This window comes from Gossypium hirsutum, chromosome A05 (assembly GCF_007990345.1).
Source record: "Gossypium hirsutum isolate 1008001.06 chromosome A05, Gossypium_hirsutum_v2.1, whole genome shotgun sequence".
NCBI classification, from domain to species: domain Eukaryota; kingdom Viridiplantae; phylum Streptophyta; class Magnoliopsida; order Malvales; family Malvaceae; genus Gossypium; species Gossypium hirsutum.
Window position 1 is genome coordinate 45,775,849 of NC_053428.1, and position 72,089 is coordinate 45,847,937.

Genomic DNA, 72,089 nt, shown 5'->3' on the forward strand with positions numbered 1-72,089 from the left:
GATGTGAATGAAGTTCTAACATGAAATAATCTGAACTCGAGATGAGTTATTATGAAAATATACTTGTAATATAAAGATATGATTTATACATGTTATATGAATATGTGATATAGAAAGTATATATATATCTAGAAATCTGATAATTGTTGACCCTTATATGTTTCTTGATGTTATTATGGATTATATGACTAACAAGGGCAATGAGGATATGTATAAGGCTTGAGATCAAATTGATTGAATATGCCTTACATGTTTATCTTGAAATAAAATGAATGGTAAGTTAAATACCATGTTATATGAACTTACTAAGCATTATATGCTTACTTAGTTTTATTTCCCTATTTTATAATAAATCGAAAGCTCGTTGGTTTGGAATCTTGGCGGAGATCACTCACACTATCCATCAGTTCATTTCTGTATATATGGTGAGTCAATTATGGTTATAATGGCATGTATAGGTTATATTAACCATAATGGCATGTAAATGTAAATGATTATTGTAATCTTTCCATTAGAATGGCTAGTGATGATTATGTTTTGATATATATGTATTAAGATTATTTTACAGTGATAACATAATTGTTTATTATTGATTGATTGAGAGAGGTTAAAGAAGTATGCTTGTAAAAGGTAAGATTAAAAGCATGAATGCATGTAATAATATATCATGTTGGATGATTAGAATTAACTTGGTTATGATGCTTGAATTGGTTGGTATATGAATGAAAGTTTTGGTGTAGGTCATTGGCAAAGTTTGGGTGAGAAATAAAGCTAGAAAATGGCTTTATTTTGTCCACACGGTCGTGTGTCTTGACCGTGTGTGACACACGACTTGGCACATGGGCGTGTGGTTTGGCCGTGTGTCCCCTGCATCTTAAATTCGAGAAACAAAATGCTTAGAATTGAACACACAGGTAGACACACGGGTGTGTGTCTTAGCCATGTGTGCTACAAGGCCTAGAACACGGGCGTGTGTCTTGGTCGTGTGAAACCTGCACTTAATTTTGAAATTTTAATTAACCACACAGTCTAGCACACAGGCGTGTGGCTGGTCGTGTGGCATAAGTCAAAGAGCTAAATGATTTCGAACACAGCTTGCAACACGAGCGTGTTCTAGGGTCACACGGGTGTGTCCCTTAGGCCACACCGGCGTGTGAGCCTTGTAGCTTGGAAAATTTTTGAAATTTCACGAAAAATTTTTAGAGTTCCCAATTAAGTCCTGATTCAATTCCAAAGCTCATATAGGGTCTCAAGGGTCCATTTAAGGGACATTATGAATTATCTCGGAAAATGACCAAGAATTGACATGATTATCCGTAAATGTTCTAAAAACTTTGGTAACACTCTGCAAACCTGTTCCGGCAACGGATTCGGGTTTGGGGTGTTACAGCTTTTCTCTATACCTCAAAAGAACTAACAATTCGACCCTCGATTTCATGATACTCAAACCATCTTAATTCAAGATCATCTAAATGAAACGTTACCACAAACCATAATTTTTTTCTCCGATGGAGGTTGAACTAGTTACCGAACTTAACTAAACAACTTTGATGCTTTCTTGTTGTAACTTCACCATTACAACTACCGAGAAAGTCCCAGTAATCATCTATCGAAACATAACCGAAAAAACCAGATCATCAGTTTCCAGATACATTACTTAATTCATAGGGCTTAACTAAAATTTGTAATTTCATAGCAGATTATAAATGACATTTTCGATACATCTATATCTGTAGCTTTCAACGGATATTAATTTCGGTTACTATGACCAAACTAAGTTGTTGTTGTTCCATCTAGCTAACATACCAAGATTCTACATCCATCTATGAAAAGCTTTAAACAGTATCACTTAAACTCAAGTATGATAGCTACTATTATTAAAATGAATTTAACCCATAATAATATTTTCCCGACTGTCTTTGATCTGGTTGATGTACCCCAATATCATGTCTTCTAGAATCTGAGTTTCTTATGATGACTGTTTGTCTGCTTGCACATGACTTCATGAATTTTATCCCCAAATCTAGCTATAAACTCAAATACATACAACTCAATTAGCTCTCAACTGAATAATCTGTTCTGACTAAAATAAATAAGTCGATTCTATCAACATGATATTAACGCTTCAAATCAATTCTTTCTTCTTGTTGTCAAAGAAATCCAGACATAAAATCTATCATGATTCCGTCATAATACCAATCAAAAGTTACAACAACTGTATTAATCCATACGAAATATAACATCCCATTTTGAGTTGTATACATAATTCAAGATAATCAGAATAACGAGAACTAATATGTGATGTTAAGGTCAATCTTCCACTATCTATACTTTTACCATTATTTATCCATTCATTAAAGCTATAAATTGGATACATAATGAAACTATTTCAATTATTAACATTAAAGCATTGAACCATACTGAAGGCACAATCATCAGATAAATTAGAGGTATTCTTTTGTTCCTTCCTATGAAAACCTTCTTTCAGACTGACCACAGTGCTCTAATAAAATAGACGCTACAACCGTATAGATAAAACAATGCCTCAAGTACCAATATTGCTTCTTGAAATGAATGAAAAGAAAGAGAAAAAGAAAAAAAAAACCCAATATAATTTTAGAAACAAGTGTAGTTACACAACCCCTATAATGATGAGATCTATATCAACATGCTCCTATGATCCAACCAAGAATTATAACCACAACAAATGTAATTACCTCCGGCCAATGTATATCCTTTACAGATGAACCATGTTTAATAGAATAAGCAATAAAAACAATAAGAAAGCTGAGATAAAGAAGTCCAAGGTGTAAAGCTTTACTGAATTTCCGAGAATATAACCATTTTCTATGCTGTTAGAATACGCAATTTATGAACCTTCCGGACTTACTCGTCCACATCAAGCTATTTTTATTTAAGACCATGCGGCATAATAAGAACATATTGATTGTTAAAGAGATTGATGATATCTTAAAGAAAATCCAATAGAAGAATATCGTTCATACGCATTGGAAACAACTATGTCATAAACAACATAAATTTCATATACATAAATCAGAGCAATCACTAATAGAAATAGAAAAATAGCTACCCATGAGTTTTACCAACGAGTCCTCTACCGAAACATAATTGAATAGAACATCAAAGGAAAATAAAGTAATACTGATCATTAATTAGCCAGACTAAATAATATTTCTGCCTAACATTATGATTAGCCAACATTCCCCTATAATAAGAATTACATCTGAAGATAAACAATCACATATGCCTCTAAAGATAGAAGAGCACATAGAATACCTAGAGGAGGTCGTTGTAAGATAATCAGCCATAACCATTTATAATTCGAACACAACTCCACTGACTACTAAAGTCATCAGTGATCCACATCATCCTGTTCCACTTAAATAATCAATTCAGAAGAAATCACGGCTAACCCATTCTTTAGATACCATAGCAGTTAAAGTCGGTTTCCAGTGAATAATTTCTATTTTTAACAATGACGTTGCACATCCCAAATAATCTTCAGTAAGACCTAATATATGATCTAGAACTTTCTTTATTTACTAGCTAACCCTTAGCTCTGGCCGCATTATTATTCATTCAACCACTAAAAGTGGTCAAGACAACCTTACCACTTGAACCTAATTGTTCTTCCATTTAACATAAATTATTAAATCAAAATTTATCATTATTCCATATATTATTCGTAAATATTAAATACTAATATTTACAAACTCACACGTTGGATTTCTGGCCTCGAAATTACTATTCTGACACTACATAGAAATAGGCTATTACATATCACCTTATAAATATTAATAAATCAAATTTCCAATCCAGTCACAACTCCTAAGAGTTCATTGATCATTCAGTCACAAGGTCCTATCATACTTTACAAGTTTGAGATCAACTTTCAAATCATATTTAAGATGTGTATATATATGTATATACAAAACCAGTCATTCACATATAACATTCTATCCCACTTTTTCCAAGCTCAGAATTTTATTCTGAAGTTGAATTTGGAGTGTGTATGCACAAACAAATCACTAACTATTTCTTATAACGAATTCAAAATTATCATGAACGCATACCTAAAACATTGTTATTCTTTTATTTATTCTAAATATTTGAAACATAAGGAATAGTTCTTATGGTACTTCACTTAATCATACTATTAACCTTCAACTTCAATTTCTAATCAAGATCATACAAGAATTTGTATTGTTATTTACCTGAGTCTTAAATACGGTGTAACACACCTAACCCATATCCGTCGTCGAAATAGGGTTACAAAGCATTACCAAAGTTTTTAGAACAAATACAGTTAAATTATATCATTCACTATTCATATCCGAAACCAATCATATTTAATCGTATTGTCTCTTAATTGGACTCTCGAAGCCCATTTTATACATTAGAAACAAGTCGAGACTAAATCAGAAACTCAGAGAATTTTTCACAAAATTTCAAAAATTTTCCTAGATGTAGACGACACACGCCAGTGTAGGTAGGTCGTGTGGGCACTCGTAATAAGGGCATACGGTCGTGTCCCATCCCATGTCCTTACCCATGTAACTCTCTAACTTGGGTCACATGGCCAGCCACATGCCCGTCTACTACGCCATGTGCATAATTTAATTTTCAAAAATTAGGTGCAGGATTCACACAGCCAAGACACACGCCCATGTGCTAGGCCGTATGTCACACACAGCTGAGACACACGCCTCTGTCTCTGCCCGTGTGAGCAAATCAAATAATTTTGTTTCTAAATTTTCAAGATGCAGGGGACACACGGCCAAACCACATGCCTGTGCACATGGCCATGTGTCACACATGATTGAGACACATGCCCGTGTGTCTACCCGTGTGGACAAAATAAATCCATTTCCTAGCCTTATTTCTCACCCAAATTTTGCCTTGTACCCACATTAACATTTTAATACATTTCCAAACCAATTCAAGACATTTAAATCAAGCCAACATTAACATTATACATGATATACCATCATGTACATTCAAACTTATCTTTTTAAAAGACATATATGTTTACCATCATTCAATTTAACCATACCAAGCACACATATATTAATCATATTATAACATCACGTATATATATTCACTAAAAATACCATTACTAGTCATTCCAATGGTTAGATTATAAACAACCATTTACATGCCAACATTGGCTAAGTTAGCCTATACATGCCATTATACCAAAATAAGTTTGCTATTTATGCCAAAACAAGTTGAAGGATAGTGTGATGAAGCTCCAACCGATTCCAACCTTTAGAGCTTCCAAGCACTATAAAACAAAGAAAAGAAAACCGAGTAAGCATTTCAAATGCTTGCTAAGTTTGTATAACAAGAATTTAACTTACCAATCATGTACATTCAAAATAAGTATACAAACATGCATTCAAATTATTATGGCCATTTGCCTAAACACATATGATCTCAAGAAACTTGTTAGTCATATATATCATGTAAACATAAAAAATCAAAGATGAGCTCATCATGTAATAACTTTCATAAACATGTGCATTTCCATAATCAATCATCTTAAGTTCAATTTAACCATGTCAGAACTCTTCCTATTGAATTTATTTGAAATATTGATGGATACGCTCATGTAGTACACTTAAAAGTGTCCACAACTAAAAATCTGTCAATTCAAATCCACGGGTACCCATTAGGACACATAATCAAAAGCACTCTCTCGAGCTATATAACAGGATGCTCATGTGAGCCATGTAACAGGCAGCTTATCCAGGCGAAATCAGGAAACTCATAAGAGTTTAAAACAGGAAGCTCATTGAGCTTAACAGCTAACTCCGAAGAGTTATCATCAGGGAGCTCCAGATAGCCATATAACAGGATGTTCAAGCGAGCGATATCAAGAAGCTCACAAAGAGCCTATATCAGGACGCTCATAAAGAGTTGCGTTTGCGTCCGCAATATATACAGGATCACAACCGATCATATAACAAGACATTCACAAAAAGTTACGGTAGTCTGCAACACACGCAGGATTACTACCGATCAGGATGCTCACAGGAACCATATAACGGGAAGCTCGAGATGGCTTATAATAGGATGCTCTTTCAAGTTATTGTGTGTCTGCAACATATGCAAGACTACAACCAATCGTGAAATCCTGTATCCATCGAATTCCATCTATTCAAACGGGACTTATACTTATCGAGCAATACCAAGCATATAATTAACTTTATACATTAAACATTTATACAATTCGCATATATTCAACATTCAACTCAAAGCATATTAATATACATAATCTAGTTACATGAACTTACCTTGATACTTGTTCGTTTCAAGAATCTACTAATATGACACTTTTTGTTTTCCTCGATGCAACTCAGTAGTAGGTCTTTTCAGATATATATAAATGAATTTAACGTTTAACTCAATTCACATCCTAGGAAAAATTACCATTTTGCCCTTATACATTCATAAATGATAATTTTGTCCCTAGGCTCAAAAAATGAAATTCATGCAATTTAATCCTTATTCTCAGCCTAACCGATTTTTATATATAACATTTACAGCACATATATTTCATAAAAAATTAGATATTTTTCATGAATTTTACATCTTTACAATTTAGTCCTAAATCACAATTTCTTGAAAATTTACTTTACAAAAGTTATTTATCTATCAACAACCTTTTAATTTCTACCACAAATTTTAGAATTTCAGCATATTTATCCATGGAAAAATTCTAATACTTTGATAACTTTACAAATTGATCCCAAAATAGCTAGATTAGGTTATTCCAATCTCAAAATTATAAAAATTTCTAAAAAACAAGACAAAATTACTTACCCAATTAAGCTTACTTTATTTTCTTTCTCTTTCCTAGGGTTCCAATAGAATTTGGGGAAGAATATGATATAAAATGATGATATTAGATATTTATTTTATTTATCATCATTTATTTATTTTAATTTCCAATTTAGTCCTTTTGTTTTTCTAATTTTCCATGGTTGAATCATCAAAAATATCTACTAACTTTTCTTAATGGTCTAATTTTCATATAAGGACCTCAAGTTTTGAATTCTGTAGCGATTTAATACTTATAGCTACTAGAACTCAACTTTTTTATTTTATGCAATTTGGTCCTTTCTATAATTAAACATGAAATCGGTAAAATTTTCTTATCAAATTTTTCATACGTCTTTCCTATCATAATATAAACCATGAAATAATATTAAAATAAATTTTCTTTCTAAGTAGAATTTGTGATCCCGAAATCACTGTTTCGATTTTATTGAAAACGGGTTGTTATAGACGGATAACTCTTAATGCTAGATTCATATATCTACATGTTATCTATTCAAAGATATATTCACCATATTGAACTTATTGCTAGTCTTATTCAAAAATTTAACATAACTCAGCGAAGCTCATTTCAAGTTATCTTATATAATTCATTTTAAACGTCGTATCTAGATCCTTACACTCTTACTTAGTCACCTGACTTTTATATTTGTAATTCTATCAGACATAATGCACACGTTTATCCAATTAGGTCATTAATGTTAAAGATGAACTAATAAGCTTTTGTTAAATTTCAAACATAATCTTCATATCAATTAATTAACTGTTGGGAAATGTGCTCATATTGTAGTAAGTATGTAATTGTTTTCAATTTATTTGAATGATAAATAAATAAATTTAATTTCAAATTTCACTATTATGTCTTTTATATTTTCTGTCTTTTATATTTTGCATGCATAGCAAAACTGTGACAAGCAAATATTAGCTCATTGATTATCTAAAGTTCAAGCTGAAGATAAGTGGCATTGTAAAGAATGCTTACATTGCAAGAAAGACAACTTACTTTAGTAGATAATCTAAATGAGTTTGTAATCTCATAAAAGAATCAAAGTGAGCATTTGATTCAAATACTAAGAAGGATTATTCTGTCATCTACAATTTCAATTGGGGAGATGACTAGTCTTGGCTATCGAAGCAGTTGACTCCACGAGTAGAGACATAGATGTATTCATTGGTAGAATGATACATTGGACTAGACCCAAGATGAATTCATTTTGAATCCGTTTGTGAGTTAGTTCACTTGTGACATTCATGGCATGATTTAGCTAAATCCTGAGCTAGTCACTAACCATGCGTATGCAACTCATGTGCTTTGATATTAGTGGAGGCTTATGTTCTAAAGATGATCGAGCCCATAGCCTGTATGTTGGGTACATGACTTATGTATGGCTTTACTTTACTAGCAACAGTGGAACTCATAGCTCAATTAAAGAGTTAATAGTATCCTCTCATTGGCATTGTGTGGATTGATAAATATGGAACATGGCCATGGGTTGCTCATTCTCGAACGAGAAATTTATCACAATCATTTGTTGACAGTGATCATATTAATTATTAAGAAGGCACAATGGTGACAATGAGATAAAATAGGATTGTATTGAGTGAACAGATTTAACTCAAAGAAATTAAGGATATCATATGAGGGTAACACACACATAGCGAGGTCATTAGACAAAGCAATTGGATGAATTGCTTTTGTAAAGAGTATACAATAAGGAGTTTTCAATCATGGTACTTCTTGTGGACTGACTCCATGATTAAGTAATTGTGAATTATCGGAATGATGCTTCTAGACATAACTGCATTCACTAGAGCCTAATTATATATGTCTAATTGGTCCCACAGCTAGCTCAATAAAAGCTTGATTGGACTACATTTGAATCAGAAGAAAATTATATGACTTTGAGAATAATTTAATTGAGTCTATTTATTCGATGTGGAATTAAATTAGGCTGTCGTAAGAATTTTTTAACTAGAGAATTTGATTAAATAATTTTCTTGAAAATTTAATTTGGAAAATCTAAGTGATTTTTGAAAAAATTAATTTTGATAAAGTAAAATTAAATTACTCAAATCAATTAAAATTAATATGATATTTTAGGAAGTTAATTTTCAAGTCAAACAATTGGCCCAATTGATAATTAAACTTAAAAAATAGTAAGTGGGCTCGTGAGCCCAAACTCGAGACTGAGACCCAAAAACTGGTCGAATCAGGCCACGATATGTGAAACCAGGTCGACGATCCAATTAATGGCTAGACTGGATCGATCGGGTCATCATTGACCCAAATCGAACTGGCTCGGGGTGCCATAAGGGTGTCTCACCTGCACCACTGGACATGGCAGTGCCGATGGCTATGACGGTGGCATCCTGATGGCCAGCGACGGTTGGTCTTCGGTGGTTGAACAGTGGAAGAGCTACACTTCTACTGCGACTCTAGCAGAGAATTTGATTTCAAATTAACTATTCCAAAAATAATATTATTTTAATAGTTTAATATTAAATTTAATTTAATATTTATATTAATAGTATTTTATTAATTTAATATTAAAGTGATTATCTTAATATTAAATTTAATTTAATGTTTATCTTATGGATAAACATTATATTATTTTAGTAAGATCTAATATTAAATTAATATAATAAATTTAATATTAAAGTGATTAAGTTTAATCATAGTTGAACTCTGTAAACTCTCTCGATATAAAGAGAGTATTGGGTCATTATTTACACACACTTGAATTCAAGAGAAAGTTGTAGAGAGAAAATTCTTTGAAGAGATTACTCTAGAAAATTTCTAGAGATTTTTTTCTGATTTACAACTTTACCCAAAAGTTTAGAGATATTGCAAAATTATCCCACTGGCAATTTTTGTGAAAAAATTTCTAATTCGAAGCGTGCCCACATTCAGCAGACGTGAACTTGAAGATAGCAGACAAGACTACTCGATTGAAGCGCTTATCCTAGACGAATCGAAAATGTACAATTTTGATTAAGTGTTTATTACTTTAGATATCACAACCAAGATCATGTTTTGAAAAAAATTTTAAAACTCTAATTTTTCTTTAAATTGATTTTCTGTTGCATTTTTCAAACTCATTTTACCAACACTAACACCACCATTGGGTCACGAGCCGCGGATCAAATCCCATGACCATTGCATACAGAACGTCCCTGATAGCACTAGAAAGAACATAGGTTTTCCCTATTACTTATTGGTTAAACTATTCCCATTTAGTTATTCTTAGCATACATTTCAACATTTTCAGTTTAGTAAATTGCATTTTATAACTCAATGAATCCTAGCCTATTTTATCCTTAATTTTGCTATCTTTTTGTATTAATGTCGTTGTCTGAGTTAATTCCAAATTGCGTCTAGAATTGTCGCCGCACTTGACAGCTCTCCAGATAAAAAGTAAAATTGCGTGAGCTATCTAGTCTGATATAACCTGTACGTACAAGGATAGAATAATTCTGAGGAAAGGACACCTAAACTATTGGATGAGAACGAAAAAGGTGGACATGAGAAGAAAAAAGAGAGCCTTTTTCCGAATCATCATCTTTATCATCCTACCTAAAAGCTTGCAGCCATGGCAGCTTAAGCCTTTCATGGGTCAGCCAACATGAAAATCAGATGCAGACTAGCTTCTGACGAGGAGACCTAAGTGCGAGGCAAGAGGGAATAGAGAGATCCAGTCAAGTTGTCTAGGGATAGTATTCTCCACTCGATTCTTTCGTATTTCTTTATAAATGTTGGTGATTATTCTCTGTTTTCTATTTGTATGGAAATACACATGAAGTCTTGGTTAAATGTTTTCTTATTCAGTGTATGAAAGTACACATGAAGTCTTGGTTAAATGTTTTCTTATTCAATCTTTCTTTTATTTTTTAATCTTGGGGTTTGAGTGTTTTTTAATACAAAAGTGGTAGTGCAGTCACTAACACTGGAAAGTACAATGACAGTTTGAGCCAACAAGCATTAGAATAGAAGTTGAGTGAGGATTAGACGAATTTAATCCACTTATTCTTAATAGTGACATATTTCCATCATCGGAAGGTGAGGTTAATATGCATGTTTAAGTCTCAGATTAATTAGAGGAGTGACGTTGGGTAAGATATACATTGAATTTTATTGCCTCGACAATCACCTATCTTTTTATACCTTGAGAGTACTTAGTATTCTGCTGAAGATTTATGTTGGGGATCCCAGTTTATCATTATCATATTTTATTTTATTGTTTTCAAGTTATTGCATCGACAACTATTCTCACAATTTATCTCATTTCTATCTAGTTGTTGCATCGACATTAATAGACAAAAGACTACCATCCCTGTGGGATCGATATCACTAGACTCACATCTGTCTACTATACTTGTATCGACAGTGTACACTTGCACATTATTGCTGTGATGTTAAACAGCCGATCAGTCTATAGAGGTTAACTGATAAAATAGGGTTCATTTGACTCACTTGAACTGGCCCAACTCATGGAACATATGGAGAAGCCCATTTACTTGAAGCCTTGGTGGCCTGTGAAACACTCCAGTAAAACTAGAGTTCCTAGGCTAATTAATGTAAATTCTAAGAGATAAAGATGTATAAAGTTTAAATCCCTTGGGACTCTCATACTGTAGATAAACAAAAATCTTGACCGTCGATGTAACTCAATTTGTATCATTGGATTTGAGGGAACTCAACTATAAATAGAGTTCTTCCCTCCTTATTTGTAATCACTCAGTTTTAAGCCTTCAAAGTAATAGATTAATTTTGAGAGCATTTACTCAAACACTTGGTGTACGCTATTTTTCTGTAGATTTTTGTTTGTTCGTAGCTTCTTTTTTCTTTCAAGTTTGCTTCATATTTGGTTTGGTGCCTTAGAAAATTTCTACAAGAATTCTCATCTCTCAAGAGTAGGTTGACTTAGGCAAGAATTGAACCCCAAGAAATCTCCTAAGGCCGTGCAGTTTGCTAGACTAAAGTTTTAGCCTCGTGACAGTTGGTATTCGAGCTAGTGTTTAAAGGCATCGATTGAGATAAAGAAATTGGGAGATGAATAGAATGTCTCAATGGAGACTCATAGGAGGTCCAAGAAATTGGGAGATGAATAGAATGTCTCAATGGAGACTCATAGGAGGTCCAAGAAGACCGAGTGACCAATCTCAAGGTATCCATAGGTGGTATGAAGGAAACACTTGAGGTAGTTGAAGGGCACACCAATGAGTTAGACTTGATGAGAGTGCAAGTGGGAGACTATGTGATGGAGGATCTAAGTTCAAGTTGGGATGCAATGAGAAAGACCCTCAATGTAACATCCCAAAAACCGAGTTAGAAGAAATTGGGTTTTGAAACCAAGAGTAGTAATCCCTCGATTTTGATTTTACATTTTGAAAATTTTGACAAGGAAATTTTTTTATTTTTATCAAACCCTATTCTTGATCATCCAGCATAAGTTCTATTTTTGATCAACTTATAACAAGAATGAGCCTGCTGGCTCGTATGGTAGTTTTGGTTGGTTTAAAATTAACCAATTCTCCCAACTTCCTTTTTGGCTTGTTACATTCATTTTATCTTTTTTGTTTTGACTATTGTCTCTATGTTTTCTCTTTTTACTTGTCAATTCTTCCACTAACGATTTTTCATTGAATCTTTGAGACATCTATTCTTCTAACTCCTTGCGTTGTTCATCTGAAATCAGTCGTGTAAGTATTCTCTGTAAGTTCTTACATGAGTTTGTTACTAGACGAGGTTGAAATTCATCTTTATAATGAAAACATTGACTTACGTAATTTTGTGTTAGGCGAAGGTCTCGAGTTTAACGTTCTCTCGATGACATAAGGTTTATGAAATTGTAGTTCGATTATCGATAAGTGCGTAGTCTAATTTGGAGTTGTGCGTCGAATTTCTTCGACATAACTTCGATTTTGGATGCTAATCTTAGCAATTGATTTCGAATATGTCCCTTAATCTGTCATTCTAATGTTGTTTAGAGACTAGAATTCATCCTTATTGCATTGGATCCGTATCAGGTGGGTATCGAAAATCTCTTCTTCTTTAAATTTTATTCGTCAGAAAATAGGACTGTCGATGCCACACAACCGTGTGCTGGGCCTTGTGGTAGGTTGTGTGAGCCACACAGCTATGTGACAAGCCGTGTAACTTACTGTTCACAAAAATTGGAGGCACATGGGCATGTGCCCAGACCGTGTGTGGATTATGAGATGTGCAATGTTCACATTGGCCTGTGACACGGGTGCATGTCCTGGATGTGTAACTCACTATTTTCGAATTAGGACCATACAAGCATGTGTCAGGTTGCATGGAACACACGGGTGTGTGCCACACCGTGTGGAATCACACGGGCCAACTTTCCAGGTCTTGTGAAGCCATACAAGCGTATGAACTAATATTTGGAATTTTTTTCTCTCGGGCCACAAACGTCATTTGAAATGAATGCAACCTACTATAGGGTCCTTACGATCTAAAGTAGACTATATGACTTGATATCTGATGATCTGATGATGAACAACTTAGGATCTGTTTGTATGTCTACTATGTTGGACCTAAGTATATAAGATCTATCAGAACATAATGTGTTATTGTATAATGTATGTGAATTATCCAGCTAGGATCTGTATTCTGTTGAGTTTGTTGGTACGTCTTTACGTGACTCTGTTGTTTAAGAACATGTGATATCTGAATATGTTAAATTGATTGGCACTAATTCTGATCTATAATCATGCATGTGACTTCATGGAGAATCTGATATTATTTTTTAAGTTTCGATAAATCTGCTTTATAACGCATGAACTTCCATGCCTACTAACTCTGTTACTATACGGTAGCATGACTTATATTGTAACAACCCTATTTTAGCTAAATCAAAATAGTGGTTTTGAGACCACAATTTTAGGTCGTAAAATTATTTTAATATTATTTTTGGTGTTTATAGCATGTGAGTATGTATGTTTGAAAATTTTGTGAGCTAATTTTATCGTTTAAGTGGTTAATTTGAGAAAATACTAAATCGCGTAAAATGCAAAAGTTGCATTCTATTTGATAAAGGTGTCTAATTTCCATGGCTTATTAAATGAGAGGTCCTTATGATGTAATTAGTCCATTGATAGTGTAGATGGACATAAATGGCCTTGAATTATGTGATTTAAAATGTTTTAATTAAGGGATAAAATGGTAAATTGGTTTTTAAGTTAATGCTAATAAAAAAAATCAAAATTTCTATCATCTTTTATTATCCCTAGCCGAAAATAAAAATAAAGGAAAGCCAAGAAGTTGTTTTTAAGGTTCAGCCATTGCATAGCTTGATTAAGGTATGATTTTTGCTCGGTTTTTTATGATTTCTACATTTTTGTGATTGTTGCTTTGAGTTCCAGCTAGCCTATGCTTAAATTTTTGAAAGTGTTGATGACTTTCAAAGTTTCCATTGATGAATGCTTGAGCTTTATGAAGTTTGATGATGAATTATGCAAGCTTGGTCATGTTTAATTAAGTGATTTTTTGATAAAAATGCTTATTGTGGACTAAATTATGAAATTTGAAACTTTAGGGATCTAAATGTGAAATAAATGGAATTAATGGGCTGCTAGGGACCAAAGGAAAATTCATTCTAACATGAGTATGTTGAAATTTTGCGTATTGTGAGTTGTTTTGAAATAAGGACTAAATTGACGAAATGTGAAAAATTAGGGGGCTAATGTGCAAAATTCCCATTTATGTGTTTGTGGATTAAATTGAATGAATTGGTGATTAAATGGGTTAATTTTGAATACATATAGATCAAGAAAGAAATAAGTCGGATTTAGATCGGGGAAAATCGAAAGTTATCGAGTAATTGATCCGATTCGTCAATTCTGAGTACGAGGTAAGTTCGTACATGATAAATGATGTTACAATTATTTTTTTAATGCTTTAATAATGCATAAATTGTATATATGTGACTACAATTGCGTAAAATGATAAATCACCTATGTTTGGCACTTAGTGTGTGTTTCAAAATAGTTTCGACTATAAATAGCACTTAGTGTGCGACTTGGATTAGCTTAGGCTACATGAGGCACTAAGTGTGCGATACCAAGATAGCTTCGATTTAATGTGATGGCACTAAGTGTGCGAGATTGTTATAGCTTCGGCTAATCACTGATGCACTAAGTGTGCGAATTCTTAGAGCATTGAAAGACTTCCGAACGAATTAATGTATTGAACAAAGAGGTGAGAATGAAATAAATAAATATAGGAAAGTTTAGGTATGTACGATACCTATGTCGTAGTTGATATTATGTGTATGAAGCTTGATGAATTTGTATATACATGTTAAATGGTAATGGATTAGAATTGAATGATGATATAAGAACTACTAAGTGTTTATTAATTGATGTTTTGTATTATATGAACTGTTGAGTATTTTTGGTATGAACTTACTAAGCTATGAAGCTTACTGTGTGATATTTGTCTTTGTTTTATAAAGTATTGAAGCTAGCTTAGACATTGGGAACCATCATCACACTATCGAAACAACTTGTTGGAACTTTTGAAGCTTGTATGTATGGTATATGGCATGTACAGGCTAGTGTCATTTTGAGTATGTTTTGAGTTGTGAATTTAGTCATGAGATGTGGCTTGTAAATGGTGTCGGTTATGAAATTGAATTTGGCTTGATTTATATGTTGTCAAGTGATAAATATGTGATGTATATAATGCCTTCTATGTTGGCTTATTTTGGTATGTTGGCATTAGTTGTTGATATAGTTTAATGATGTGTTTTGTGATATGGAATAGATGTTAATGTGATCAATTTTGGTATAATAATTTGATAGGTTTTGAATGTGGAATTGAGTAGTTGAATTGGTTGATGATAGATGGCATGACATGAGTATGAATTGTCATGTTTTTTACTGCTTAAAGATGTATTGAAATGGTGCTAGTTTGGTTGCTTTGTGTACCTGAGAGTAGGGTGGCAAATTGGTTTTACAAATGGTCTATTTTTGTCCACATGGGCAGAGACACAGGCGTGTGTCTCAACCGTGTGCGACACATAGTCATGTTACACGGCTGTGTGTCCCCTGGGGTAGCCCTACGAATTTAAGTCAGTCTCATGCATTGCTTAGACACACGGGTGTGTCTAACGACCGTGTGAGGCACACAGCCTTAGCATATGGGCGTATGTGGCCATTTCGAAGGGTACACGAGTTAGACACAAGGGCGTGTAGTTGGCCGTGTGACCCAAGCCAGTAATCCCTCTAGTTTTCCCACGGCCAAGGCACATGGGCGTGTCTCCGGCCGTGTGGTGCAAGTCAGTATGTATGCTCTGTTTTCACACGGCCTAGGACACAAGCATGTCCGGTATCCGTGTGAGGCACATGGCCTGCTTACACGGGCATGTGACTTATGAATATAAAATTTTTCTCAGTGCTCAAAAACTTTTATATATGATCGGTTTAGTCCCGAACCACTCTTAAGCATGTGTTAAGGTCTCGCAGAACCTTATAAAGGACAATGTGAATGTTTACAAATGGTTTTTGATAATGAATGTATAAATGTATGTGAATGGGATGTGTTATTCAGTAATGCCTTGTAACCCTATTCTAGCGTCAGATATGGGTTAAGAACGATACTTCCATGCGATAGGAATCGAGGATAATGCCACTAAGGTAAACATTGTTGCTTTCTATTTTATTGATATCGTTCTTTTATGGTGGTGTCATAAGTTCACAAATGATAGACGAGATGGGACAACGATTAAGATTTGGGAGGAGTTCTAAAAGGAACTGAAAAATTAAATTTCCTTGACAAGATTAATGCTTTGTTAATTTCTTTTCCCGTCTACATTTGTATCTTGGATATTCAACAACAATAATGCATTGTGCTGGTGAGTCGAGACATGAAGGGTGGAACCAATGTATTGTTGGCAATCCAGCTAGCTAAGGATGTTTCGAGGGGTAGGAATATTGACTTGGTAGATCGAAATACTAAGGAAACCCCCTTGGAAATGCTAGAGGGGTAGCAAACCGATATGAAACTTGTTGAATTATCAATGTGGCCACTACCTACAATGTAACGCACGGAATTTGGGCCTAGAAGTACTAGGCCTTGAGAAGGGAATGGTTAGAAAACTGTGCATAAAAGTTTATGTGAGCTAGGAAATGACACGATTAAATATCTGCTCTAGTGGTTAAGGGTCCTGAGAGGAGTTGCAAAAGTCCTAGGTTCAAACATGGGCTTTAGCAAAAATTTTGGTTTTAAGTGAATAAAACCCTAGATGCTTGGATGAAGGCCTTTTAAATTATTGTGTTAAAAAAATGACACAAGGAGGCATGTGGTCTAGTGGTTGGGGCGTCATTAAGGTTGTAAGGGAGCCTGGGTTCAAGTCTTGGCTCTTGCAATTTATTTTGGTTTTTCTTTTAAAGGAACGTGGACTTTGGCCTATAGACCTTATAATTGATTGAGGATAAAGTGTGACACAAAAAAGCTTGTGGAAAGGAGGCAAGTGGCATGTTGAGCTATTGAGGGGGGCTTGGGTTAAGCAAAAAGGATATTTATTTTGCTAGCATGAGGCGGCAAGATTTTTAGGTGGTTTCGAACTCTGTTGGGTGAGAGTTTGAATGGGTCTTGGAGGTTGTTATGAAGGATATCAATGAGGAATAAGGGGAGAGATTTGAGGAGATTTTCAAGGGATTTGGAGGAGAGGAGTGTTGTAGCCGAATTGTGCAACTTCTATGGGTAAATTCGGTTAGAGGAACCCATTTGGTGCACTTCAGCAATATGAGAGTGAGTAGGTGCCGACTTCTTCTAGTATTTTCAAGTTTTGTTTTCCTATTTTGGCACATTTTTTACCATTCGGGTCCTCCTTTCTTTCAACATTATTGCTCGTTTGGCTTTTGGTCACTCTGCCGGAAACACAAGACATCAAGTGCCTAATTCTTTTTTTTTTGAAGTCTTGTTCTCTCATTCTTCTTTGGTCGAACTTAACATCTCTCTGCTTCTATTCTCTCTCGACCCAATTCAATCTCTCTCTAATCTTATGTTTTTGTTTTTCTTCTCGGTTTCTCTAGGGTCGAATAGTTCTTCTTCATACTATTTCTTTTGGTTTTTCTTCACAACCGAACTTCTCTCTCGCAATACCATATTCTTTTGATACTAAGCCGAATCTCTATTTCTCTTTTTGTTTCCCTTCAGCTCATAGCCTTCAACTAGATAACAATCACGTTCTTCTTTCGCTGTGGTCGGTCGCGGTTTGGAGGTCACCTAGACTTTCGATCATTGCAAGGGGTGAAGGGGTTTGTCAATGATCGCAGTGGTATTCAATCCTTTTCTTATCTCGCAATCTAAGAATCCGTGGTCAGGCAGATACACGATTAATCGGGTGATCAATTATGTTAGTAGTCTAAGAAGGCTAGGGGCATCCGATCAAGCAAGGCTTAGGTTTGACATTCGGAGGTTTTTGCGCTATTCTGAAAAAGGTGTGTAACTGTACATCGAAATCCTTTACTTTCGAAGGGCCGAGAAGGTGTGTATTCACACCACTGTTTAACTGTAAATCAACAAAATTTAAAAAATCGAAATACCAAAACCTCGGCATTCGAGGCCTTACGAGCGTACGAACACACGTTGGCGAACCGAGCCTATGAGACATAGGCATGAGACTGTAGAGGCCACCGCGAGCGTCCTCATGGTCTTGGGCAGAAATGGGCCGTGTGGGCCAAAGAGCTCGTGGGCCAACATGGATGAAACACTTAATAAGGGACAAATACTGAACTGGGCCTTGTAAATCACATGACCGTGATTGTTTTTGGGCTAGATGGGCTACAGGAACGTGCGGGCCCACTTGGGCCTAGTAGTGAGCCTAAAGCCCATTTACGTTAATGTGGCCATTTAGGTCATCAGAGTTGTTCGAGATGACTGTAGACCTTATGAAGGGTTATTATCTATACTGAGACCCCAATATTGGTAAAATGACAACAATACCCCTATTGGTAAAATTACCGTTTTACCTCTAGCTGACGAAATGCCAATTAAACCCTTGTGGTAGGTTAATGGATGTATGTATGAAATTTATATGATTGATACCGAGCATGACATCCTGCATTCACGTATGTTGCTATGATATGCCTTCCTACATGGGGTTGGGTTAATATTGACAGAGGAAGTGTATGGCTTGTAGCCGTTCTGTTCAAGGCTTATTGCCTTTCTGCTTATGGCTTTTAGTCGTTCTGTTAACTAGCAGTGTTGCTGCGATATTTACAGCTTTTAGCCATTCTGTCTACGGCGCTGAGCAGTTCTGTTGACTTAGTGCCGTAACCGGTGCTGAGCTTTATGTGTTGGCCAGATGTGTCGATTTTATCCCCACATGGTGTGTTGGTTGGTATAGGTGGTGTATTGATTGGACTAGGATGGATATTTATCTGCATATCTGCATCTGATACTGATTCTGTATTGGGCTTAGGCCCATTTGATTCTATTAATGGGCTAAGGCCACCTGATATTGTTTTTGTGATGGGCTCTGGCCCAGTCTGTTTTTGCATATTGTATGTTTGACTGTTCGTATTATAAGGGATTACACACTGAGTTTTTGCAAACTCACCCTTTTGTCTAATTGCACAAGTAATCCCCAGCCATAGGAGATTTGGAACTACGAGGAACTCGGAGGTGGCCACACAATCGTTGATGTTCTACTATAGTCTTTTTATTTGAATTTTATATTTTGGGTTGTAATAAGGCCTTTAATATTTTTGGATTTTAAATTTGGAATTTTATATATTGTTTTATAACTGCTAGAATAGAACACGATTTTTCCAAAACAAATAACTGTTTTTCAAAATATCACGTTTCTGCAACTGTTTTAAATTAAGCTTCCTCAATAAATAAGGTTTTAAAGGTAACAACGTTTTACAAGTGAATAAATTTCCAATGAACCACGTTTTGAAATTAAACGAACACAAACTGAGACTTTACACAAGTTTTAAATAGTAAGAAGGGTTTTTCTATGAAATCACGGATTCGAAAAACACTTCAATGTGACACTGCCAGATTCGGCCATAACATCTAGGTCGGGTTTAGGGTGTTACATTTAGTGGTATCAGAGTCAAGTTACAAAACTCGGCTGTGGAATGGGTTTTCAAAATTTTGTATCTCATGAGGTTGTTTTCAAAAATGTAAAGTGTTTTCAGGTATGGTTCTGGAAAGTATGGCACACCGAGTCTCCGGTACCAAATCTGTAAGTTCTATGACATTATCTATTGTTATAGATTAAAATGTGATACTGAGAAACTACTATAGATAGTAGTGTTATAACTGAAACTCTATAGTTAGAGTAAACTGAGACTGTAGGAAAAACCAAGACTATAGAAGACTGGAAACTGTAGTAAGCTTGCAAACTCGAAAACAAACTCTAAATCTCTGCTTGTCAATAAACATCTGCTTAAATTACTGAAATTATAACTAATTTGCATAAAATATTTAATCCAGATAATACGCATAGTGAAAATGAGCACCAGAAGAGGTGCAAGAGGCCGTGGCAGAGGCCGTGGAGGTGCTAGAGCTGAATCATCGGTATCAGGGCATACGCCAGACATTGAGGCGAGAGAAGCACCGGCATCACTGGTGGCTGAGACAGGGTTGTTTGACCGAGCTGCTGGGGATGATGCACTGTCCCAGGCGATGCTTCATATTTTGGAAAGGGTTGCTGGTACTGCTAGGTCTAGTACTATTACTGGGAGCCTAGGTTGATTACAGAACGACTCTGGTCAAATGGAGCAGAGATCTTTAGGGGAGTTTCTGGAGTGACCCCTAGTGTCGCAGAATACTGGTTGGAAGCCACCGAAAGAATTTTGGACGACCTCGACTGCACGCCAGAACAAAAGTTGAAGGGTGTCGTGTCCTTGCTGAGGGATGAAGCTTACCAGTGGTGGCATACGGTAAAAGAGGGTACCTCGTCTAATCGATTGACCTGGGAGTTCTTCAAGTCCACATTTTAGGGAAAGTATGTGGGCGCCAGCTATGTTGATGTATGCATGCTCGGGGCTCCCACAAGTGCGAACCAAGATTCAATCAAGCTGCCTAAATGACCCATAACTCGAGCTCATGCTAAACATTTCCTAGAAGTTGTTTTAGCTTCTAATGCAAAACCTTGGTTCGAAACAAGGGCCAATGCTCACAAGATCAGCTTGAAGCAACTATCCAAAGAACCCGTGCATTGTTGGCAAGCTTATCCTAGCTCATTTCCAGCTCCTCGAGCTCCGTCCAGCTCAACTCAACTCATTTGAGCTCGTTTCAGCTCGTTTGAGCTCAACCGAGCTTACTTTCAGCTTGTTCTTTATTTCAATAAATTAAACTAAGTTTTATTTTTATACTAATTAGTTTTCTACAGCTCATTAACGAAAATCCTAGCTCAAATAAGTTTATTAAATGTTTTCACTTAGTTTGAGCTAGCCGAACTTAATGCTACTAGCTAGTCTTTAATTAATGTGTTTAGTTTAGCTTAGCATGATGTTTATGATGCTTAGTTCATGCTCTTAACATGTTCAGCTGAATATACATTGGGATTTAATGTGTTCATCAACCGAATGTATTGAGTACATTTAATGAGATCCATGCACGGCTAGGTACATGGAATATAAGAGTTCATGCATGAGCGAATTTATGCATGGTGGGCTGGCTATTGGTGATCCCTAAGCAACCTTTTAGCCAAGAGTTAAGTTCCTCAAAGTGACCAAATGCATGAATGAGCCATTAATGCCAGTACATGCATGGCTTAATACATCGTATGGAAGGATGCATGCACAACTAATGTTCAATGGATGGCATTTGAAGGAATTCATGTATTGGGGACGTTCATGCAAGTGGCGGCTATTTTATGTACATGTATTTGAATATTCATGGACCGTAATTAAGGATGAACATACATGGGGACGTTTTATGCATGTTCCATGCATATCCAAGATGTCCATTCAAGTATTCAAGGTACATTAAAGCCTCATTCGACCAAGGGAGATGTAGGAGTATTAAAGGGCTGCACATTCATCATTCATGGTATTAAGGCTATTCTTCAAGGCTAAGTATGCATAAATGCATCAAGTGGAGAAACATGATGGTTCGGCCAATTCATGCACCATCTTCAAGCATGAATCGAATTTTAATACTTTTGTGTAAACATGTTAAATACAAATGTGAACAGAATTTAAGTTAGTGTGAACATCATAGATGCCAAATATCAATAGGCATCTTAGGCTTATAAATAGTTTGCTTATTTCATGTATGAGGGAGTTTTGCCAAATTATTGAATGAACATTGTTCTTGTGAGGTTGCTTCCTCTCATATCTCATACAAGTTTCGAAAACTTATCTAGTTTGTGCTAGTGGCGTCTATCGACCTTGTTTGAACTTATCACCATTCTTGGTGTGGCGTTCACCTATCTTCTATTCCATCTATTCACCTTAACAATATAGGAACCGAGGTGACACTTTTTAGTGTTGAATCATTCCTGACGTTAAGTTCGTTAAACCATTCCCATCTTTTGAATTTATTTCTTTTTATCACCAAAACCGAACCACCTATCCAACATCCATCTTTGTTTCCCTTAGCCGAACCTATCACTATTCCTACACTTATTTGAAACCCTTCCGCTTAATCAAACCTATCCATTCACTTCTACTTCCAAGACCGAGGCACGAACGACTCTTCTCGTCTACGATCGGGCAACTACGTGAACTCGACTCAATCACCCAAGCTGAATCACATCATATGTGGACGCTTGTAGAAAGGAATTTCTGAATTTGGTTCAAGCTGACAGATCTGTGGCCAAGTACGAGGCAAAATTTTTGCGACTTAGCCGGTATGCCCGAGGAATAATAGCAATGAAATATGAGTATTGTGTTTGGTTTGAAGACGGTCTCAGGGACAGCCTCCGAGTGTTGATAGCTCCATAGAGGCAGCGGGACTTTGCCACGTTAGTAGAGAAAGCTAAGATTGCTAAAGAGGTAAAGTACGCCGAGCGTCAAAATCAGGAAAAAGAAAGGAGCAGAGATAAGAAGGTTTTGGAAACCTCTAATTCTAATCGGAAGCCTAAGAAAAATGCCAGAATAGAAGGGCCAGTTCAGGTTAGGGCCCTTGTTGCTATTACTGGATTATAGCCTTGTATGGGTTGTGGGAGTTATCATCGGGGTGAGTGTCAGAAAAGAAATAGGGCGTGCTTTAGGTGTGGATTAGTGGGGCACTTTGTAAAGGATTGTACACAGAGGCCTGAACAGATACAAGCTGTAGGGCAGGGTGTTGCTCAGCCAGCGAGAGGTGGTCAGCAGTCGCCAAGAGGCCGTGGTCAAGCTAGGGTGGAAATAGTTTGGGCCACGAGCACCAGGTAGAGGTGCTGGTCAAGCTGAGGCAAGACAACCAGCTTTGGCCTATACAGCACGTTTCCGAGAGGGCGGAGACACTCCAGATGCAAATACTGGTACGTACTTTATCTAGAATGTGTTATATTCATAGTTGGGTACTAGAGTGCGCAGCAGGAGAGTGGTGGTATAGGTTAAGTTAAGCGATTGTGTTGATCAAAATTTTTTTATGGGTGTAGAATTGTAACGCCCCAGAATTTGGGCCTAGAAGTACTGGGCCTTGAGTAAGGGAACGGTTAGGAAACTGTGCATAAAAGTTTATGTGAGCTAGGAAATGACACAATTAAATGTCTGCTCAAGTGGTTAAGGGTCCTGAAAGGAGTTGAAAAAGTCCTGGGTTTAAACCTGGGCCTTAGCAAAAATTTTGGTTTTAAATGAATAAAACCCTGGATGTTAAAAAAATTATTGTGTTAAAAAAATGACACAAGGGAGCATGTGGTCTAGTGGTTGGGGCGTCATTAAGGTTGTAAGGGAGTTTGGGTTCAAGTCTTGGCTCTTGCAATTTATTTTTGTTTTTCTTTTAAAGGAACCTGGACTTTGGCCTATAGACCTTATAATTGATTGAAGATAAATTGTGACACAAAATAGCTTGTGGCAAGGAGGCAAGTGGCGTGTTAAGCTATTGAGGGGGGCTTGGGTTTGAACCCCATTGCTAGCAAAAAGGATATTTATTTTGCTAGCATGAGACGGCAAGAGTTTGAGGTGGTTTCGAACTCTGTTGGGTGAAAGTTTGAATAGGTCTTGGAGGTTGTTATGGAGGATATCAAGAAGGGATAAGGGGAGAGAATTGAGAATATTTTCAAGGGATTTGGAGGAGAGGAGTGTTGTAGCCGAATTGTGCAACTTATATGTGCAAATTCGGCTAGGGGGACCCATTTGGTGCACTTTGGCAATATGAGAGTGAGTAGGTGCCAACTTCTTCTGGTATTTTTAGGTTTTGTTTTCTTATTTTAGCACATTTTTTTACCATTCGGGTCCTTCTTTCTTTCTACATTATTGCTCGTTTGGCTTTTGGTCACTCTGCTGGAAACACAAGACATCAAGTGCTTAATTCTAATTATTTCTTTTTGAAGTCTTTTTCTCTCATTCTTCTTTGGTTGAACTTAACATCTCTCTGCTTCTATTCTCTCTCGCCCCAATTCAACCCCTCTCCAATCTTATGTTGTTGTTTTTCTTCTTGGTTTCTGTAGGGTCAAATAGTTTTTTTCTTCTTACTATTTGTTTTGGTTTTTCTTCACAACCTAACTTCTCTCTCGCAATACCATATTCTTTTGATACTAAGCCAAATCTCTATTTCTCTTTCTATTTCTCTTCGGCTCATAGCATTCAACTAGATAGCAATCTTGTTCTTTTTTCGCTGTGGTCAGTCGCGGTTTGGAGGTCACCTAGACTTTCAACCATTACAAGAGGTGAAGGGGTTTGTTAAAGATTGCAGTCGTAGCCAATATTTTTCTTATCTCGCAATCTAAGAATCCGTGGCCAGGCAGATATACGATTAATCGGGTGATCGATTCTGTTAGTAGTCTAAGAAGGCTAAGGGCATCCGATCAAGCAAGGCTCGGGTTTGACATTCGGGGGTTTCTGCGCTATTCTGAAAAAGGTGTGTAACTGTACATCGAAATCCTTTACTTTCGAAGGGCTGAGAAGGTGTGTATTCACACCCCTATTCAACTGTGAATCGGAAAAATCCAACAAACTAAAATGCTAAAAGCTCGGCATTTGAGGCTTTATGAGCGTGCGAATGCACGTGGGCGAACTGAGCCTGTGAGATATAAGCATGAGATTGTAGAGGCCACCGCGAGCGTCCTCATGGTCTTGGGCAGAAATGGGCTGTGTGGGCCAATGAGCTCATGGGCCCACATGGATGAAACACTTAATAAGGGGCAAATATTGAACTGGGCCTTGTGAATCACATGGCCGTGATTTTTTTGGGCTAGATGGTCTATACGAGTGTGCTGGCCCCTTGGGCTGAGTAGTGAGCCTAAAGCCATTTACGCTGATGTGACCATTTAGGTCATCTAAGTCATTCGAGACAACTGTAGACCTTCGAAAAGGTCATTATCTATCCTGAGACCCCAATATTGGTAAAATGACCAAAATACCCCTAAGGGGTAAAATTATCGTTTTACCCCTAACTAAATAAATGACGGTTACACCCTTAGTGGTACGTTGAATGATGTATGTATGAAAATTATATGATTGATACCGAGCATGACATCCTGCATTCACGTATGTTACTATGATATGTCATCCAGCATGGGGTTAGGTCAATATTGACAGAGGAAGTGTATGGCTTGTAGCTGTTCTGTTCAAGGCTTACTGCCTTTCTGCTTATGGCTTTTAGCCGTTCTGTTAACTGGCAACGTTGCTGCGATATTTATGGCTTTTAGCCATTCTGTCTATGGCGTTAAGCCGTTCTGTTGACTTAGTGCCGCAACTGGTGCTAAGCTTTGTATGTTGGCCGAGTGGGTCGATTTTATCCCCACATGGTGTGTTGGTTGGTACGGGTGGTGTATTGGTTGGACTGGGATGGATATCTATCTGCATATCTGCATCTGATACTGATTCTTTATTGGGCTTAGGCCCACCTGATTCTGTTAATGGGCTAAGGCCACCTGATACTGTTTTTGTGATGGGATCAGGCCTAGTCTGTTTTCTCATATTGTATGTTTGACTGTTCGTATTATAAGGGATTACACACTGATTTTTCGCAAACTCATTCTTCTGTCTAACTGCACAGGTAATCCCCAACCATAGGCGATTTGGAGCCGCAAAGAACTCGGAGGTGGCCACACGACTGCTGATGCTCTACTGTAGTCTTTTTATTTTAATTTTATATTTTAGGTTGTAATAAGTCCTTTACAATTTCTGGATTTTAAATTTGGAATTTTATATATTGTTTTGTAACTGCTAAAATAGAACATGATTTTTCCAAAACAACAACAGTTTTTCAAAATATCACGTTTCCGCAACTGTTTTAAATTAAGCTTTCGCAACAAATAAGATTTTAAAGGTAATAACGTTTACAAGTGAATAACTTTCCAATGAACCAGATTTTGAAATTAAACGAACACAAACTGAGACTTTACACAAGTTTTAAATAGTAAGAAGGGTTTTTCTATAAAACCACGGATTCGAAAAACATTTCAATGTGACACCGCCAAATTCGGCCATAGCGTCTAGGCCGGGTTTGGGGTGTTACATACAAGAGGTGGGTTGTGCATCAAACTTTGGGGGAAATGTGGTGATGCAAACTAGACAGTGGAATAGAGTAAATGCTACGAGCAAGGTACATCTCAAACACATATCTAGTGTTTTACATTATGACTTACTGTTAGTTTGGCAAAGACACAAGGGTCCTTTCAAAGTTATGATGAGGGTAAGCCAAGGGGCTTACAAACCAAAGTTAGCGATAATACTCTAGGTTAACCCGGTGTTCAATGTGAGTGGGCTGATTTCTGCAAGAATTCTCATCTCTGCAAGAATTCTCATCTCTCGAGAGTAGGCTGATTTAAACAAGATTTGAACCCAAGAAATCGCCTAAAGCCACACGGTTTGTCAAGTTAAAGTTTTAACCTCGTAACATTTGCATGAACTTGAATCTTTAACAACCAATTCTCTAAGCTTTTCAACAATGGAAATCTATACCAAAACATATTAATTACTAATCTAATGCTTGAGTATTATTACTCTAGGTTTATAAACTAATTTTCCATAAAATTTCAATTAAGAAATTATGCTTTACCTTAGAGATTTGAATCGGCAATAGGAGACGAAATGAGATCAATTCTTTCTTTTTTTCTTCTTAATCGATTGTAGAAGGGATGAAGGGAAAATATGTTCTCTCTCCCCTCCGACTAACATATTTAACTAGATTTTTATTAACTAAAATTTATAATAAAATAAATTAATGGATATTAAGCCTCAACGTTAAGCAATGGTGGGATCCAACGATTTTCAAGGTTGTTGGCCACTTTTCCTTATTATTTTATTAAGGGTTAATTGCAAGGATCTATCTCAAGGCTTCAATTAAAACTTTTCCTTTAACACACTTTGCAATTCAGTCCATGTATAAATTATAAAAACTTGATTTTTTTAATTACTATTTGGTTTTATTTGTTAATCACACATTTGATTTACTGACTTTTCGGTTTAAAATTTTAAACTGTTTAGTTTTCAAGAATTCAACCTTTAATTGAGTCTTTCAACACTGATTAAAAGCGGGTTGTTATATATATTTTTATTTAATTTTTCATATAATGTTATATTATTCATATGTACTTGATTATTTGAAAAAAAATTCTCCATGTCAATTTTTTATTAATTTATTTAGCAATTCACAAACAATGTTAATACCAAATACTATAATAATAATAAAAAAACATATTGATAGTTAGGTACCAATCCACATTAGAGCTTTTTTAAGTGCATGTACCACATTAGACATTTTATGAAAGTAAGAATATCACAATAAAATACATATTAATAATTCATGTCCCAAATTAAAAGAATTTCAAAATAAAAATATCATATTGAACATTTTATAAAAGTACGAAAATCAAATATGAAATCATTATTATGATTATCAAACATATATAAAATATTAAACATTTCATTTCCAATAAAAAACAATTTGTAGTAATATCTATTTTTAAAAAAGACCACACCCATGAAAACCTCTCATCTAAATAACACTACTTTTCGGAAATTAATTTAGCAAGATTTTTGTGATTGGAAAAAGTCATTTATATGTCTAAAAGCTGTTCTAATTTGTCTGATTATTCCCAAATCATCAAAACTATTGCTGCAAATCAACACTATAGAGTTGACCCTTTCTTTTGGCTTTTATTAATCATTTTGTGTCTAAGAAATTTCTAACACATTCTCCGTGTAATTATGGGTTATTTCCAAAATGATGATCAAATGGCGTTTGGTTCACGTTACACAAATCACCATAAATGAATAATATCTTTACAGATCAGTTCTTCTTTAATTATTATACCATTCAAAAAAATTAAATAAAAAGTTGTAAAATTGAAGTGCCAAAAATATTAACTTTCTTTTTAAAAAATATTATATATATAGGTTATAGTTCTTTTTAAAATGAATTTTTTTATATGAAAAATGGCTGGGTGAATTTTGTTTTAAGATTTTCTGCGTTTTGTTATATAATTAATCAGCTTTTGGTATTGGGGTGAGTGACAAATCATATAAAAAATCGTAAGGTCAATTGACTCAGAAGAAATTTTATTTTATGAAAAATTTAATTTTTATAAAAATAGAACAATCTTTCTCTATTCATTAAAATTCAAAATTTTCTATTTCTTTAATTTTTATTCAACATTATCACTATTGTTTCAAAAAATATATATTTAAAAAAAATATTTTTTACAAGATGAGCATTCAAATCAGTTTCTCTAATTTGATAACAATTATTCCTTCTTCTTTTTTCAAACTTTATTGAGTAATCTCTAAAAAATTAATATAGTAGTTTTGCTTGTGATAGATTATAGTTTATATGCAATATTCAAGCTCGATTGATTGAATGATTTTGAGATATTGATTCTGTATGAAAGTACTAACATCTTGACTGGATAATAATTCGCGATACGACACGTAGCAACCCTAAAAGGCGTTTGAACAATAAGCCCACCATTAGCAAATCGAGAGGTCACATATGAACTAGCCCTCTCGTAAGGACTATTCAGACAACGAGTGGACTGATCTTCATTGGGAACATAGAATCGTTTGGTCATCAAACTTCACGTGGACTCAACTACTTTATCTTATCAAAGACAAAATAAATGACAAGATTTGTTTTGTTAGAGACATCTTCGTCCCATCAAAGACACCCCTCCCACGAGCTCTATAATGATTGTAACGCCCTAATTTTCGGGAATTTTGTGAATGTTGGCAAAATTTCATGCTTTGATTTTGTCATTTGTGAGTGAAATTATGAAATAGGACCTATGTGAAAATGTTTGAAAATGCTATAGGCTAATTTGTAGTGGCCAAATAAATAGTAGTGCAAAATAGGAGGATTTGCATGTCAAACCTCCCATTTTACAAGAAGTGGCCGGCCATCATGTTGTTGAAGACAATATGTGCACTTGATATCCATAATTTATGGTACAAATTGATAAAAAAAATTGATAATGGGTTAGGTAAATGTTTCATGATGGGCATGATAAGCATTATGGGCATTTTTTTTATTGACATTACGGCATAGGTATGGCACAAATAATATAGGTTATTTTGTGTCATAAAATGTTGGGTAATAAAATAACAAAAGGATGAAAAGAACAAAGTTTTGTCCATCTTTGTTCATCATAGCCGAAAGTTAGAGAAGAGAAAGGAGAGGAGAAAGCTCTTGAGTATTCGGTCACTAGGAGGAGGAAAATTGAAGGTAAGTTCTTGGTACCTTGCTTTTATTTTGAGGTTCATGAGTTCTTCTTGATTCTACCTTAACTCTTGAAGCATATTTTGGTTTTTAGTTGTGTTGTGAGCATTTAGTCATGAATTAAAATGAAGGAAATGGTTGTTGTTTCATGTTCTTTTGATGAAAAATGGAAGATAGGTGAAGTTGAGCCAAACAAATGAGCATGCATGTGCCTGGTATAGCCCCGAATGTGGTGGAATATTGGTTGGAGGCCACAGAACGGATTATGGACAACTTGGACTGCTCTGAGGAGATTATGAATGGGGTATCTGTACTAAGTCCTTTGGGTCACTCGGTTAGGGTAGACAAACTGTATAGGGATGTACCCTTAGAAACTCAAGGTAGGATTTTCCCTGGAGATCTGATGGAGTTACCGTTCGGAGAGTTTGATCTCATTTTGGGAATGGACTGGCTTGTTAAACATAAAGCGACTCTGGATTGTGCTGCTAAACGAATGGTGTTAAGGACCACAAAGGATGAGGAGGTTATGGTGATAGGTGAGCGAAGGGATTATTTGTCCAATGTGGTGTCGGCATTAAAAGCCGAAAAATAGATTCGAAAAGGTTGTCAGGTCTATTTGGCATTTGTAAGTCAGTCAGAAGAGGAGGGACTGACAGTGGATAAGGTTAGGACCGTAAAGGAGTTCCAAGATATTTTTTCGGAAGAGCTTCCAGGATTGCCTCCGAACCGAGAAGTTGAGTTTGGAATAGATTTGTTGCCTAGAACGGCGCCCGTGTCCATCGCACCGTATAGGATGGCACCGAAGGAGTTAGTGGAGTTAAAGGCACAAATTCAAGAGTTGTTGGATAGGGGCTTCATTAGGCTAAGCGTGTCTCCATGGGGAGCACCGGTGCTATTCGTGAAGAAGAAGGATGGTACAATGCGGATGTGCATTGATTATCGCCAGTTGAACAAACTGATAATTAAGAATAAGTATCCATTACCAAGGATTGACGATCTGTTTGACCAGCTTAGAGGGGCTTCTGTATTTTCTAAGATCGACCTCCGATCTAAATATCATCAGTTAAGGGTCAAGGAGGCGGATATCCATAAGACGGTATTCAGGACTCGGTATGGTCATTACGAGTTTTTGGTTATGCCATTTGGACTGACGAATGCTCCTACAACATTTATGGATCTGATGAATCGGGTGTTCTAACCATTCTTGGATCGATTCGTAGTCGTCTTCATTGATGATATCCTGGTATATTCTAAAACTGAAGCGAAACATGATGAGCATCTCCATATTGTGCTGTGAGTGTTAAGGGAGAAGGAACTCTTTGCGAAGTTCAGTAAGTGTGAATTTTGGTTGAGGGAGGTAACCTTCTTAGGACATGTGGTCTCTACCAAAGGGATTAAGGTGGACCCTCAAAAGATTGAAGCAATTTTGGAGTGGAAGCCACCTAGGACGGTGTCAGAAATTCAAAGTTTCCTAGGGTTGGCAGGATACTACAGAAGGTTTGTGGAAGGTTTTTCTGTGATGGCAGCACCTCTGACAAAACTCATAAGGAAAGGAGTACCGTTTGTATGGACTGAGAAGCAGTAGGAAGCTTTTGAGAAGTTGAAAAAAGTTCTGACTGAAGCACCTATATTGATTCAACCGGAGTCTGGAAAAGATTTTACTGTGTACAGTGACGCATCACACGTGGGTTTGGGCTGCATGTTAATGCAGGAAGGTAAGGTGGTTGCATATGCATCACGACAGCTTAAACCTCACGAAGGGAACTATCCTACTCATGATTTGGAGTTAGCGGCAGTGATATTTGCACTTAAGATTTGGAGACATTACTTGTACGGGGAGAGGTGTATTATATACACAGACCACAAGAGTCTTAAGTATTTGTTGACTCAGAAGGAGCTGAACCTTAGGCAAAGGAGATGGATTAAGTTGCTTAAGGATTATGACTGTTCGATCGAGTATCACCCAGGCAAGGCTAATGTGGTAGCCGATGCTTTAAGTCGTAGAACCATATCTGATCTGAGAGCAATGTTTGCTCGTTTGAGTCTGTATGATGATGGTAGTTTATTGGCTGAATTGCAAGTAAGGCCAACCTGGGTGGACCAGATTAAGGAAAAGTAGTTGGAAGATGAGTCTTTGGTTGCTCGTTTTCAACAAGTTAAGGAAGGGGAAACTTCTGAGTTCGGTTTAAATGGTGATGGAGTTCTGTGTTTCTGAGGAAGAATTTGTGTTCCGAGGGACTCTGATTTAAGGCAGACAATATTGAAGGAAGCTCATGGAGGACTATGTGCCATGCATCTTAGAGGGAATAAGTTGTATCACGACTTGCGAGAATTGTACTGGTGGCCTGGACTTAAGCGAGAAGTAACAGAGTTTGTAGGAAAATGTCTGACATGCCAACAAGTAAAAGCTGACATCAATTACCTTCTGGACTGTTACAGCCGGTGAAGATACCACTTTGGAAGTGGGAGAGGGTAACCATGGACTTTGTGAGTGGGTTGCCTTTGACACCATCAAAGAAAGACTCGGTGTGGGTGATTGAGGATAGGTTGACCAAATCAGCCCATTTCATACCTGTACGTACTGACTTTTCGCTTCAAAAGTTAGTCAAGCTGTATGTGGCGGAGATTGTAGGACTTCATGGAGTCCTAGTTTCGATTGTCTCTGACCGGGATCCCAGATTCACATCTCGATTTTGGAAAAAGTTGCATGAGGCGTTGGGGATGCGATTGAATTTTAGTACGACTTTCCATCCCCAAACTAATGGTCAGTCAGAGAGGGTTATTCAGATTCTGGAGGACATGTTGAGGGGATGCATGATTGACTTTCGAGGTAGTTGGGAGGATTACTTGCCGTTGGCAGAATTTGCATACAATAACAATTACCAGGCGAGTATTCGAATGGCACCGTATGAAGCACTGTATGGACGAAGGTGTCGTACACCTAGTTGTTGGACTGAACTAGGAGAGCGAAAAATTCTTGGACCAGAGTTGGTAGCTGATACTGAGGATAAGGTCAGAATAATTAGGGACCGGTTAAAAGAAGCATCTGATAGGCAAAAGTCATATGCAGATTTGAAGCGTAAGGAGATTGAGTACTCAGTAGGTCATATGGTCTTCTTAAAGGTTTCTCCTTGGAAGAAGATATTAAGGTTCGGTAAGATGGGCAAGTTGAGTCCGCGGTTCATTGGGCCTTATCGGGTTTTGAAGCGAGTAGGCCCGTGGCTTATCAATTGGAATTGCCTCCAGAGTTAGACAGGATTCACGATGTTTTTCACGTCTCCATGTTAAGGCGTTATCGTTCTGACCCTACTCATGTCCTGCCAGTTGCAGAAATTGAAGTTCAGACTGATTTGACCTTTGAGGAGAAGCCTGTGCAAATATTGGCTCGAGATGTTAAGGTTCTCAGAAGGAAATATGTCCCGTTAGTGAAAGTTCTTTGGCGTAATCATGGAAGGGAAGAAGCTACTTGGGAATCAGAAGAGACTATGCGTCAACAATACCCTCAACTATTTGGATCAGGTAAATTTCGAGGCCGAAATTTCTTTAAGGGGGTAGAGTTGTAACGCCCCAATTTTCTGGAATTCTGTGAATGTTGGCAAAATTTCATGCTTTGATTTTGTCATTTGTGAGTGAAATTATGAAATAGGACCTATGTGAAAATGTTTGAAAATGCTATAGGCTAATTTCCAAATAAATAGTAGTGCAAAATAGGAGGATTTACATGTCAAACCTCCTATTTTACAAGAAGTGGTCGGCCATCATGTTGTTGAAGACAATATGTGCACTTGATATCCATAATTTATGGTACAAATTGATAAAAATTTGATAATGGGTTAGGTAAATGTTCCATGATGGGCATGATAAGCATTATAGGCATTTTTTTTATTGACATTATGGCATAGGTATGGCACAAATAATATAGGTTATTTTGTGTCATAAAATGTTGGGTAATAAAATAACAAAAGGATGAAAAGAACAAAGTTTTGGCCATCTTTTTTCATCATAGCCGAAAGTTAGAGAAGAGAAATGAGAGGAGAAAGCTCTTGAGTATTCGGTCACTAGGAGGAGGAAAATTGAAGGTAAGTTCTTGGTACCTTGCTTCTATTTTGAGGTTTATGAATTCTTCTTGATTCTACCTTAACTCTTGAAACATATTTTGGTTTTTAGTTGTGTTGTGAGCATTTAGTCATGAATTAAAATGAAGGAAATGGTTGTTGTTTCATGTTCTTTTGATGAAAAATGGAAGATAGGTGAAGTTGAGCCAAACAAATGAGCATGAATGTGCCTTGGATGCTAAAGGGAAAATCGGCTAACATGTTGTGCTTTAAAATGATGAAATGGAGATTATACTTAAGTAAAATCATAGATATGTGATGATTGATTGGTGATATACATGTTTAAATAACATGCATGCAAGGTATGTGTGAAAGAGTGATTTGGTAATAAATCTGCTTGGGACAGCAGCAGTAACGTGACTTTGGAAAATCACCATAAATTGTGGGAGATGAATTAGAAGTTGAATAAATTATGTAATTAAAGCTTATTGAGTCTAGTTTCAAATGAAATAAACAAGAACATATTTTGAATTCTGTACAATGAGAAATTTGATTCGTAATGAAGAGTGGTCAGATTAGTCAAACAATGAAACATGGGAAACTTTGAGAAAAATCTGGTATTGATTGGCTAAACCAAAAATTCTGAAAATTTTATGGATAGAAGATATATTAGTCTATTTTCAGGGAAAATTAACGGCACTTGATTTGGAGTTTCGTAGCTCCATTTATAAATGATTTAGTGACTATTTCTCAAGAAGACAGCTTGCAGTGAAATTATGATTATGTGGTAAACACTGACAAAAATTTGTTAATAAGTTGCTTATTGATTTCTTATAAGCTTACTCTAATCTGTAGGTGTGGTTGGCCGAATATTGTAAGGGGTTAATACGTAGTTCGTATTTGAATAGTTAGATTAACGTGTTAGTAATGCAATTGTAGGGTTCGTGTGTGGATCTCGTCAGCATATCGTCGCAAACAAGTGTGTAACTGACACCCTCTCATAGACTAGATTGGCAAAAGCCGAAATGCCGAAATGCCGAAAAGTCGGTATTTTGGGAATTTGCAAGTGTGCGAATGCTCGTAAGATAGTTGGGTTTGTATATTTGGTAATCTAAAGTAATAAACTGCAGTACGCGCGATTTCGTACATTTTGATAATTTGGGCTTAATGGGCTAAAGATCGTGTTCATGGGCCAACGGGCCCAATTAGATAAGTATGCGCGGTAAGTGTTCTGATAGTACGTAAATAGTTAGGATATGCATGAAAACCCTAAAAGTAGCTAAATTACTATAATACCCCTATGTATGGAAAATTACTGTTATACCCCTAGGTGCAAAATTACCGTTATACCCCTAGGGTTAATTTTGACTGAAAAGCATAACGATCTGATTCTGTATGATGTATGTCATGATTATATATCTGTTGCATGGGGACATGGGTTATATTATGGAGGAAGCGTCCTGGTGGCTATCCCACAATTATCTGATCTGGTGGCTCTGCCACATATATCTGTTTTGGTGGCTATGCCACGATTATCTGATCTGGTGGCTCTGCCACATATATCTGTTCTGGTGGCTCTGCCACAATATCTGTATCTGGTGACTTCGTCATAATATCTGGCAGCCTCGCTGCTATTTCTGTGGTGTGTAGCGGTTGGGTGGGTCAAGTAGTCTCCCCACATGGTGTAAGGTTGGTACGGGGGTGTTATGGATGAATCTGGGTTGGGTTTCTGCATAAACATGTAATATCTGTTCTGTTCTGTTATGGACCTATGGGCTTTATTCTGAATTCTGTTTTGGGCTAAGACCAACTTATTCTATTTCTGTGGTTTGAGCTGATATAGACTATGGTTGGGTTAATTTACACACTGAGTTTCCCCAAACTCACCCCTTTTATTTAATTTCATCCACGCAGGTAATCCCTAACCATAGTGGGCTTGGAGCTGTGAGGGAATTCGGAGTGGCCACTCGTTCTGAAAGTTTGATTTTCTTCTGGTGAACTGGACATCTTTTTATTTACGTTTGAAGTTTTGGGTTTTTAAATGTAATAAGGCCGCTTAATTATTTTTGATGGTTTTAATATGTATTACTAAGATAGGTATTACTTATTTTAACTGTTGAAATTGGATAGCTTTAGGGCGCGTTTTCAAAAACAACAATTGATTTCAAAATAACATGACAACAAGCAAAGCTTCCGCAATGAAAGTATTTTCTAAAATTAATCACTTTTCCTAAAAATGACTTAATCAAATCGGTTTCCTAGAAATATCCATGACGTTAAGGTGTGGCAATGGCGGTATGCATGTCTAGGATTGGATCCGAAAGGAGCTTGGTACTTAAGCAGTCTGATGGACTCACCACCTCTTTTTCGGTTTCCTACTTGGTGCACAGCTTCCATTCACTTTAACCTATAATGAAATTATATTTTAAAACACTAAGTAAGTTTTTCTGGATCAACAATATAAAATGTTTTGAACGCTTCGATGTGGCATGTCGGATCCGATCATAACGTCTGGGTCGGGTTTGGGGTGTTACAATGATGGGTAGATAACAAGTCTAACACATTAACACCATATAGCACAGGACCCTTATCTATAAATACCCTAAGAATGATGAAGAAAAGATCAACTCTTCAAGAATACCTAGCTTACTCTCTCTTTACTCAACTTGCAAACTCTCTCCAACTTCATTCTCCATAACCTTCGGCTCTCCACCCTGACTTAGTGAACCAATCATCTCAATAACCATTCTCCTCTCTTTTGGACCCTTTCCTTGTTGAGCATTGTATCAATAAAGGTTGATTAATACAAACCCTTGAAGAAATTAGGATTAATTGTTTCTATAATCTTAAACATTTTTGTTTAGAAATTATTGTTGCTAGTGTGATTATTGTGAATATTGTATTTGTATTCAATTTTGTGTTTAACATTGTGATTCTCATTACACAAAAATAAAATAAAATTGTATAAAGCAAATCAACGAATAAGAAAATTGAACACAAAACACTTAGGGCAACGTAAAGGATACATCAAGTTTCATCGCACAATAGTTTATTTCTTTGTATTGCTTTTTTAAGGCCTAGTTGAGGTCATTGTCTTGGACGAGTTTAATCTAAGATAATATCAATCGGACATCTTTAAATGCATAGAAGAATTTTATTCTGACTCTTCATTTTCTTAAAATGATCTTTAGAAATTTCACATACTTAGATTTGTTGTTCCCTCAAGAGGAGTAAAACAAGGCGAAGAATAATAATTTTTTGCCCATACCTTAGTATTAACCTTGAGACTTGTGCAAATTATGAAATGGTTTCCCACCCAGCTTCAAATAATTGTCATTTTTCCAAAGCATTCTAATTCATTGCTTTCGAGTACAAAGTCTCTAATTTATACTAATGTCCCGATCGAGCTAGAATGTACAAGTAGATTAGGCTCTTCTTGGTATGGCACTTTACCCCTCTCCAAGGTCCCTCCCTATCAAAAGATATTCGAACCACATCCATTGGGCAAGGGTTTGTTTTGTTAAAACTAATTTCATTATTGACCTTTCAAATAATTAAGTGGTTTTTATTTTTGTAAAAAAAATTAATTTTTTTTGTTGTAAAGTTTATTGCTTTATTTGTTCTAAATTTTTAATGGAAATGGAGGAATATTTTAAAACAATGCCACTTATGAAATAAAGGAACACCAACAAGGAAAAACTAAAATAGCCAAAGTGAGATACAATTGTGAAAATATTTTTTTTATAGAAATAAAATAAAAAACTATATTTATATGGATTTAAACCAAAGTATTAGATTTAATATTAGAAAATTTTCTTAAAAAAATATTTTTATATTTATATTGGTTTTAAGGTCAATTCATCTACAGTGAAATTTTTTTGTTTTCTATCATTTTTACTTTTACAAAACACTTGTAATAAAAAAACGAAAATGATTTTTTATTATTTTTTAATTTTCACATATTTTTATTTTTTTCAAAAATCATTTAAAAAATTTCAATCAAATATGTTCTTTTTCAATGTTTTTTTTTTATTTTTTAAAAAAACGAAATTAACTTAAGTTTTCTAAAACCAAATGGGGCCTAAATTTCCAACTTTTCCCTACTCGGTTTTTTTTTTTTTTGAAACATCTGTCCCTCGGTTTAATCCGGCACGTCTCCAAACTCGGGTATGAAGATATGGCTCTCAAAATATATGAAAGACATAAGAAAAACGAATATATATTAAAAATATGTATGGACACTCATACCCCAATCCGATCGGCCAAGCTAGGAAGGAGGGGCCTAGGATTCATGAGAAGCACGTTGAGGAATAGCCCCCACAAAGGAAAATGGAAAGGAAACCAAAGACCTGCTTTCATGATTACAAACAAAAGAAAGCAAAGTTTGCAAAAATAAAATAAACCCATGGCACCAAACCATCATCTAGAAATTTGGTTCACAAAGTAAACATATATATATGTATGTATAATCATTTGGTGTGAAAGCCTAGCAGCAGTGAGGCATTTTAGGAGATGGGAAGAACAGGGGCAAGGTTGCCAGGTTTCTGTCTAAACAGGATTAGGCCTCATGTTAGAGTGAAGTCTCCTCCAATTCAAGCCAAGCCTAATCTGGATTCTTCTAAAACTGATCAAAAAGATGAAATTAGTGGCAACATTGGGGAAGATAAATCCAGAAATGGAGAAAAAACTGGGTTTTTAATTGGAAGGAAAATCATGATCGTGGTTGATTCCAGCATCGAAGCAAAGGGAGCTTTACAATGGGCACTTTCTCACACCGTTCAGTGTCACGACACTCTTGTTCTTCTTCATGTCACAAAGCCTTCAAAACAAGGTGCCAAACTGATCCATTTTTTTTATTCCTTTTATGCTAAACATCAAAAATTGTTTTGATTATTACCTTGAATTACTCCGAATATAAGGAGATAAACTGATAACTGGAAAATACAGTGCCAAATACAAATGAAGATCATGACAAGAACAGAGCCCCAAGGGCATGTGAACCTGTTTCCTCGCTCAAAAACATGTGCAAACAGAAGAGACCTGAGGTAGGTTGCGACATAATGAATGCTATAATAGTCAGTCAAGTACTAGTTGGATTTTTTTACCTATATATATATTTGTTATTTTGCCAGTTAAAATCAAATTCTAATTAATTTTAATATGAAATATTACCAGCAAAACAAATTAAAAAAGTTCCTATAATCATGCTAGTCTTGTTCTGTTCACAAAGACATACACTTAATTATGGGTTTGGAGTGTTAGGTTGAAGTAGAGGTGGCAGTGGAGGGGAAAGAGAAAGGTCGAACAATAGTGGAAGAAGCTAAAAAACAAGGAGTGGCACTTCTGGTTTTGGGACAAAAAAAGAAGTCGATGACATGGCGTCTGGTAATGATGTGGGCAGGCAGTCGAATGACAGGTGGAGTAGTGGAATACTGTATCCAAAATGCTACCTGCATGGCTGTTGGAGTCAGAAGGAAAAGCAAAAAACTTGGGGGTTATTTGATCACCACTAAACGCCACAAGGATTTCTGGCTCTTGGCTTAAAAACTAAACTGCTGCTTTATTTTTTATTATTATTGGACTATCTTTCTAATTTCATTGTTTGTATATAATATTATTTTGAAGTTCTGTTAATTCATAGTTATTTAAAGATATCTGTCCTAAAGCTGTCATGTAAATAAAAGTATATTGACAAAAGGAGAAGGGGGGCCGTTGGTGTGGGTGGAAAAAGTTTGTGTTGTGTAATTATTCATGGCCACGGAAATTATGGGTAAAGGGAAAGACAATTGAGTCCCTTTACAACTTCAAGGTTTGCCCGATTGGGGAAAAATCCATCATCGATTTGAGTTGTAAAATTAAGTTTAGTTTTTATAATAAATTTGGAACCTTCTCGAATTACCAACATTTGTTGAAGCTGCAATGTGTTTTGGCTTCAACCTTTCAACTTCTTTGTTTATTTGGTTAACAATCATGTTTCTATGCACCAAATCAACCCATTATGCTTGAATCTTAATTTCTTCACAATAATGAAATTGGATAAAAAAGTTTTCCCAACGAAATGCATAAAATAAGTGTATCTGGTCGCCGGATGACTACAAGCTTGACCACTGTAAATCATTCGTGTATTCCATATGGAATTACCGAATAGTTACAAATTCGTCAGTTGTCCTACTAAAAATCCATCTGAATATAATACCAAACTAACAAAATATACGGACTTTTACATTTGATGCTATTAGATCACCCCCAAAAGTTGGTCAAAAAATAATGTGATGAATTAATCAACCGAATTGAATTATTTCAGTTAATTTAATCTAATCGAGAATTAATTAAAGATTTTTTGAAATTTCAATTAATGATTAATTTAATTCAAAACTGAATAATTAATTAAATTAACATATTAACCAAAATTATTAATAATAAAATATTACAAACCCAATATATTAAATAAGTCTAATATATTATATAAACCCAAAATATAAAAATTAAATAATAAATTTAAAACTAATTGAATTTATACAAATTGTTATAATAGACTTAAAATCATAATAGATTTATATCTTTTTAAACTAAAAAATAAATAAAAATAAAGGAAAGAAGCCCTAAAAAGAATTCAACATCAAACTCAAAACGAAATTTGAATAGGTACAGCGTGACACCAAACCATCCTCTAATCTTCTTTATTTCTTTGAATTTTTTTTTATTTTCAAATTTCTTTTACTTATTTCAAAATATTTTTATTTTTAAAAGTAAACTAAGTTTATCCTATTTTAATTACCTTAAAATATTTCGTCTTTTAATCCCTTTAATTAATTACTTCCATTAATCACTAGCTATCCACCTAATTTTTCTTAAAATATTAAATTATATTTCTCTTTCTGAATCTTCCGTTGACTGCCACCATTGATTAAAATAAAGAAAAAAAACTGGATATTATACTTTCTCCCATCTTCTTCCTTATATCATTGTCACCATTGTTTCTCTTACAGATCTTCTCATTCCTCGCCATCAAAATCGTTCCCTGAAAATCATTCAATGATCCCGCTTACCCGCTGGTGAAGGGCTCAGTTTTCAATCAGCTTTTATATCTAAACTATCTTTACAACTACCAAGCGGAAGCAGCCAAAGAACCGCCAACTTACAGGCTACCAGCGAAGGCGCTGGCCGTGCCCCGGGCACTGCTTGGTGCAGAATCGATTAGCATAGAACCAACTGAAGCAATATCAATGGAACCCAATCAAAGTTGATGGTATAATGTCCAGACCCGACCATCGATTCCCATCAACCGGATACCAAAACGCTACATACATCTTGCTCGATCCATTAATTCTGAACTGAACATCCTTCAATCTGAACAAAGAAGTTACTTTGTGTCATGTTATTGCAAGGTAAAAAATCTTAACACATTCCTCTGTATGACATTATGTGGTTAACATGGGAGAGCCAAATTTTCTTGCAGTAGGTTAATATGTTTGTTTGCTGATTGTCTGAATATTACACATCAAAAACGAAGTAGAAGCAAACACACTAAAAGGCCAAAGGTAGAAAAAGATTATATAACCTGTTGTAAATTATCCATCGTTCTCAGTTGCCAAGCGAAATCGAAATAATATGTTCCATCTGACTTCCTGTGGAATAAGGATTGTCTTCCTCTACAAAACCTATTAAAAGTGTGACTTTAAGGTTGAGCATTTGAAACATGTGGAAAATGTTCTCAATATAAAATTGTTCTCTCATATAAAATCAAAAGCTAACAAACTATTTATAGGCTATAGTTTACCATTTAAAACAACAAAAATTGAAAATATTAAAATCTAATAATAACCATAAACCAATGACTCTTGACCTTTCATTTTCCTAAACAAAAAACTACTAATTTAAACCCATTAAAAAACAATATAACTCTTGACCTTTCAACTCTTGACCTTTCACTTACATGACTCTTAACTTTTATTTAAGTTTATTTAACAAAACTCCCCTGTAAACTTAAATGCTTCTGCCATCCTTCATGCCGATTAATTTCTTGTAGTTGTCGAAGAGTATCATCGGTAGCGGTTTTGTAAAGATATCCGCGACTTGGTCCCGACTTGCCACGTGCACTAATTTCACACTTCCTTCCTTTACATGATCTCGGATGAAATGAAAACGAATGTCAATGTGTTTGCTTCTCTCATGATTCACTGGGTTCCTTGCCAACTCAATCGCTGATTTATTGTCAACTCGTATCTCAGTTGCACCAAGTTGTTGTTGCTCCAACTCACCCAACAAATTTCTGAGCCATATAGCGTGACACACACACCAAGATGCTGCCACATATTCAGCTTCACATGTCGATAGTGTCATGATTGGTTGCTTCTTTGAAAGCCAAGCAAATGCTGTGTTACCCATAAAGAACACATATCCCGATGTACTTTTCCGATCATCCAAGTCTCCGCACCAATCACTGTCGGAATACCCAATCAACTTGTAATCTTCCATATTTGAATAAAATAACCCGTGTGACACCGTTCCTTGAATGTACCGTAGGATTCGCTTCAACGCCTTCCAATGTGAATAAACCGGCTCCTCCATGAACCGACTTACAATGCCAACACTTAGCGAAATGTCAGGCCTTGTGCAAGTGAGATAGCGAAGGCTTCCCACCAAACTTCGGTATTTACTTGCGTCGACTCGTTCTCCTCCATCGAATTTCGAGAGTTTTACACCTGGTTCCATTGGTGTTGATACCGAGTTGCAATGTGTCATCTTGTACTTCTTCAAAATTTCCTTTGCATATGCCTCCTGTGACACAAAAATACCTGTCCTTTCTTGTCGAACCTCCAAACCAAGGAAAAATTTCATTAAACCCAAATCTGTCATCTCGAATTCTTGTGTCATTTTGCTCTTAAAATCCAGTATCATCTTACCATTGTTCCCCATAAAAATGAGGTCATCGACATAAAGAGCAACAAATAACATATTACCTCCATTCTTCTTCACGTAGAGGGCATGTTCATAAGGACATTGTTTGAACCCATTCTCCTTGAAGTATGTATCGATACGAGTATTCCATGCCCGCGGTGCTTGCTTCAACCCGTAAAGTGCCTTCTTTAATTTCAGCACCTTTTTCTCCTCTCCATTTTTCATGTACCCGGGTGGTTGTTCGATGTAGACTTCTTCTTCGAGCACACCATTCAAGAATGCCGACTTGACATCCATTTGAAATATTGGCCATTTAAATTGTGCCGCTTGTGCAATGAGCAGCCGGATTGTCTCCATTCTTACAACAGGAGCAAATACCTCATCATAATCGATCCCCTCCTTTTGCTTATATCCCTTTGCAACAAGTCGCGCCTTGTACCGTTCTAACTCGCCTTGAGCATTCATCTTTCTTTTGAACACCCACTTCACACCAATGGGTTGACTTCCTTTCGGCAATTCTGTTAACTCCCATGTGTTGTTGCGGTCAATTGCTTTAATCTCCTCATCCATAGCAGTTTGCCACTTCTTGTCCCGTGCAGCCTCTTCAAAACTTATAATCTCGGAATCTGCCAAAAGACATACAATTTGTACCTCATTTGTTGAATCATACAAATCTTGCAAACTTCGCATTTTTGGTTGTTGCGGTTCATCTTCATCATCGGTAGTTTCAGGATTTGTCGGTATGATTGTTGGTGTAGCGATTGATGATCCTCCATCTTTGGTGATAACCTCCGTTGAGTTATTCCAATCCCACTCGCTTGCTTCATTGAATCGTACATCACGACTTACCACAACCTTCTTACTTATTGGGTCGAGTAGCTTGTATCCTTTTGTTTTCTCATCATACCCAATAAAAATAAACATTTTGCTTTTGTGTTCGAGCTTCGTTCTTCGCTGATCCGGCACATGTGCATAGGCCTCACTACCGAATACTTTAAGATGAGAAATTGATGGTTTTTGTCCGCTCCAAGCTTCTTGTGGTGTTTGATCATCCAACTTCGCATGTGGAAATCGATTTTGCACATAGATGGCACATTGCACGGCTTCCGCCCAAAATTCCTTCGGCATCTTCTTGCTCTTGAGCATTGATCGAACCATGTCGAGAATAGTCCGATTCTTCCTCTCGGCCACATCATTTTGTTGGGGAGAGTACGGTGCGGTTAGGAATCGTCTTATGCCTTGCTCCTCACAATACTCCATGAAAGCCGTCGAAGTATACTCGCCACCTCTATCAGATCGTACAGATTTGATGTGTCTACCAGTTGTTTTTTCCACCATCACTTTGAACTTTTTGAACACCTCCAATGCCTCAGATTTTTCTTTAAGAAAATAAACCCAAGTTTTTCGTGAGAAATCATCGATAAAAGAAATGAAATACCTTTTACCGCTAAAAGATTCAGGGGTGATTGGTCCACATATGTCGATATGAATCAATTCGAGAAGTTGCTTAGCCTGATATTCTGCCTTATTTTGAAATGAAGTTCTCGCATGCTTACCAAGCACACATTCTTCACAAAATTTTCCCTCATAGTCCATGTCTGGTAGCCCATGCACCAAATTCTTCTTTGCCAACTCGTTTAGACCACCATAATGTAGATGGCCAAAACGGAGATGCCATAGCAACGCCTTGTCTTCAACATCAACTCGCAAACATTTTCCTCGAACACTTCTCAGATTCAACCTGAACATGCGATTTCTCTCCATTTCAACTCGAGCGACCAAACACCCTTCCTTATCTTTCAAGTGTAACACCCGATCTTTCATAAGTACCGAATAACCTTTTTCCATGAGTTGCCCCATACTCAAAATGTTGCTCTTGAGGTCTGGTACGTAATACACATCATGGATTGACCCAATTAACCCATCATTTTGTAAATAACAAATGGTACCATGGCCTTTTACCTCAACCTTCGACGCATCTCCAAATGACACATGTCCCGTTTCAACCTTTTGCATCTCTTTGAATAGGTGCTTGAGCCCACACATATGGTTGCTTACACCCGTGTCAAGGTACCACACCATGTTGTTGTTGGTGTTGACTTCGTTGTGTGCCATCAAGAGAAAACCTTCTTTTGCCTCATCATTTTCCGTGGTTAGGTTGGTTGTCTCTTCCACCTTTTTCGAGAAGCGACATTCTTTCGCGAAGTGTCCCGCCTTACCACAATTGTAACACTTATCAGAGTTACAATCCTTCGCATAGTGACCATATTTGCCACACTTGTAGCACTCGACATTGGAATAATTCGACCATCCGCCTCTTCCACGACCACGTCTTCTTCCCCGCCAATTTTGTTGGTTTGAATGCTCCTTCTCTTCATAATTCCCTTCTTGACCACGACCTTTTCCACCACGACCATTTCCTCGATCTCCACGACCACGGCCTCTACCTCGAAAGCTTTGAGAATAGAGAACCTTTTCGTCTTTGATTGATGCCTTGGTTTGAAGTGCTTGCTCGAGTGTCTCCTCTTTCTTCTTCTTCTTACGTTGTTCATGTGCCTCGAGAGAACCGGCGAGTTCATCGACTGTAAGCGTTGCTAGATCTTTTGACTCTTCTATGGCACATACGACATTTTCGAAACTGTCAGTTAACGATCTCAAAATCTTCTCCACAACTCGTGCATCAGTTAACGCTTCTCCGTTTCGGTTGAGTTGGTTCACCACGGTTTGAACACGCGTGATGTAGTCGGAGACACCTTCTGATTCCTTCATCTTCATGCCTTCCAGCTCGCCACGAAGAGTTTGAAGTCGGACTTGTTTAACTCGGTCAGCTCCTTTGTACACCTTTGCTAAAATGTCCCACGCTTCTTTTGAAGTTGTCGCACTTGTAATCTTCTCAAAGCCCGACTCATCAACGGCTCGAAATAACATGTACAATGCCGCCTTATCTTTCGACCGCATTTCTTTCAACGCCTTGTTTTGAGCCACCGTATATCCCGCAGTAGTTGTCGGTTCTACGAAACCTTCTTGGACCACCTCCCAACCATCTTGAGACCCGAGAAGAGCTTTCATTTGGATGCTCCAATTCTCATAGTTCACCTTTGTTAGTCGAGGCAATGGCACATTACTAGTCACACTCTCCATAGCTCTGATACCAAATTGTGGAAAATGTTCTCAATATAAAATTGTTCTCTCATATAAAATCAAAAGCTTACAAACTATTTATAGGCTATAGTTTACCATTTAAAACAACAAAAATTGAAAATATTAAAATCTAATAATAACCATAAACCAATGACTCTTGACCTTTCATTTTCCTAAACAAAAAACTACTAATTTAAACCCATTAAAAAATAATATAACTCTTGACCTTTCAACTCTTGACCTTTCACTTACATGACTCTTAACTTTCATTTAAGTTTATTTAACAAAACATAAAGCATGTATTGTGTTTAGGGTTTTGGGACACTTTATCCGGAGGAAGTATGAAGCTTAATATGAAACTTAAGCAAGAACGTAATAAATTCAGATAAAGAATGAAGATAACTTGAAATTTAAGTTAGGAGGTTTTGAGCTTGAAAAACAGATTGAAAGCAAAGAAAGAGAGTATTTTAGATGAAATTCTAATGAAATTTCATTTACTTGAATGAAGGCTTAAAGCCAATACATATTCTAGTATTACAGCTGGTCAACATAAACAACTTTCACCTAAACAACTAACTACTATCACTAAGTAACATTGAAACTTGAAAAACATTGCTTGTACACTTTAACAAGTTGATTTATCAATTCATTAGCACCTAATTACATCAAAATGTGTCACCAATTTAGTTTAAATCAAACTAAATTACAAAACAAAATTTAAGGTAACTAAAAAGAATGAAATATGATAACAGTAATGTGCTTTAGCATCTGCATGCATACTTCATGTACTGAAGGTATGGCTTGATTTGCTTCTCTATACTTTATCTGCATAACTTGTGCTACATAGTCAGCTCATTGGCTGCTTCATGTGCTATATGCATACTTTATCCGGTAATAATACAGCAGCTTGATCATTTTCTTTACAGCTGCATATACTTCATCCGGAGATATTCCAGCAGCTTGATCTTCCAGCTTGATCTTCAACACTTCATCCGCATGACTTGTGTTGCTTGGTCTGCTCCTTCGTTGCTTCTTATGCTGCATGCAGGCCAACTTCAACACTCCTCATGGGCTTGCATGCTGCATAGTTCTGACTGATCCCTTTACAACCAGCCTTGATTTGAGTTTGCTCAAGCTACCATCAGTATTTTGTTTGGCTCAAAACACCCTCTTCACTCCAATAACCTTCTTGTTGGCTAGTCTTGGAACTAAATCCCAAGTTTGATTCTTGTCAATCATGTTCATCTCATCGAGCATGGCCTGCTTCCATCCTTGTTGAGTTTCAGCTTCTTCAAAACAACATGGTTTAACGGCAACTACTTCAGCTCTTTCATAAATCTCAGCCAATGGTCTAGTGCCTCTGACTGGTTTATCATCAATGTCCATTTTAGGACCATTTTGATCAACTTCAGTTTGATCTGTAACAAAATTTTCAAAGACTTCATCTTTGATGCTACAATCGGATTTCTTAGAATCTCGAATTCTTTTCGGAGAAACCTTCTCGTTAACTTCAACAGTTTCTCGAGCTTTAGGCTTCTTAGTCTTATTTTCCAGCTCTTGTTGCGCTTCTTTCTTTGCAGCTTCTGCTGAAGCCAACCGGTCTTTGAGATTCTTCAGTTCTTCTTGTGCTTGCTTCAGTTGAGATTCTAAATCTGCAATACGAGTGCCAAGCTTCTTTTGGTTCAATGGATCAGATTGTGTAGCACCTCTTGGTGAACGATGATCTCTAAGCTTAGGAGTACTAAGATCAATAATGGGTCAGTGATGTAAAGGTTCTGAATCTGAACTCGATGGTCTAACCTGATGCGTCCCTTAAGGAGATTACCTTTGTGGCATGTTTACAATAAAACTTTTGTCAACCATGGTCACTGACATGAGCTTGGATCCATTTGAATCACTAATTAGGCATTCTTTACCTTTGAATACTATTGAATATCCTTTTTGAAGCAGTTGAGCAATGCTAAGCAAATTTCTATCAGTTTCAGGCACCAACAAGACATTTGTAACAAGTTTGGTACCTGTAGGAGTGTTTATCAGCACATCTCCTTTGCCTTCAGCTTTGATGAAATGTCCATTTCCAACCTTCACCCTTGTTTTGAAGCTTCTGTCAATTGTATTGAAGATAGTGGCATTAAAATTCATGTGGTTTGTGCAACCACTGTCAATTAGCCATCCTTCTGTGGCTTTTTTTTTGGTAGATGAGCAAGAGACAACAAAGACTCGTTCTTCTTGATCACTTTCTTCTTTTGCCACTTGAGCTTCAGCTCTTAGCTGTTGAGTTTGATTTGGTCTCTATCTGCTTTTGATTCTGCAGACTTTTTCAGCATGGCCCATCTTGTCGCAGAAGTTGCACTGCACATCAGGCCTGAACCAACATACTTCACCCGGATGACATACCCTTTTGCAGTGCAAGCAGGGTGGATATCTTCTTTCACCATCTAATCTAGGCTTGCTTGAACAGGTTTCCTTTCCTTTGTATGCAGAGGAGCTTGAGACTGGTCTATTTTTGACTTGGAAGGAACCTTCTTGATGCTCCTCCTTTCTACTAGCTCTCCTTTGCTCTTGAGCATAAAGGGCATTGATCAGCTCTATTAATGAGATGCTAGTTAAATCTCTTGAGTCTTCAAAGATGATATCTTTGCCTCATACCTTTCAAGCAAGGTTGAGATCGCCTTCTCCACAATTCTTGCATCACTAAATTGTTCTCCAAGTTGCCTTATGCTGTTTACTACAGCCATGATTCTGTCTGAGTATTGCTTTATTGTTTCTTCCTCCTTCATCTTCAAGTTTTCAAAATCCCTTCTCAAATTCAATAGTTGTTACTGTATTGTTCTTTCAGTCCCTTGGAACTCCTCCTTCAGCTTATCCCATGCCTGCTTTGGTGACTCACAAGCTATGATTCTTGTGAAAATCACATTAGACACACTATTTTGGATGCAAGACATGGCTTTGTGCCTTTTGGTTCTTTCATCTGAATGTTGTCTGATCTGAGCCACTGTTGGGTTGGCTCTAAGAGGTGCTGGTTCAACATCTGAGTTAACAACCTCCCACAAATCAAATGCTTGTAGGTAGGTCTTTATTTTTACTACCCATATGTGGTAGCCTTCTCCATTGAACACTGGTGGTGGCACTGGTGAGAATTCTGATGAAGACATGGTGCTAAGGATTGAAATATGGCAGGTCTACTAAGAATTCAACTCTAGATACCAACCGTTGGGGTTTTGGGACACTTTATCCGGAGGAAGTATGAAGCTTAGTCTGGAACTTAAGCAAGAACGTATTAAATCCGGAAAAAGAATGAAGAGAACTTGAAATTCAAGTTAGGAGGTTTTAAGCTTGAAAAACAGAATAAAAGCAAAGAAAGAGAGAGTATTTTGGATGAAATTCTAATGAATTTTCATTTACTTGAATGAAGGCTTAAAGCTAATACATATACCAGTATTACAACTGGTCAACATAAACAACTTTCACCTAAACAACTACCTACTACCACTAAGTAACATTGAAACTTGTAAAACTTTGCTTGTACACTTTGACAAGCTGATTTATCAATTTATCAGCACCTATTTACATCAAAATGTGTCACCTATTTAGTTTAAATCAAACTAAATTACAAAACAATATTTAAGGTAACTAAACAGAATGAAATATGATAGCAATAATGTGCTTCAGCATCTGCATGCATACTTCATATACTGAAGGTATGGCTTGATCTGCTTCTCTATACTTCATCTGCATAACTTGTGCTATATAGTCAGCTCATTGGCTGCTTCATGTGTTGTATGCATACTTTATCCGGTAATAATACAGCAGTTTGATCCTTTTCTTTACAGCTGCACATACTTCATCCGAAGATATTCCAACAGCTTGATCTTCCAGCTTGATCTTCTGCTTCTTATCCTGCATGCAGGCCAACTTCAACAGTTCTAAAGCTAGTAGCCTGTAAGTTGGTTATTCTTTAGCTATTTCCGCTTAGTAATCGTAGACATAGTTTAGATATAAAAGCTGGTTGTAAACGGAGCCCTTCACCGGCGGGTAATCGAAATTGTTGATCAACTTTCAAGCGACAGTTTTGATGGCGAGGAATGAGGAGATCAGCACGAGAAACAATGGCAGCAATGGTACCGGGGGAACATAGTAGAGTATAATATCCATTTTATTTTATTTTATTTTATTTTATTTATTTTAGTCAATAGTGGTAGTCAATGAGAGAGAGAAAAAGAAGAAATATCATATAATATTTAAAAAGATAGTAGTTATTAACTAATAATTTGTAAAACTATTTTAACTAGAGTGATTAAATTGACAAAAAAAAAATTTAAAATAATTAAAATATGACAAACCTTATTTTAGAATAATCATTAATATAATTTACCCTATTTTTAATGTAATATTTATTATGATGATTTTAAATTAATATTATTATTGTGCCATTTGTTTTTTTTTTTAAATTAAAACAAAAGAAAATCAACAATAGAATCATCTTTTTCATGTTTCAAATTTATTTGAACAAAAGAAAACATATAAAATTTTCGATTAATTTAATTAATTACCTAAACTAATTAAATTAATTTTAATCAATTAAAAATTTTTGAAGCAATTTCGATTCAATTACGATTAAAACTTTTACAGTTTCAATTAATTCTATTAATAGTAATTCAATTCATGTATTAATTAAATACCGTAAACACATTCAATGATGGCCAGTCTTTTATTGGAACAGTTACCCATTTGATCATGCATTGCTTAAACATCAAAGACATAAAGGCAATAGATTCCAAAGCAATTGTCTTCTCTATCTTTCCTATGACCCTTAGAGCCTTTTATAAAGATTTATGATTTATGCCCATCTATGGATAAGTATGCTAATTGAAGGGTCCTTTGTTCCTTAAACATGGAGCATTCACTTTACCTAAGCAAAGAAAGATTGAATATTCCCACACCATTGGACCCAATATACATCCCACTCACCAATCCGTCGAAGTCGTATAGGCTTACAAAATTTACCAAAAAAATAGTTAAATAATATGTTAACAAAATATCAGGTGAAATGGCAGAGATTAAAACCACTCCCAAGTTTGATTCTTGGTCCCTTTTTCAGAAAACAAAAATGATACCAAAGCAGACTTAAATAATGGCTTACTACTGAACCGCTCATGGTCAAACAAATCTATGTTGCTCCAACTCTTATAATAACGCATATTGCAATATGAGTAAGGGTTCCAATTCTCCACTCAAAATAAAAAATAAAAATTAGGAAAAAAAAATGAATGTGTAACACTGAAAAGTGCTTTTAAATTTTTTTTTTATAAAAATTACTTTTGAGAAATTTAACACCACCAGAAAAATAGTTTAAAAAAATAAAATATCCATTTTAAACATGATATTTTAAATTCTTTAATGAAAACAATAAAATAATTTCAACCAAAAGCAAAACGCTTGGTTTGAGTGAAAATCTCAGTCTAAAAAGAAGCTCCTTGAATACCATTACTTTTGGTCTGGTTGAAAAGTTTCTTCTTACCTCAATGATAAATGACACCTTCCACTCAACTCCAAACAAAATAAAAACAAATGTAACAAAACTGAAACATCTCTAGCAGGTTTGCACTAATTATATACAAGCAAGTACTCTTAACTCATGCTGTAGGAGATGCCGTATCCTTTTAAAATGAAAAGATGCATATGATATGAAACTACCACAAGTTAATCTAGGATAAATGGTCGAGCAATGGAAGCTTACACAATGATCTCCCCGTAATGCAAAGTCTAGGGAATACAGCAACAGCTTTTGAGGCAACCTGTTCTACATTATAGTATAGATTAAACACAGCAGTCAAGTTCACAATCCTCCTAAAACCCAAATATTATGCACGACACAGTTGGGAAACAATTAATCAGAGAGAACTACAATCCCAAAGTGCGGGATAAAATACCCAGATGGTCCAGACGTATAGCTATGATACCTTTGCAAGTATTTACATCTGCTTTACAATTTTGACCAGTCCACCTGATAAGAACTGGCAAAAAATTTCTAATATATGCAATAACACAAAAATGTGAAATCCTAGCTGCATATGAAACAACAAAAATTGCATTGTAGGATCAATTTTTGAACCTGTGTTAGCATTCAGTGACATGAAGTCGCTAAAAGTTTCTCCTTCATGCGAGAAATAAGCTTAAACTTTTCCTCCGCCTCAACCTGCTGGCGAATATCAGTTTGAGATGCTCGGTCAGGATGAAATCTTAGCAAGGCTCTTTTATAAGCTGCGTGAATCTGTGAAAGGCCATCAATCTGTCAGTGAACAACCTAAATTTTTAAGATAGCCATAGAAGAATCTCCTCACAGCCACACAGAGCAGGAACCATAACCAGAAGTTAATAAAACAACAGCGTGTTCGTTATTTTAACTGATGTAACAAGATAGGGGCAGAGAACCTAATTTGATAACATTGGATACTGAGAAAAAAAGGTATCCGAATCAATCGAACCCTTCTGAGGATTCACTCAAAATAATTATACTTATTCCGATTTCACTCACCTCATTGGACAAGGGATAAGAACCACCATCAACAGGGATTCCCAAGCTACGAAGCAATGAGGCCATATCGATGCATGAAATTTCCAATTTACTAAGCTCCTTCCTTACTTCCATTCTTAGTTGTTCCTTTAGGTTCATATTTTCCTCATCCTAAAGTAGAAACCATTTAACAGATTAAGACATAACTAATCAAATATAAAGCCAAAAAGTAAGTACAAGCAATATGTAAAACGGGGATAAGAAAAATTATAGATAGATATCTCTACCTTCTTTTGTGTCTCTCTCATTTCATCCAGACGTTGCTTTTGCCGTCTCTCCATATCCAATACACGCATACTTTCAGCTTTTTTCCTTTTTCGCAATCTTTGAGCCTCTTCAGCCTGAAAAAGAAGTTCGATACATGTGAAGCAACAAGTTCAATCAAATATTCCATTTACTGCAAAAAAATATTCACCAAAAAAAAAAGAATTACATTTCATGTAACATAAAAAATAATTCCATGTAAAAAGAAACACCTTCCAAATCAATGTTTTCAGACCTAGGTTTAAGTTGACCAAGCCATTGGCAGAACTAATTTGTAGTCCAACTTCATCAAGTTTAAACGCTAAAATAACACAAAATAACCAAATATAAAACTGTTAATAAGACCGATATTAGCTATCCAGAAAAGAGACAAATTTGTTTTAACAAATTAATTGTGGATAACACACAACACAACTAAAATGTATACAAATTAACCTGAGTTAACGGTACAGTGGATGACAAAAAGACCACAAAGGCAACTGCTTTTGAAGTTAAAGAGTTGATGAGGAAGACGCGATTGCATCGACACAGTTTTTGACAACTAAAAGATCAGACCACCATATAAAAGACTAGTGGTAGAATGCCGATTACCTCATCTTCAAGCAAGTTTTAAAATGATTAATTATTTGTTCCCTAAAATCCTAGCAATAAACTGAGAGAACAGCCAAAAGAGAGAACTAAAAGTTTAAGTGCCAAACCTGAATTTTTAACTCTCGCTGCCTAGATGCCCATTCTTCCTCCACAGCTCGCTTGTATTGATCTGTCTGTTTGAGCTTTTCTCGGTCAATAATCATATCCTTTTCACAAGAAACTATGGCATCAACTACTTGAACATGTAATGCATCACTTTCATCACATTTTTCACTGCTGGGCATAGAATTAATTTTTGATTGCTCGGCTATTGAAAAAGATTGCTGAATTCGAGTTTCGTCATTCTGAGAACTGTCCCCATCAAAATAAATCTTACTACTGGTTACTGGAATTCCATCTAATGGAGTCCTAACAGAAGTGGATTCATCAAAAAGAGCTCCAACTTCAACGTCAACAGGATTCATATCATTTTCAACCTGTTTGTCTTCCGATGATTTAGGACTTGACATCAATGGTTCTTTGGATTGTAGCTTCTCCTTTTCATTCGCAACTGTATTTTCATGTTGGAAATCACTTTGGTATGGGTCAAATTTTGAGGGTGCCCGAGAAAACTCTTGATTTCTATCCCTTGAAAGAGGAACTTCCATAAATCTTTCTCTTCCAAATGTAACATCAGCCTCAATATGAGAAAACTGAGCTTCAGCAGTTGGCCTATATTTTGACTGTGAAAAGTTTTCATGACCAACTTTCTTCTCAGATCCTACAGAAGGCCTTTCTGTCCTATCGAGACAAGTATCATCAAAGTAACTATCACTATTAGTCTCAAAGGCAGGAGACTTTTGTTTCTGAATATTTGAATCACTTGAACTCTGGAATGCAGAGGTTCCAGCATATTGCTGACTCCTATTTTCTCCAACTCCAGGAGTACCATTACGTGATACTGAGGCACTCGTCTGATCCTCTGAACCAGATTGACCGGTTCTAACATTATATCGTTTTCTCTGGAAAGCTTTCTCCCACTGTTCTTTAAGTTTTCCGATAGAACCTTCAATAACTTCACAATCAGAACAATCACTTTCAAATGAGCTATCCTCAGAGTCAGGACTTAAACCAAAACGTTTTCCACAAGGAGTCTTCCCAGCATATGTTTTCTTGCACTTTGATAGTTTGAATGCAGGTTTCTTTTCCCTGATGAACGAGCAGTCATCGTCATCGTCTAATCCTGTAGATTTCTTCATGAAGTTAGGTGCAGGACAACTTTTTCTTGAAGAGGCATCACTGTCCAAGTCACCAGCAGGTTCAACACAAATTTCGGGATCATCTATTTTATCAGTTTCATCATCATCGATGCTGATTACACTGGGAGAAAAGAAATGCTTGCCTCCCTTTGATCCACTAGAACCTTGTAAATTTTCCTCCACAGACTCAGGAGCATCGATGATGACGACATTCTCAAATCTATCACCATCAACATCAATGAAAACAACATTCTCAAATTTCCCTTTTGAGTTGCATCTTCTCAGCAGGTTCTTCCTGGCTTCTTTCCCTCTCATTTTACTTTTCCTTCCTGCATACACAAATGCATAACATATCTGGGATTCACAGTATTTCAACAACTGCTTCAGAAAATATGCAATAATCTCACATCAAACTTTCATGAACATACAACGCCCACTTTCTTAAGCTTATGAAAATGAAAATATTGAAATATAGCTTGAGAATGTTACAATCCTAATTTACAAAATTATTAATAGCTCTTCCAGTTAAGCAACATTTATTTAGCGTTTTAAGATAAGAAACATAGCCGACAACCGTTAACACAACATAGCTTTTTGAGCAAGCGCCTAAGAATTAAAACCTTGTCCCCAATAAAATCCTCAATGAAGCAGACCGCAACATTCAAGCACATAATCTAATAAACACGGCGATTGAGAAGTTAAGTAATAGTTAAAATTTTGAAAGCTCGAAACACAGAAACATAGCTGAGGTCATAAAGATTAACTGAACTAAAAATAGAAACAAAACAAGCGAATTCAAATAACCTAGCATGCATAAGTTCACTAAATTCACAAACGAAATCCACGAAAGATAAACCCTAATTCCAGTCAGCATAACACAAAATTGAAGAGAAGTCATAAAATATAAGCATATCCAGGATATAACTACGATAAAAAAAATTAAGAAAGTGCGAAAAAGAATTAAAAGATCAAATTACTAAAAATGCAACGACACCGAACCTACCTTAATCGAAGTGATCGAGAAGGAAACAGATAGAAAGGACGGGAGATTTAAAGGGAAAAAGAGGCGATGGATTTATTGGGAGAAATAAACAGTGAGAGCATTGACGAAACTGGGACCTTAAGGTTTTCGATAAATCGTGGAGAACGCTTTCGATTTTGAACCAAAAAACTGTTAAATCCGAAACAGGGAAATTCGTTTTGTCAAATTTAATAAATAAAGAATGGAAGATAATTTTGAGGAAAGAAATAATTAAAAATTAAAATGATAAGAATCTTGTTTGGTACGCCGAGAGGAAGAAAACTGATAATTACTCACCTTTTTGGAAATTTTGATATAAAAATGTTGAGTTTTTATTATATGAAAAATAAAATTAAAAATATTTAAACTAAAGCATCAGATTTATATTTAAAAGATTATTGGAAAAATATATTTACTTGTTCAATTATTTTTATTTTTACAGAGCATTTTTATCGAGAATAATGAAAATTATTTTTTAAAGTTTACATATTTTCATTTTGTAAAATTATTTTTAGAATTTTCACTTCTTTTAATATTTTTCATCTTCTAAAGAACTGAAAAAGATTGTTTATTAAAAATTTAAAATATCTCTAATTTTTTTAAAATCAAAATATAATAGCTAATTAAACTATTTTGAATTAATTTCATCAGTTTAAGTTCTTTTTTCCGAAGAATTAATTTCATCAGTTTAAGCCTTTTTTTTTCCGAACTTAGCTTAAATATATTCAATTCATTTTATTTTGAAAAATAATATCTCTTATAATAAAGTTATTAATTAAAGAATAACATTTAATTTAGAATTCAAATCCTAATAATTTTAGTCAATTTTTATACTAAAAAGTATTCGAATTAAATTGTAGTTTAATTTTTCTAAATAAAAATTTATTAACCTTGAATCTGATTTATTCAAATGATTCATTTAAAAATAGGATAAATATTAAATTTATACATGAACTTCGGATTCATGTAAAATCTGACATATGAATTTTGGTTTGGTTATACCTATTAAACTTGAATTGAGGTTTATAAATATATATATAAAATTTTGATTTTAATTTAATTGTACAAATATAAATAAATAAAAAGATACATTTATTTTTATATTTGATTAATATAATTATTTATGTTTACAATATATCAACTTAAAATAATCTAATTCAATAATAATATTAATGATTGGTGAAAATTAAATTTAATCAAAATTTTACCTAATTTTAGTAATTACATTTTTTAAAATTAATAAAAATTTTGTTTTATGGAAAAAGGCATTGCGGCTTTAGGGGTTTGTGACGAATTTTCTGGGAAACTTACCTTAAACGTGATACATTTGCCCATTTTCCACCTTAAAATTTTAGCCATCAAGTTATGAACTCTAAAATTCATTTTCAACCATTTATAAAATTGATATAAATGCTTCTATTTCCTATTCGAATAATGTAAATAAATTATTACATACATAAGCCTTTTTCACCATCTAAATTATAGGGCTAACTAATTAAATGATATCATATTTTCTATTTTTTTTATCACATAAGCATTTATCTCATTTTTTTCCATCAAAATAAAATTACCTAATGTAAGAAAAACAATTCCTCAGCTTGTTTTTCTTTATTTTTCTCTCTTCCATTTTAACTTTTTCCAATTAAAGGTTAGATTTTTTTTTTCAATTTTAGACTGAATTTCTTACTTTTTTTTTCGTTTTCCTTTTTTTTTAGTGCAAAATTAATATCTATTTTAAAACATTAAAAAAATTTATGTGTAACGCCCATTCAATGGAAGTAGACAAAAAAAGAGGTAGAAAGAGAAAGATATGTAAAACTCTTTGAAATTACATTTGGATGCGTGTTGAGTTGGTTTAGATGAGAGACTAAAAATGATACTTATATTGGATATTATCATGGGCGAAGTCAGAATATTTTAGGGGGCAAATAAAATTTTAATTTTTTATAGTCTATATATTTACAACTTTTAAAGGATTAAATTGAATTTTTATAATTTTAGGAGGGGAAATATAATTTTACCTTTACTAATTTAAAATTTTAAAAATTTTTAAATGGCTTAAATAGTAATTTTCCATTTTATGGGGGCTAGGGCCTGCCAGCCCCCTAGATTTCCCTCTGGATATTATTGTACTAATATTAAAATTAGTAGTAAAATATTTACTTAGATTCAAATGCAGATATCATAGTACCATGAAAGTAGAAAAGCAACTATTATTAACATTTCAAGTTATTTGATATTTATGAAATTATTAAAATTATAGTCAAGACTCTTTATAACAATCATGTTTTATAACAACATTTTATTATAACAACTAAATTCGTTGCATAATTGGTTTTTTATGTTTTTATTTTTTCTTTGTATAACAATTTTTTATCTATAACAGTACCAACCATAAAGTAAAAAGTACACTCTTTACTAAATCTAATATATCTACTAACAAGTGGTTAGGTGCAATGACAAAATATATTGCATTCCCAATGGAAGAACGTATGTTCGAACATTGGAGACAACAATATTGGGAGGGGAAGCCACAAACCTCAAACATAAAACATTAAATGGATCTAACGTATCTAATATATAGCTAGGTTTTGAAGTATTTGAGTCACTATCATTAAAATCACAAACAACAAGCTAATGTGATAGTTAAAAAAATTGATATAATAATAAATTTAACCTTCAACTTTCACATATTATATTGATTTAATTATAATTTTTTTAAAAATTAATCTTCGAAATTTACAAATATAGTTGTTTCAATCTTAATTTTAAAATCTCCCCGACCATCACTCTCTCCCTCCCATGTTAATAATTATATTAATAACTTATATTGATGCCCTCTTTGTACTAGAGTTTAGTAGTTAAATGCAGGAATGAATCATAGTTTTGGGTGTATAAGCATCTGTGATTTGAGATCGTACTAAACCATGAATTTTTCTTTGTTTTTGGGGTTTTATTGTGCAATCATAAACCAAGCAAAGCTGATGAATTCAGGCTCCGTTTGCTTGCCAGTAATTGATTTTCCAGGAAATATTTTCCTTCTTTTGCCATGTTCTGACCAAAGGAATTCATTTTCAAAAACACGGGAAAATGTCCCATTTTTTATGTAAAATGTCTTACAGATATTGTTTCTGTAAGACATTTTCCATTCCTTCACCCTCATCACAAAGTAGTCATTCTCCTTTCCTCTCCGTCCATCAACGTTAGCCTCTCCTCCTCATCTTGGGTGTGCTTATTCTTCTTGGGTATGCTTATTATCAACAGGTTATGTTCTCCTTTTCTCTTTCTATTGTATTGAATGATCGAGATTTGTTCTTGGTTGTACCTCTCCTCCTTTTTTCTCTCTATTGTTCTATTTTTCTTCGGTCGAATTCGGATGATTGAGATCTTGTTTTGAATGAAAAAGTCTTAAGATTTAAAAAAAAATTAGAAGCTTTAACTATTGTTTCATTTCTATGTTGTTTTTTCTCCTATATGTTTTATATTTAAGGATCTTGTTAATTTGCTGTAAAGGTATCTAGCAAAATGCCTCTTATGAATAGATTTGGGTCTTAAGTTTGCTACATCTATCAGTGTCCAAGATTTGGGTCGGGGGGTCTTACCTTGTAACACCCCCTAACCCTAAATCGTCACCAAAATAGGGTTACGAGGCATTACTGGACTTAAACACTAGAATTTATACAAAATCGAGTCATAAATTTTCATTACAAATCAAAACCTTTTAAATTTCATCTTAAAGTCTCTAATATGGGCCTACGGGGCCCAATATATGTTTTAGAAGTGATTCAAAACTAAACTGGCAACTTTAGAAATTTTTCCTTGAAGATAGGGGTACACACCCGTGTGGCCTGGGATATGGCCGTGTGGCCTGGGACATGGCCGTGAGGCCAGGCCATGGGCAAATTCTGACTTATTCACACTTCATTCAATTTAATCCTTTTATCCAATTATCCTTAATTTAAGCTAATTCACTTAATTAAACTCTAATTAACCACTCGATTAACTTCGTAAATATTTTTAATAAATATTTACGAATCCATTTTTCAGAAACGGAGACCCGAAAATACACTTTTTCAGTAATGGTAAAATTCGGGTCATTACAATTCTCCTCCCTTATAAATTTCGTCCTCGAATTTGCCTAAAAGAGGTGGAGTTACAGAGATCTCACTATTTCTTTCGGTTCCCATATTGCTTCCTCAATATTATGACTTCACTTTTCTAGCTAATATCTCAATCGGTTCTTCTTTTCCATACAACAAATCAGTTCAAATTTCAATATCATTTGTCGAGATAACATGTAAGAGATCTGATCTAAAACTTCCGAACATCTAAACATGAAAAACATCATAACTTTCCTGTAACTTCGGAGGCAAAACCAAACAATATATCACCGATCTAACTTTTTCTATAATTTCACACAGTCCAATAGAACAAGTACTTAATTTCTCTTTTTCATCAAATTTCAATATTTTCTTCCAGTGTGAAACTTTAAAAAAATACCTTATCATTAGCAGAATACTTGATATCTCGACATTTCAAATTCACATATGATTTATGTCTATCAAAAGCTGCTTTCATTCTACCTCAAATTTTCTTGACAATGTCCTCTGTTTCCTGAATTAATTTTAACCCAATCATTTTTCTTCCATTCAGTTTCCATATAGAATTTCTGACAGTCAAATACTTCTTTTAAACTATCTCGAATCACTTTCACTTTTCCTCGGTTTCACGAATCGAAACACTCTTCATATTTTTTTTCTCTCTACATTCAATCAAATACTGTGCAGTTATACATTCACAATCATACAAAGCTTTATACAGTGCTGAAAATTATTATCGTGTATCCAGAACTTCTTGTATTCATTCTAAAACCAGAATATAAACCATGTATCTCGATCAGAAATAATAGAAACTACCATACCATAGATCTGACGATATCAGAAACCCATATTTAAAACAATTTTTAAGAAAGAAACTTATTCATGTTTAATAAAATATGCAAACTTCGCCATACCATAGATCTGACGATATCAGAAACCCATATTTAAAACAATTTTTAAGAAAGAAACTTATTCATGTTTAAATAAAATATGCAAACTTCACCATATTCAAATATCATCTTTCTTTTTCATAGATAGAGATGATTCCAATTCAAATCCATATAAATTCTATCCTATTTCCATTCTGATATTATCACTGGTTGTAACAGTTCTGAAGGTATCAGTATCTGATATTCAGTTTTATCTTGCTGACATATAAACACTCATATATATATGTCTAAAATGTCACTTTTCATTCCAAGTCATTAGCACATCTGCTTCGAATCACACTACAACTTGATTCTTCCAGAATGCATAGACATGTTACCACGATAAATTTCATGCAAAATCTTCTGTATAAGCTTCTGAATTCTTCAGTACAACTTTTATATCCAAATAGCAGACAATCATTAAACCCAATCGGAAATTTTTAATCATATGTCATTTGTGCATTATACCCATTTAATCGATAACTCATTATCACATTTTTGAGCTTTGCAGACCTGCTGTAGAGAAGTCATTTTAACTTTTATCTCAACTACACTTGAGCCATCATTAGGTAATAACAGTCGGATGTTCATAGCTCATAACACAAAGCAAAACTTTCAATTATCGAATCATGATCCTTTAGTGCAAGGACAATACCCACTACTTCCGAATCATGTGTCAAATAATTCTTCTCATGTAATTCTAACTTCCCAAAACATAATTCATTAGTTTTCTTTCTTGCATCAAAACACTGCTATCCCTGCAAATCACAAGTTTCTTCACCGGATTTCAGACTAAACCAGAACTAGTGCTTCAGTTAGCTGAGTTTTAACTAATCAGAACCTTGCTAACTTCTATCAAATAATTCCAATTCTACATATTTCTGTAATAACCATTTTATCCAAGAATCTCTCTTCTTTTTCTTTTTTTAAATTTCTGTTAATAACTGACTAGTTTTAGAAAACCTCTGATTTCAAATATATTTTTTTCACTATCATCTCAGTCACAAAATCTATAGCACCTTCAACTTCTTCAATCAACAGTAGTTCGGGCAATTCTTCTGGAAACACATCAGAATTTGCTCGCACTATTGCCACTGATTCAAACCTTAACTTGAATATTTTAATATTCAATACATAAGCAAGATAAATACCATGACCCCTTTTCAGCATATGTCTATATTGGCATGTTCAATATCACAATAAACAATTAGTTCAATCTTTTCTGATTCAACAAAACATTTCATCATTCTAACCTTGCAGTATAATATACTTTTGCTTACGATTTACCGCCATATCATGCAGAATTAACCATTCCATTCTTGAAATCACATCAAACAGTAATAACATCAAATCGATCAGAAAACAGTAGTATCATTATCAAACAGTTCCTGCAGATCTTATTAGCCCATAAATACTAATCCAAAAAATTTAATGCTTCAACCCAAAAATTTCAGCAAACTCAACAGAAAAATCTTTAATAGATACTGAATTCATGTAATCATAGGAATAGTCAAACCAAGATCAATTTAAAATAATCATATTAGTGTCGATAAAGAAGAAAGTACTTGTAATGACATCCAGTAGAGATAAATCTTCTTATATACAATTAACATATACCCTGCCTGATGTTCATTCTCCAGATTTTACAGTGAAGTCCTTTGTCACACTTCGACTTTCACTCGTATTTCTGAGATTACAGGGTGGCCTACCTCTGATAACTACGTTACTCGATCTTGAACTCTGAATAATATCTTTTTCAACTTCTCCAAGCAATCATTAAGATAATTATCAAAAGAATCATATCCAACACGTACTCTACTCTTTATTCTACGTTCTTCAACTTTATATCTTCATTTAAAACATCTTTAACAATTTGTACCATACATTTTCTATCGGAATACACTCTCTGATATATTTATTCAATCACATGACTCTATTTAAGCTTCAAAAAAATTCTTTACATCTTTGATCAAGAAATCTGTGACTAATGTATATATACATTTCTATTAGAACTCATTTCAGAAAGTTTCCAAATAACCCTTTCTTAATCACAACATAAGGAAATATTTCTCACCGCTGGCAAGCTGGATCTTTTAACAGAAGTATCATACCTTTCTAACATTTAATCGGTGAACAGAACAATTCAATTACAATTCTGATAACATTCTTTAACCAGATTCTAGTTCTTTCAAGATCATTTTTAGCTATAATTCTCAATTCTTCCACACCATATTTACGGAGCATTAGCAATAGATAACTTACCCGTTCAGACAAACTCTGTACTTTGAATCACTTCGGGAACCGATTGAGAAACAGGAGGGATAGATGTCGTAGCAGATACAATTTCTTTCTACTCACTAAAAAGCATCAGTTACAGTTCTAAATAATTATGTATCATTTTTTTCTCTATTATTTCATCAGTCATCATTCAGTAATTAATTACCCATTGAGTTAATACCCAATGTTGTCGATTCAATTTTCATCTAATTCACGAGACTATTCGTCTCCAGTATACATTTCATAATCAATACCGTCGATATATTCATCTAACATTTTCATTATAAAACAATACCAAACAAATATATCAGCATCCGATCCCGACTCAATTTTGACTTAATTATGGCATGTACCTCTAGACTCCTTTCTGTACTAGACTTAATCCTAGAATCGGCTAAACCCAGTTAGCTCTGATACTACTAAATGTAACACTCCCTAACCCTAAATCGTCACCGAAATAGGGTTACGAGGCATTACTGGACTTATACACTAGAACTTATACAAAATCGAGTCATAAATTTTCATTACAAATCAAAACCTTTCAAATTTCATCTTAAAGTCTCTAATATGGGTCTACGTCGCCCAATATATGTTTTAGAAGTGATTCGAAACTAAACTGGCAACTTTAGAAATTTTTCCTTGAAGATAGGGGCACACGCCCGTGTGGCCTGGGACATGGCCGCGGGGCCAGGCCATGGGCAGATTCTGACTTATTCACACTTCATTCAATTTAATCCTTTTATCCAATTATCCTTAATTTAAGCTAATTCACTTAATTAAACTCTAATTAACCACTTGATTAACTTCGTAAATATTTTTAATAAATATTTACGAATCCATTTTTCAGAAACGGGACTCGAAAATACACTTTTTCGGTAACGGTAAAATTTGGGTCATTACAAACCTGTTATGCTAGTTCTCTTCTAATGGCAGATTTGTAATGCATAACTATTGGAAAAGAGATTAATCTCATAGAATTTGTATTTAAACATATATATTTGGATTTAAGAATTTAAGGGGACTCATTGACTGCATCCTACAAAAGCACACCATCTATTTTAGGGTTCTTGGAAACTTGATAAAATGAAATCAAAACACAAAGTTCATAAGCTTTTTTCAGTAAACCACTTCTTCATTTTGCAAATGTGTCTTGTCGATAATGTCTATATACCAAAGATTACAAGGGCAACATTATATTTTTTTTATTCATTGAGTAAATGGAAAGTGTATGTTTAAGCCTGGTATTATGTTAATCTATTTCTAATTATTATGTTTAAGCCTAGTATTATATTAATCTACTTCTAATTATCTCCATGTAGCTTTTTCCTTCAGTAGCCATTAAATGTTTTGATCTTCTTGAACACGAATCTGTCAATCCTTAGTGCAATTTTAACAATGGCATGGATATGATTTTAGTACCAATAGTCATCATGGAATTGAGAAAAAAAATACTTCTTTATACCTATTAGCTCTTTGAGACTAGCTAGGAGTTAGGACAACATTAAATTATTTGAATAGATTTGCATGTCGTCTAATTACTGCTACTCTTGCTTCAAATAATTTGTTTCTTCTACAAGATGAAACTTGTTTCTTAATCTAAAATCAGTTCTTTCTTATTAATATATATGGTAGATCATAGATGATGGAGTTGCTTGTCATATGGTAAGAACTTACTTAATAAAATGTTAAGAGTCAACGGAACAACAGGCTCAATTTTTATTTTCAATCAAATTCAAATGAGACTCGTAATGAATATTTTCAAGGATATATAATTTTGACAAAAAAATCTATGGTAGAGGTGTTCATGGGCTGGGCCGGGCCGGATTCGGGTCGGGCTCAACTAAAAAATCGTACTTATTTATTGGGCTCGGGCCGGGCCGAACCCAAAAAATGGGCCTAAACTTTTGCCCTAGCCCGACCAGAATAAAAATACTAAAACCTGGGCCCGGCCCAGCCCGGCCGTATTAATTTTTTATATTAATTTTTTATTATTTTTAAATATATATAATACATCAAAAATACTAAAAATATCAAAATAAATATTCAACAAATTGAAAATAAATTTTGAAAAATATGTAGACTTAAATAACACTAAGATAAATGCAACTTAAAAAGCAAATGCTTCTAAAATAATAAAAAAATTAACAAATGCCTTTAAAATAATAAGAAAATTAACAATAAAATAAATTTTATACAATATCTAAACAATAACAACAAAATAATAGCAACATAATAGTAAAATGGTATCAAAATATGGAGAAAAAAAACAAGAAAATAACATTCAAAAATAAAAAAAATATGCAAATTTTTTTGTCATTTAGTGAATTCGAGCCGGGCCGGGCTAGGCCCGGGCTAAAAATACCTTACCCAAGGCCCGGCCCATTTTTTAAACGGGTCTTTTTTTTTGTCCAAGCCTATTTTTCGGGCCTATATTTTTGCCCAAACCATCCCACATTTCGGGCGAGCCTTCGGGCTGGGCCGGGTAGCCCGGCCCATGCACACCTCTAATCTATGGTGTCCTTCTCTTATTTTTGAGGAAATTTGAATAAAAAAGCTACCTTGATAAATGCTAGGAAAATCAATTTCTAAAACTAATGGAGGTAGATTTTATTTGTGTCCCAATTCGTCCAATAGTGGCCATAGATACGAAGTGGAGAGTAATATGGGTCACTTTCAATGAAATATAATAGGAATATTTTGCATCTGTTATCTCATTCTATTTCTCTTTCACAAATGAAAAATATCTTTCTACTACCACATATAAATTCAATTATTAAATTTTAGTTTTGGAATATATTACTTAATGTAACTTAAAAAATTAAATTACTTATATAATGTTATATATATATATATCCTTTTTCATGTATATCTTCTGTTTGTTTGTTTGTCCTTTGATCCTATGGCAAGCTTGCATTTTTTTTGTAGTGATCAAATATTTGTGTGACATTATTTTGTGTAGATCGATCGTAATCAAGATCAAAATGCAATTGTTGGGTCTTGGCTTTAGTTTTAGCTACTACGGATCTTTAGATTAAAAATTTAAAAACTAGGAAGGAAATCGCTTCTCACCCTCATGTAAATCGAGATGATGAAAGAGAAATTTATATTAATAGTATTTTATATAGTGGTGACTAGCATTGTATTGATGTGATAAAGATGAGGTCAGTTGTCTTTTTTAATTTGTGTGATATTCTTAGTAGGAACAATTTGTTACAACCAACAAAATCGATGAATATTAGGGAGCAAGTAGTTATATTTTTACATATTATTGGTCATAATGTAAGGTTTCTAGTGATTGGATCTAGATCTTATAGATCAATTGAGACAATTCACCGTTTTTTTAGGGTTGTATTGAGAGCTATTTTGAAATTGTATAAACTAGTTATTAGATTACTTGATGAGTCAAATCCTAGTGACATTAGAAACAATCCAAGGTTTTATCCTTATTTTAAAGATTGAATCGGAGCATTAGATGGAACTCATGTTTGTGCATTCGTTCCACTTAGCATTCAAGGAAGATTTTGTAGTCGTAAATGGGGGACGACGCAAAATGTATTGGCTGCCATTACATTTGATTTGAAATTTTTCTATGTTCTAGCTGGTTGGGAAGGTAGTGCACATGATTTTCATATTTTAAGTGATGTGCTTTCACGCCCAAGAGGATTAAGAATTCTGGAAGGTAAGAATTAACATTAAATACCAAATAGTTCAAGTAAGCTCATAATTTATTAGTAATAATTATGTTTTGTAAAATTGTAGGTAAATATTATCTTGCTGATATTGGATATGGCATCCGAAATGGATATATTACCCCATATCGTGGTGTATAATATCATTTAAAAGAGTTTCATGATTAGGGGCCAGAAAATGCAAAGGGACTCTTTAATCTTTGTCTTTCATCATTGCAATTTGCTATTGAACGTGTTTTTGAGATTTTAAAGAAATGGTTTCGTGTGTTAGATATTGAACCATTTTGGAATTTTCAAACTCAAGTAGATATATTTTTGGCTTGTTGCATCATTCATAATCATATAATGGGAGTTGATCCTAGTGATTTACTTAATCAAGGATTATATGATGAGCTTGAGCCTGATTTGATAATACCAACTCTTCCGGAGGGACAAGAAAGAGAAGAAGCAAGAGAATGGTCTGCTAAGAGAGAGGAAATTGCACAAACTATGTGGATTGATTATATGGCTAGAAATATTAGGTAGGTTTAGAGCTTTGGGTTATTGTTTCAATGTTATGTATGTTTTAGTATTAAAATTTTTATTTTTTTAATGTTGGTTGGATATTGATATTGAAATTAGTTTGTTGGATTTTGAAATTATTATGTTTTAAAGTTGTTGGATATTGAATTTATTATGTTTTAAGCTTGTTGGATATTGAAATGATTGACAATGATAATTATTAATGTAGAATGGGTAAGGGCAACAAAGAAGGGACAACCAAGCAATTCATGTGGATAAAACCGATGGAACATTTTTTTCTCAAAATTCTAGCAGAGGAGGCCCAGAAAGGAAATAAACCTTCTAACACTTTTAAAGAAGTTTCTATTAACTGATTTGTAGCTATTTCTGAAAATTCCAAGTTCAGAGTGATTCTAAGCATATGGAAAATCATTTGAGGACTGTAAAAAATTAATGGCAAATTATATGCACAATTCGGGCCGAAAATGGTTTTGGATGGGATGACAACATGAAAATGATCACATGTGATAGATCAACATATGATGCAGTACTGATTGTAATATATTTATATATATGTTAAATATATTTCATCATTATATTCTTTACTTGTTATCCTAATTTTGTATAATATCCAACAAGCACACAAGAAGTATGAACCATTTTTAAATAAAAGCATTTATCATTATGATGAATGGCTTTGGTTGTTGGCAAAGATATGACAATAGAGAGTTTTGCTTGAACATTTGCTGACATTGACTTGGATGATAGTAACCAAGATTCAGTGCCTATAGACTACAACAATGAGGAGGTTGAGGTAAGAACATATGTATCTTCATCTAGCACATCTAAATGTAAAAGAAAAAATGTTCAAGAAAGTGTCATTCATGAACAAATTAAATTTGTAGGTGAACAACTTGGCAAGATTACAAATGCATTGGAACAATTTACTGCAGATAAGATACCACATCTTTACAAAGAATTAATGTTGATGGAGGTGAAAGGATTTGATGACGACTTCCTTTGTAGTGTGTTTGATTATCTTGTGAGTCGTGAATCTGAGGCCAAAGCTTTCTTAGTCAATAGTACGAAGCATAGAAAATTTTGGCTTGAAAAATTTTCTCAAGTTTGAAGATATATAGGCTTTAATGTAGTGTAGTACTAATTATATGGTGTAATACTTGTTATGCACTTGGATAATATTGTAGATATCATATGGTGTACTACTAATTATGTACTTGGATAATATTATTAATTTGTAGTTATCATGTGATGTACTACTAATTTGTAATATTAGTTATGCACTTGGACGATATTGTAGTTATCATGTGGTATAATACTAGTTATGCACTTGGAAAATATTGTAGTTATCATGTAGTGTACTACTAATTTGTAATATTAATTGTGGTTTGGAAGCTAATTTATTATTATTAAATCTTTTTTTTATAACACAATTAGGAAACATCTATTCTTTTTGGTTGTTTTCAATTTATGATTATTAATATATTTAATTTGATGTATTTATAAATAAATTGTTGCAGTATATGTAAAAATAATGTAAAATATAAATTTAATAGATGTAAAATAAACTCAATTAAACAATGAAAAATAATAAATTCTCAAATGTATGTTTGTTTTATTTAAAACAGTTTTCCTGAAATATTTTCAGGAAATCTGCCAAACAGCAAAAAATATTTTATACAGATTCATCCAAGCACCAGAAAATATTAACTTTTCCAAAAAAGTAATTTATTTTCCAGAAATCATTTTCCAAAAACTATTTTCAATCAAACAAACAGAGCCTCACTCTTTATAAGAATATCTTATCAATGTTTGCCTAAACTTCTTACATCACTAAATTTCCATTGATTTTTATTATCGTTTTAAATTAAAAATAACTTTTTTTTCTCAATCCTATGCAAAATTATGTTTTTCATCTTGCAACAACCTTAGTTGTTAGGCTATTGAACCTCCTATTTGACACTATTATACATGGTGATTTAGGATGCCTTTTCAAACAAAGTTAAGGGGAGATTGTGGGGGTGGAGCAAAGGGAGAGGGGGAGACTCCCATTGTAACAACTCGTTTTCAATGAAATCAGAATAGTAGTTTTGGGGCCACAAATTTGGAATAAGAATATTTATTTTATTATTATTTTAATGTTTACAAAACAATATTAAGGTCGTTTTTTAAAATTTTGTTAAGAAATTTTGACGTTTGCATGTTTAATTAAGTAAAAAAGACTAAATCGTAAAAAGTGCAAAGGTAAAGTTCTAATAGCTAGAGGTATCTAATGGCTACAGAACCTTAATATAAGAGTACTTAGGTGGTAATTATACCATTTCTATGATATTGGAAATTTATGAGATTGGCTTTATTGAAATTATGAATAATTTTAAAGGTTATAAAGGTAATTTAGTAAATAAATGTTAAAATTAAATAAAACAAAAAACTCACTCATCTTCTCCAAGTGCTTTCATCATCGAAAATTGAAGGTTAGAAAACCATTTAGGGTTCTTGAAATTTTGGCAATCCTTGGTGGTGCATGTAAGTAAATTTTGAACTTATTTTTTAATGATTTTTATGTTTTCGGAATCGCTGTAGCTTAATCTAGCTAGCCCAGGGACTAATTTTCAAAATTGTTAGAGGTATAGGGTTTTTCCATGAATGTTATTGCTTTATTTATGAAGTTTGTTGGAAGAAAATGAGTCCTTATTGTTAAATAAACAACTTTTGTAAAGTGATTTTTGATGAAATTATCATTTAGGGACTTATTTGTAAAAATAGTAAAAGTATATTGTGAAATTGTGAAATAATTATTTGTATGAGTTGATATGTGTTCATAGTAAATTTGGCTAGCATGGGTTAGGGATGAAATTACCTAAATTCCCATTTATGAGCTAAAGGACTAAATTGTAATGAAGTTAAAATGTTAGAGGTAAAAATGTAAATTTACAAAATTATGAATTTTAGATTAAATTGAATAGTGTATGTATTAAATAGATTGAATTTGCTTATTTAGATCAAGATAAATCTCAGCAAGACCTATATCAAGGGAAGGCGAGGATTAGCTCGATTGTATTTCCTCGTCCTAGTTGTTGAGGTAAGTTTATAGTATTTAAATGTATAATTGAATTTCCATACGTATTTTCATATTATAATTATATAATTAAATTCTTAGATAATTACCCTTGAATTGCACATACGTGTCCCTGTTTGTATTTTAGTACACCCCTAAATTACACATACGTACCCCTGTTTACACTCTAGTAACTTCAAATCGAGTAAAATAAGAGTTTCATTCTTTTGTTTTTAAGTTAAAAGATTTACTATATTCTTACTAAGCTCCAAAAGCTTTTTCGTTTTTGTGTATGACTTTGTAGATCGTTATCGCTAACTTTTAGACGAATCAAATCTCCAGATCATACTATTCACCAATGTTGGTAGTTCTTGTACTCCTTAGGGTTGTGCATGTATATGTGGTTATAAAGGTTGTTATGGTATCTTTTGGAAAAAATATTAAACTAAGTTGTTATGCATTCTACTATGGTTGTAAATATGTATCCTTTTGGTTCAAATAGAATGGTATGAAAGTATATACTTGTGATTTGTTTTGGCTTGTTGATGAATTAAGTTGCTATGATAGAAATGGTCTTAATTCTTGTATATTTTAAGATGATATAGAACTAGATGTGTATATTGGAAGCAAGGTTAATTATACATATGTTTTGGTAAGTTTGATGAATTGTGATTGAGGTGCCTTTTGGCATATTGGTTGTATGGATAATTGGTATAGGGAATTGGTCTTATTATGCATGATTTAGATATGTTTTAAGTTCTTATCTATATGTACAAGTTTCTTGTAGGTTCATGTTTGATTGGATGAAAGAAATGGCTTGATTTTGGCCATTTTCTTGTCCACACAACCTAAGACACGGGCGTGCGTATTAGTCGTGTGTGACACACGACCATTTGACACAGTCGTGTGTCCCCTGTAGGTTTTAATGGTTTTTTTTCGAAAGTTACATGGCCAGAAACACAACCTGGCACATGGGCGCTTGAGGCCATTTCGAAGGTTACACATCCTAGCATATGAGCGTGTGGCTTGGCAGTATGACCCAAGTCAAAAAGTTATACGGGCACAAACACGGGCTAGGACACGGCCATGTGTCCCTATATCGAATATTACACGATCTAAGACACGGGCATGTGTCTCAGTCGCGTGAGGCGCACGGCTTGACCACACGACCGCGGGACCCCTGCAGTGTGAATTTCTCTAGCTTTTTCCTTAAGGTTTCATATGTTTTCGATTTAGTCCTGAATCGTCCTAAAGTGTTTCTAAAGCCTCGAGAGCTCGAACAAGGGATGAAATGCATATGTTTGAATGCATTATGATATGATTTATGAAATGTTTTAAAAATGAATATTTTTAAGTTATATTTTTACTATAATACTCCTTAGTTTTATTTTGGAGACGGATGCAAGTTAGGGGTGTTACAGTTACTATCGTCCCTCTCCCTCTCTACTATTGTTGAACTTGAGCAAAAAAATAAAAAATAATTCAAATTCAAATTTTACATAAAAAGGAAATCAAAATAGATGTAAAATCAGGAAGTTGAGCAAAAATAACTAAGAACGAGGACATTTTCAAATACTGTAAAAAGTGAAAATATGAGACAAATAATTTAGAAATGAAAACATGTGTTATTAATTTATTAGGGTACCCATTATTCGAGAAAATGTTTGGTTGATGAAATAAAAAATCAAAAGAGAATAATTCTTTGGGAGGTTTTGGAGGTAATAACATCAGCAAAGAGGATCAAGGGAGGGGCACAATGGGAATTTTAAAATTAAGATCAAATTGAGAATATTTATAATTTTAAGGGTTAATTTTTTAAAAAATTATGATGAAATCGATATAATATGTAAATATTGTAGGCTAAACTTGTTATTAGACCGATTTTTTAATGAAATGAGCGAACTATGCAATATGGATGCTTAAATTATAAATTTTTATTTTAATCACTTAAACTAAAAATGTTTTTATAATTGGGTGAATATAATTTACCTAATATAATTTAATGATTTAACTTCTATTATACTAAGGCTCCGTTTGGTAACCTGTAAAAGTTTTTCCGTAAAAAGTTTT

At 34.6% G+C, this 72,089-nt stretch overlaps 2 protein-coding genes across 6 annotated transcripts; one reads left to right on the forward strand and one right to left on the reverse strand.

Annotated features, from left to right (window-relative positions):
• Positions 1 to 38,004: 38,004 nt before the first annotated feature.
• Positions 38,005 to 39,609, forward strand: LOC107957198 (universal stress protein PHOS32). The gene is made up of 3 exons (XM_016892651.2): positions 38,005 to 38,545; positions 38,662 to 38,759; positions 38,977 to 39,609. The coding sequence occupies exons 1-3, from the start codon at positions 38,227 to 38,229 to the stop codon at positions 39,256 to 39,258; spliced, it is 699 nt and encodes a 232-aa protein (XP_016748140.1). The 5' UTR covers positions 38,005 to 38,226; the 3' UTR covers positions 39,259 to 39,609.
• Positions 39,610 to 51,576: 11,967 nt separating this feature from the next.
• On the reverse strand, positions 51,577 to 55,743 carry LOC107957199 (WEB family protein At5g16730, chloroplastic). 5 transcript variants are annotated; one of them, XM_041112475.1, is made up of 5 exons: positions 55,430 to 55,743; positions 53,296 to 54,755; positions 52,561 to 52,674; positions 52,295 to 52,444; positions 51,577 to 52,030 (listed from the first exon to the last, which is right to left on the reverse strand). In XM_041112475.1, the coding sequence occupies exons 2-5, from the start codon at positions 54,739 to 54,741 to the stop codon at positions 51,884 to 51,886; spliced, it is 1,857 nt and encodes a 618-aa protein (XP_040968409.1). In that variant the 5' UTR covers positions 54,742 to 54,755; positions 55,430 to 55,743; the 3' UTR covers positions 51,577 to 51,883. The 5 variants fall into 5 exon arrangements, with proteins under 5 accessions (XP_040968409.1, XP_016748143.1, XP_016748144.1 ...); XM_016892654.2 differs by having other exon boundaries at positions 51,577 to 52,048; positions 55,430 to 55,737; XM_016892655.2 differs by having other exon boundaries at positions 51,577 to 52,048; positions 53,296 to 54,780; positions 55,430 to 55,733.
• Between the last annotated feature and the right edge of the window lie 16,346 nt (positions 55,744 to 72,089).

Coding starts and splice junctions, on each gene's coding strand:
- LOC107957198 (XM_016892651.2), top strand. CDS start 38,227: ATGGGAAGAACAGGGGCAAGGTTGCCAGGTTTCTGTCTAAACAGGATT. Junction 38,546..38,661: donor CACAAAGCCTTCAAAACAAG/GTGCCAAACTGA, acceptor TGGAAAATACAG/TGCCAAATACAAATGAAGAT. Junction 38,760..38,976: donor GCAAACAGAAGAGACCTGAG/GTAGGTTGCGAC, acceptor TTGGAGTGTTAG/GTTGAAGTAGAGGTGGCAGT.
- LOC107957199 (XM_016892654.2), bottom strand. CDS start 54,741: ATGAGAGGGAAAGAAGCCAGGAAGAACCTGCTGAGAAGATGCAACTCA. Junction 52,445..52,560: donor TGAGAGAGACACAAAAGAAG/GTAGAGATATCT, acceptor TTTCTACTTTAG/GATGAGGAAAATATGAACCT. Junction 52,049..52,294: donor CTTATCCCTTGTCCAATGAG/GTGAGTGAAATC, acceptor GTTCACTGACAG/ATTGATGGCCTTTCACAGAT.